The sequence below is a fragment of the Rattus norvegicus genome, chromosome Y (assembly GCF_036323735.1).
Source record: "Rattus norvegicus strain BN/NHsdMcwi chromosome Y, GRCr8, whole genome shotgun sequence".
Classification (NCBI taxonomy): domain Eukaryota; kingdom Metazoa; phylum Chordata; class Mammalia; order Rodentia; family Muridae; genus Rattus; species Rattus norvegicus.
In genome coordinates this window covers 24,260,536-24,332,624 of record NC_086040.1, presented here as the reverse complement: position 1 = coordinate 24,332,624, position 72,089 = coordinate 24,260,536, and the positions used below count along the sequence as shown (strand labels likewise).

Here is a 72,089-nt window from a genome sequence, read left to right as displayed (position 1 = left end):
TGTGTGAAGGAGGCTCTAAAGTAAAAAAACACCCCAGGTGCTCTTGGAGAGAAAGTGGTGCAGGATCTTCCTGTGGTTCTGCATTGTTTTTTTCTCCCAATCTTTTACCCTAAGCTGTCACCTAGTATTAGAAGTTTAAATTTCATGTTTAGACATCCAAAGAGTACACTGAAATGTTGCAGACCCCTAGTAAACATTTGTATAATTTTGTTTATGGTTAGTTCAATGATTGTAATGGCACATCAAAGAAGTCATATTTCTTATTAACCATTGTTTCATAATGATTCTTTTAAGGATGTTTATTTTAACAGTTTGATTTCTTTCTGGTGTTATGAAGAATCTACCTTTACTAAGGAACTATAATTCAACCTAGTAATTTTTTCTTTCCTTTTGCTTTTCTCTCCTCTTTCTCCACAATGAGGTCACTCTGACACCATGGTGTTCTCTTACCTGCGGTCTTCTTTTGTATTATCAGTTCCTGCTATGCCCTCATCTGCGATCTCAAGATGGACTGGGGTCTCTTTGATAAGAATGCAGGAGAAAACACTTTCCTCTGGGAATAAATTATATACCCTCAAAAAGCATGTATGGAATATTCACACTTATCTTAGATATATCTGCAGTTAGGTTATACAGCAGTACTGACACAGGTCTAGTTAACTAATATGATTACAAAACAATTATCCCAGATGCCAATCTAGTCCCCAAAACACCTTATCTTGTTTTTCTACTGTTTAGTAAATGCAGTGGGACATTTGTTAGAAGTGAGTACCAACCCAATCAGAGTGGGAGAAAAATATATATGTTATATATTGTATATAATATATTTTATATATAATATAATATTTTATGATTTTACTGGTATATTAGAGTTACAGGACTATGAGATGCTGAATTTTAAATTAAAAGAAAAGATCCTTACACAGATGATTTAGTAAAGGTAAATGTGGTGATTAGATCTTGAAAACATTAAGCCAAGAACTGGGAATCTAGCTGTCTGTATCCAATCCCAGCTGTACAACAACTAGGCCATTCAGACAGAGAAGTCCATAGAAGATTATTAAAGTAAGGATGTTAGACTACATTAGCTCTTTATATTTTTATTGGCCTAAAGTTCTCTTTGGATAGCATAGATATATAGTTAATAATTTTTAAGATTTTTATATTTATTTCATGTATATGACTACATTGTAGCTGTCTTCAGACACAGCAGAAGAGGGCATCAGATCCCCTTACAGATGGTTGTGAGCCACCATGTGGTTGCTGGGATTTGAACTCAGGACCTCTTGAAGAGCAGTCAGTGTTTTTAACTGCTGAACCATCTCTCTAAGCCTGAGTTAATGTTTTGATCTATATCAAAATGTCACCATTATGTCAGATTTGTGTTTTGAAAAGTATGTGACTGTGGGGTGCTGGGTAGAGAAAGTTGCATGCGAGGACTGGAGCAGCATGCGTGAGCAGAATGCTGTATGCATAGGGGCCTCGGGTGAACCCTTGCAGGGAAGCAGTGATCCTGACATGAGAATTTAGGAAACATCACTGTTCATTGAATATACTTTTTATAATTCTAAAATAAAGGGAAATAAAGGGCAGGGCCAGGTGACAGCAGGCAGGCACAATCAGGCACAGGATGGAGATTTCAGTCCCTAGTACCGTTAGAAAGAAAGAAAGAAAGCAGGGTCATGTAAAGCTGCTTCATATTCACCACATGTGTGCTTCTTATTACTCTTGTGCTGTTTGGTAAAAAATGGGACACATTTGTTTCCTGTGCTGACTGTTTAAGATCAGTGTCTCTATATGAATGTAGTTTGTTTTCTGTCATAGACTTCTCATTTATAGACTTCCATACAGTGAGATTGGCGAATAGATTCTGTCAGTCAGTTTTTTTATTATTAAATATTTAATGTGATAGAAAATAAAGTTATACTTTCTTGAAATATAATTGCAAATTTTTAAGAAAAACGTGAAGAAGCCAGTGTGCAGTCCAGTTTACCTTCATTCTGAAATTCTGTTACAGTCCTCATTCAAATTCTGCCTGCCTCCTCTCAATGGGGAACCTAGGTTCGGTGTGTGTGTAATGAAACTGGGAAGGGGACCACGAAAGGGATAAAATAAGCATTTAAGCCAGGAGGGCATGGGAGTGAACACCACATGTGACATGAAAATAGAAGAGCAGCCACTGTGTGGCAAGAAGAGGGGTTAGGGCTGGGGGGCAGGAATGAATCTGAAAAATTCAGAATGGAGATTGTGGAGATGCCATACCAAAAACTTTTGCTGATTTTTGCTGGCATAATTTTTTTATTTGAAAGCTAATTGTCAGCTCATTGATAATGTTTAATACTGAATAATCAAAACATTTACAGTTATGGAGTCAAATGGGATGGATAATTACAAATGTTTGTCTCTAGGGAGTGGAAAAAGAAAGCAGTACAAGGGGACTGATTGTAGGTTCTTAACTTTCTAGTGGTGATGAATACACTTGGTTAAAGTTAAAATAGGGTTGGAGGAATGGCTCAGGACCTAAGGAAACCTGCTGATCTTTGAGAGGAACTTGCTCAGTTCCTAGTACCACATGACATCTCACAGCCATCTGCAATTCCAATGCCAGGAACTCATTCTCTTCTCCTAGCTTCTGAAGGGACAAGGTACACACAAGGTACACATATATACATGACAGCAAACACACACATAAAAGAAGAATACTTTTCAACAGTAAATTAAATAAATACTATAGCTTAGTACCTAGGAGTTCTATTTACCAAAATGACACAGCCGTGAAATACACTTTAAAGTGCTAATTTTGCTTAGTAATAAGTAAATTATACGTTCTGGGATCTGTTGGCAGTTGAATTCTTAAGAATCTTGGATAAACTGCATTAGCAGAATACTATGATCAGTGATGCTTCTCAAATCCAAACCTCGATTTATTTTTCAACATCAAAATAAAAGGCAACAGTTATGTGTGGGATGAAGAAATTACAGTCTGCACATTGTGTCTGACACTAATATCTGGGAGAGAGAAGTGTTTGTAGTTGAGACTTCATCGTCTAAATCTTTCAATTAGTATTACTCTGACTACCATTCATTGACAGTGACTCTTTATATTTCTGGGTCAATACATGTGATTAGTAGGCAGTTCTCTTTTTTATAACTTTTTTCATTTTCTCTCATTTTAACATTTTTTTTTGCTTCTTTAATTGTATATTTCTATATTTTCATTAAAAATGTTATGTACTTTTCTAGTTTCCGGTCCATAAGATCCCTAAGCAGTCCCCATCCAATTCATCTATAACCAACCTTACTGCCCCTTGACATTCCCATAAACTGGGAGTTAATCCTAGGAATGAAACCAAAGGGCTTCTCCTTCCTTAGGTGCCCAACAAGGCCATCCTCTCCTACATAAACAGTTGGAGCACTAGGTCTGTCCATATACATTCTTTGAATATTGGTTTAACCTGAAACTTCTGTTTCGTTGGCCTTATTGTTCTCATGGTGTTGAACCCCATTCAGTTCTTGTAATCCTTTCTCAAAATCTAACAACAAAAGGTCCATTCTCAGTTGACTGGTTTGCCACTGGCTTTCACTTCTGTATTGGACGTGCTCTACCTGTGTCTCTCAGGAAACAACTATATCCTGTTAATGGCTGCATGCACTTCAAAGCTTCAACCCTCTTATCTAGTTTTGGTGGCTGGTATATATATATATATATATATATATATATATATATATATATATATATATATATATGATAATATAATAGATAATATATATACATATGATAATATAATAGATTATATATATATATATATATATATATATATATATATATATATATATATATATACACACTCATACACATATATATTTTGGTGGCTCCTACAAATGAGATTAGGTATAATTTTGACATTGATTCTTTGGAACAAACAAGCTCAATTATTTAGAATCCACAAATGACAATGCCAAATAGACTCCCTCTTGTTCTTATGAAACTAGTAATGTTGAGGTGTCCCTGGACCTGAAGCCATTACTCTCCCTGCCCATCCAAATGAATCTCATGTTTTGTCTGAAGAAAAACCATGATAAAATATCCAAAACCCTCAAGTCTGGCACTGGGAATACAGCATGGTAGTTATTAGAGAACTGACATATAATGGGACTACAGAACCACATTCTATGGCACATGTTGTCCTTTGCTTTACTGATGTCTCATAATTTATGATAAAATAAGGATTTGGGATCATTTGATGTAGGTACAGAGTATCTACACTGTTATATTCATTCTATAGCTGTGCCACCATTGTTGACAAAATCATTGCAAAAAAATTGAAAAGGAAAACTGAATTTATGATTACACATTAAGGAATATTATAAAGTCCCCTATCAATGAATGTACAATAAGAAAATGTAATAAAATATACATTCAATTAAAGGTAAATACTGGCCCTTGGGAAACAGAGAAATACTAGGAAATTGAATTGTACGGCACAGGAATGGACCTGGGAATAAAATAATTATTCAGAAGAATCTCTTCCACTCCATGGTTCTAGATCCTTTGTACCCATACCAAGGCCCTTTCTTTCTCTATTCAGAGCATGTAACCAATAATGAACAAAGAGAATTCTATAGATTTAGAGAGATGTAGTATTTAAAGGTTTCTCCTGTGTCACAGTAGACTCTCTTGTAAAGGTCACCCTCGAATGTGGTCAATGTAAATATAGCAGTTCAGCAGGTAGGCCATTGCAATTCTCAGTGTTATCATCATTAGGCCCTCCCTGAAAAATCTCTTGTATCCTGCAGAGACCTAGCTTCTTTTGTGATGTCACGAGTGTTGTCCTGACTGCAACTGCCTTTCAGATATTACTTCAGTACCTCTAGGGTTTACTAATTGGCTCCTAATTCAGAGTAAACAGCCATTTGGGAGTGAGAACAAAGAGGAAGATGATATCAGAGAAGGGGAAAAGGAAGCTGCCCTTCTGTCTTTGTATAAAAAGGGAAGAAATACATGGTCTATGGGAAAGCTTGGTGAGTCCTGCGTTGGGTTTGAGTGAATTCACTGAAGAGATAGCCTTGATCTGAGCCTTCCACATATGGGTATTAGGAGTTGTGAGCCTCTCAGAAGCATCTGTATTTCCATGCTTGTTATGGTTCCTGGACATCAGAGAGCTTATATCATTAATTTCTTACAAAATCCGTGAGTTAGGAAGGGCATAGTTGTTTACCTGAGAGCACATGACTCTTATTCTTTTTCTCACAGAAGAAAAAGTTTCTAAGGAAGAAGGGAAAGACAGGTATTGTGTCTTCAGCTCAGAGTAAACTCCTCCATGATTTGCATTCATTTAGTGCAGTTTTTGTCTGACCCTGTTATCTGGGATAGAGAAGTGATCGTATTAGACACTTCATTGTCCCCGTCTTTTCACTAGTATATCTCTGACTACCATTCCTTGTCAATGATTTTTTAGATTTCTGAGTCAATAGGTGTTATTAGTTGGTTGTGCTCTTTTCTTTAATTTCTTTCATTTTTTTATTTTTTACCATATTTTATTCCTTATTATTAATTGGATATTTTTATATTTATATTCAAATGTTATTTCCTTTCCCAATTTCCTGCCCATAAGACCACTAGCCATGTTCCTGTTCTTGTTCTATTTTGCCCCTTACTCCTCATTTAAGATCCGTTGACCTATGAGTCTAACCCAGGGAGAACAAATGGGTTGTCCTTCCATTGATGCTTAAGAAGGACATACTCTGCCACATATGCAGTTCCAGCCATAGTTCTGTCCATGTACCTATTTTGAATATTGGTTTAGTACCAGAAAGCACTGATTCATTTGCATTGATGTTCATATGTGGTTAAAGCCCCTTCACCTCTTGTAATACTTTTTCAAAATCTACCAACAAGAAGTCCATTTTAAGTTCACTGGTTTGCCACTAGCACTCACTTCTGAATTTTTTCTAAGGAAAGATCTATATCTGGTTCCTGGCAGAATGCACTTCTTAGGTTCATCAATATTATCTAGTTTTGGTGGCATATATATATATATATATATATATATATATATATATATATATATATATATATGGTGGCATATATATATATATATTCACACATTGATGGCTCCTGCAGTGAGGAAGTAAGGTGGAATTTTAACATGGATTCTGTTCAACTAGGTCAAGAATGTAGAATCCATGTTGGGGATTTGGCTCAGGGAAAGAGCGCTTGCCTAGTAAGCGCAAAAACCTGGGTTCGGTCCCCAGCTCCGAAAAAAAAGAAATAAAAAGGTAGAATTCACAAATAAAAATGCAAAAGAGACTCCCTCCTGTTCTTATGAACCTACTGAATTTGAGGGTTCCCTGGACATCAGTCATTCCTCTCCCGGCCCATCCTCCTGAAACTTTTGTTTGGCCTGAAGAATGAATCATGGAAAAGCATCCAAAACCGTCAAATCTTACATGGGACACTGGAAGGTTGATTGTCCCATGCTTCGTCTGGCCAGCAGTAACGACGCGGCACACACAGGATCCTACTACAGAAAAGCTTTAATGCGTCTTGAGAGGGAGAGCATAAGCTTACAATGCGGAGACGGAGAGTGAGGAATAACCGTCCCTTATATAGGAAACTATCCTCGCCTAGGACGTGTCACTCTCTGACTGGTCGCTGCCAATTATGCCAGATGACGTACCAAAACGTACGTGTCCCTTTGAGTAGGGAAGTTACCAAGCGCCTGCATATTGCCCTTTTTACTAGGTGCGTTCTGCTGGATGCCGGTGCCATCTTGTAATGGAGTTTGTTAGGACAGCTCCTCGGACAGCTCCTCACATCTGTGAGGACAGCTCCTCGGACAGCTCCTCACATCTCCCCCTTTTCTGTTTTTTTTAAGCAAACAGGACACCCAGATATAGGAGTGTGAAGACAGAGGTCATATCCTCGTACAAAGTTGGCGAACCTCTACAAGAGAGATACCCTTAGGCTGTTGTTGGGACCCAGGGCACTCCCGACCCGTCGCACTGCCATTTTTTGAGGGAGGGAAAACTGTGGCAGGAACCCTCATGTAATATGACATGCCTTCCAGGGAGCATATTTGGTAGAACTTCCGTCTGCAATGCTAAGCTCGTCACCCCTCATGGGCTGCTCAAGCCGGACACTCTAATCCTGTGCAATGAACCGAGGTTCTAGGAGTGCAAGAGCTGTCCAGCCGGCGACCTGTTGCTTGAGCATGGTCAACCAGATATCGGCTGACGCTCCTTGTTCAAGGGCTACAAGCGCCTGGGCGATCACTACTTTGTCCTTTCTTGTTTGAGATCTCAATTTGCAAAGCAACCAGAGGAGTAACACTAATCCACAGCAGAGGATCACTCCAAAAGTCCCACTCCCACCCATTCCTTGAAATAAGAGACTGCTGAGGTGATCCAGGACGACAATCCCTCCGTCAAAGACAGGTCCAGTCGGGTAGAATTTACTTGAATGATGGTCGCTCTCAGCTGCCGAAGTATCTGTTCAAACTCCGAGGTCCAATTCTGTAACAGATGCTGTGAAAGACTCTTAGATTAGCAGCTCGGGTAAATTTGTCATATTATATGGAGGTGACACAAAGGCCTGGGAGTTTTTGCTCACAGCCAAGCTGGGCCAGTTGCCATAGAATGTCTAATTGCTCTCGGACCAGATCTATACGTTGGTTGACAAGCATAAGGCCTCCCTATATCTGAGTATTGGCTGAGGCCTGTCTGTCCCGAGCCACAGAGATGGTGGCCGATAAATCATTGATAGTTTGGGTTGTCTGTACTGAATTTGAGAAGGCCAATGCCGAGGCAGTAACCGAGGCAGCGACTGCTGTTGTAGCAATAATGCCAGCAATAATTGCAGAAGTACCAAAATCTCTTTTTCCTCTAAATAAGGTCATGGTCCCCGGGGCATCAACAGGGATCGGGATAAAGCGAGGCATGCGGGTAACTACTGCGATATTTTATATGAGTAGCTGTCCAGACAGAGGCAGCAGGTTTGATGTTGCCCGTCCAGGAAAATGACAACTGTCCCTTTTCGCCCTTTTCTCCAAGTAGCATCGCCATGGGCGTAAGATCAGTGCAGCTACCATTAACCCAATGTAAGGCCACCACCATAGAGAACTGTGGCGTTAGCCACAATGTCCTCCTCACCAGTTCCCCATGAGGCCTCCCTTAACCAAGCAGAAGATTGATTATATAACATAATGCAAGGGAGATCAAAAGATGTTTTTTTGAATATGCCAAAACAAAGGCTGCCCTTAAGGGGAATAGTCCTATTTTCTTTCTTTCTTTTTTTTTTTTTTTTTTAGTCGTTCAACCTGTGGATCCTTAGGTAAATAGGCCAACCCTAAATCCCTGTCAGTGGTACATCACCGGCATCGGGAGTGGAAAGGTTGACATTATTCCCCATCGTAGCTCGCTCTGCACCGTTGCTGGCATCCATGGAAGAAGAGTGAGGAGGTGCAGGAGTCCCAGTCCCTTCTTGATCACTTGCTGTGATGCTCCTAGTAAGTTGTCCTGGGATCCATATGGGATTTTCATTGTCCTGTGGAAAAACACAGACAGCTCCCCTGGATCTTATTAAAACAGGATCCGGGCATTTCCATTCATTTGTTAATACATCCTTCCATTTAACTAATTCTTTTGTCCTCTTGGGCTCTGAGCAATGTCGCTCAGCCGCTGTTTGTCCAGCTTCATCAAGATTTAAAAAATTTAAGGTTAAAAGTGCCAGAGCAGGGGCTGGGGATTTAGCTCAGTGGTAGAGCGCTTACCTAGGAAGCGCAAGGCCCTGGGTTCGGTCCCCAGCTCCGAAAAAAAGAACCCCCCCCCCAAAAAAAGGGCCAGAGCAGTTGCCACTCGGGGTGTTGGGGGGAGTTCTATCATATTTCCCCTTCTTTGTTTTATTAAATATGATTTGAGCGTCCGATGAGCACGCTCTATGATTCCCTGTCCTTGAGGGTTGTAGGGCAGGCCCGTCAGGTGGGTAACCTGCATCTGAGCACAAAACTGACGGAATTTTTGAGATGTGTAGGCGGGGCCATTGTCAGTTTTTACACATTTTGGCTTTCCCCAAGCACTCCATGCTTCAAGGCAGTGCTGAATGACATGTGTTGTTTTTTCTCCTGTAATTGGGGTGGCGTGTAGAATGCCAGAACATGTGTCTATAGATACATGCACATACTGTAATTTTCCAAAAGAAGAATTATGAGTAACATCCATTTGCCAGATTTGCAATGGCTGTATTCCTCTCGGGTTGACCCCGATGTGAGGAACTGGGAGGAACTGGCAGCACTGTTGGCATTGGGTGACTATATCACGTGCATCTTTTCTAGTTATAGAGAAGCGGCGGCGTAAAGTTTCTGAGGTGACATGGAAATTGCCATGAAAGGCTTTAGCGGCCTCTAAAGGAGAGGCCAGGGCCACAGCTATCATTTTTGTGGCTTTGTCAGCCAAATCATTCTCTGAACTCATTGGGCCAGGGAGTCCAGAATGGGCCCGTATATGAGTAATGTATACAGGGAATCTTCTATTTAATAGGATAATTTGGATTTTTCGGAAAATATCTGCCACCTTACTAGTCGTTTTAATTATACCAGCGGTTTCAAGAATACTAACAGCATTAACCACATAGGAGGAATCTGAAACAATATTTAGAGGAACCTGGAATTTTTCAATGACCTCCATGACCACTAGGCATTCTACCACTTGGGGTGAGGTTTCAAAATATTGTCGTGAGAATACTTGGGAGTTTACCACATATGCTCCCACCCCTGTTTTTGACCCATCCGTATACACCGTTATCCCCTCCTTTAATGGTCTGTGGGATGTGATGCAAGGGAAAACAATAGGTTGTGATCTTGCAAAACACAATAGGGGGTGTTTAGGATAATGATTTTCTATCTTCCCTGTAAAGGATGTGAGCAGCACTGCCCAATCATCAGAGGTAGCGGCTAGAGTTTGGACCTGGTAGGGTGTATATGGGATAATCAAGGATTGGGGTGGAGTCCCAAAATGACAGATGGCAGCTTTTAGGCCCTTAATAGCCAGATGTGCTACTGCAGCTGGATACCAATCAATAATCTTCACAGGGGAAGCATGTGGATGGATCCATAAGAGTGGACCTTGTTGCTATAAAACGGCAGTGGTAAATCCTTGGTATCTAGTACACAGAGTGAAAAAGGTAGAGACCAATCAATGCGTTGCAATTGGGCCTGTTTTATGGCATCTTCTACTTTTAGTAAGGCCTTGGTTGCAGCGGGAGTTAGTACACGAGGGGAGGTGATATGGCTGTCCCCTTCCAATATTTCGAACAAAGGTTTTAATTCCGCGGAAGGGATTTTCAAAAATGGTCTCAACCAGTTGATATCTCCCAAGAGCTTCTGAAAGTCATTAAGAGTATGGAGGTGGTCTCTACGGATTTCCAGTTTCTGGGGTATAATCTTATCAGGGAAATAATGGATCCTAGAAAATGACCTGTGTCAGGAATTTGGACCTTTTCTGTAGCAATATGTAAGACCCATTGTTTAAGGGTTTTTTGTAATAAGGAATAGGCTTGTTTGAGTAATTCTAAGTATTTATGACACATCAATATATCATCCATGTAATGGATTAACAGTAAATTTGGATAGGTCTCCCTGATTGGTTTGAGGGCTTCCTGAACATATAACTGACACATCGTTGGGCTGTTGGCCATGCCCTGAGGTAGGACCTTCCACTGGTATTTTTATCAGGTTCAATATGATTAATTGATGGGACAGTAAAAGCAAACCTGGTCCTATCTGGGGGGTAAAAAGGACTAGAGAAAAAACAATCCTTGATATCTATTATTACCAAATTCCAATCTTTTTGTAGGGCCGAGAGTATAGGAAGGCCCCGCTGAATGGGTCCAAGGGATTCCATCTGATCGTTAATGGCCCTCAAGTCATGGAGTAGTCGCCATTTTCCTGATTTTTTCCTTATTACAAAAATTGGGGTGTTCCAAGGAGAGGTAGAGGGCTCCAAATGTCCCAATCTTAATTGTTCATCCACCAGTCCTGTAGCTGCCTGTAATTTCTCAGAGGTTAATGGCCATTGGGGAACCCACACTGTGGCTTCCGTCCTCCATGGTATGGGTCGTGCTGCCCCAATGGCGCCTAGGAAAAACCCAGGCCTTGTTTATGGGGGTTGGCGATCGGTTCAATGGGCGTGAGACAACCCTGTTCTAATAGCCCTAGGCCTTTCCCTTCCTTATAGCCCATCCTTGACATCATGTGGGCCACTTGTGGGGGTATTCATTAGATAAGGTCAGTCCCATGGTCTGCATAACATCCCTCCCCCAAAGATTAACAGGCAGGGGAAGTACATAAGGAATAAATTGTCCCTGTTGGCCATCGGCAGTTGTCCAAGTTAGAGTGGCAGAGCTGATCATAGGGCATGACTGGTAGCCTAATCCTTGTAGTGAGTGAGAAGATTTTGTGGTAGGCCATGATTGAGGCCACCATTTTGAGGAAATTATACTTTAATCAGCCCCAGTATCCAGTATGCCTTCGAATTTCTTTCCATTAATTTCTAAGCTCAATTTTGGGCGGTTGTTAAGGTGAACCACCAAATATTCCGAATCATGACCAGTGGACCCCATGGTTCCCTTGGTACCCTGTATCGTGGCCTGGAAGCACGGAAGGAGTAATAACTGTGCTATTCTATCTCCTTTACTTATAGAAAAAAAACCCCATGGGGACTTGAACAAAGAATCTGAATATCAAGAGAGCGCTGAGCTTCAACAAGGCCTGGATGGACTATCAGTCCTTGTAGGGCGAGAGATCCTCTCCCAAGGACAAGGCCTATGGTTCCCGGGGGTAGAGGCCCCACAGTCTGAGCAGGAATTGGCTGAATGCCCATCTGGGGCATTAGAAAGAAGTCTGAGGCGGCTCGCAGGTCCAATTTTGTGTCGCCTCTTGGGGGACCTCCTCTGCCGGGGTCGTGGCCCTGTGAAAGCGGTTCCCATATCTTTGAGGGCCCTGGGACCGGGGGCCCACCAGCCCGTTTTTTGACATCTCATTAGGTCGAGTCTCCAAAGGAGGGACTAGTTTGCCTTTAATGTCTCTCACTGATTGGTACTGGTCAGCCCTATGGTAGCCTTTGCCACATCGGACACAGAGGGTTGCAGACCCCCTGTCTCTTTTTGACATCCTGTGTCTCTTTTTAGATGGCCTGTTTTCCCACATTGAAAGGATGATCTTTTATCCGTCCCTTTAACGTTGCTGGAACTGGAGAATGGCAGCCGCCAGGCCTGAGTTAGTAAGGGGCCCTCCAAGTTCCCTGCGAACTCTAAGCCAATCCTGTAGCCCTTTATTTCTTCGGGGGGCTATGGCTGTTCAGCACTCCTGGGTGGCTTGCTCGAAAACGAGCTGTTCTATTAGTGGTGCTGCTTGTTCAGGATCGCCAAAGATTCGTCCTGCAGCCTCTGTCATTCTAGCTACAAAATCTGAGAAATTTTCCTGGGGTCCCTGAACGATTTTGTAAGTTGATTATCAATCCCTCCTCTCCTGGACAGTGCCTTCCAGGCTCTAATAGCTGTGCTGGAGACCTGATCATAGGCGCCCCAGTGGTAAGCAGACTGATCAGCTGCAAAGCGGCCCTGTCCTGTTAAGAGTTCGAAAGTCCATTCTTGTTGCTCAGGTATTAAGGCCGTAGCATTCGCTCTGGCCTGTGTTTGGGCTGCCTCATAACAGAGCGCTTTCCATTCCATGTATTGGCCCATGCTGGCAAGGGCTGCCTTAGCAATCATCTGCCAATCAGCTGGTGTCAATGCTGTCATGGCCAACCTGTCGAGTTCTGTTAGAGTAAAGATGGCCGTGACTCCATACTTTCTAACTGATTCCGCTAATTCCTTAATCTGATTATATTCAACAGGGGCATGGACCTGTCCTCCCTCTGGAGTCTCAAAGATAGGAAATGTCATACTCAGTTTTCTTCTCACCCTCTCGGGGACTTGTGAGAAGGCGCGTGAGCGTGTCTCATATGGAGGAGGCGCCGTTGGTGGCGGCCGCGCTAGAAGGCTTCTATTACTTCCCCTACATTCATCTGGATAATATCTTTCCTCCTCATATTTAGCTGCTTCCTCATCTAGCTCAGCCTCCTCCTCTGAGTCTAAGGTTTTATTTTCAGAGCTTTCAGAACTGCCGAGGTTCAGCGCTTCTAGCTCTTTCACAGGGTATAGGCTGGCTCCCCCTCCTGGTTTATGTGTAGAGGAGGAAGTGCTGGAATCTGAAAATTTCAACGCTCCCTTGTCTGTGGACTTACCGGGAGGGCACTTTTTCTTTCTTAGAACGTCTTTTTTCTTGCGCGCGCCCAACCTCTCACTACGTTTGGTTTCTGACAGACTTTCCCGGACTACCTTGAGAGTGGCCTGTCCTTCTACTACTGCTGCCTTACACGTTTCATCCTTTAAACAATTCTTAACCAGCTTCCATATAGCTTTGGTCCCTAGGCGCAGATCCTCTTCCGCCAATTTTCTGTCAAGGTCTTTTCCAAGTTTGTTCCATGAGGCAATCGTAAACGAGCCTGAACAGGCAAACCAAGGCACCACCCTCTCCACCTCCTTCACAAAGTTTTTAAGTGTTCCTCCTCCAATTTTGATGTTCCTCTGCTTTAACACTGTTTCCAAGGCCGTGACCACAGACTGTGAGGATCCCATGATGGGCCAGGAACGCCGGCGGCTTATCTACGTCCGTCTGACAAGGCGTGAGGTGAAAGGGTAGAGACGGACACGCTGCTCTCTTATGTATGGGAGTCTTACACGCGCCTCCCCGGACGGTGCCGCTTATCTATGTCGGCCTCATCGCGTCCTTGTTCCTCAACAGTCAAAATCGAAGGTAAAAGGGAGCTGCGCGAAGCTCACTTATATACGAGAGACTGAGACGCGCCTTCAGCTGCTGTGATCATCCATTTAAAAGCGAAAAAGGTGAAAACAGAACATAAAGAGTAGGGTGGCTCCCAGGACAAATACTATAGCCTCAACAAATCCTTCCCAAGGCGGTGACAACCCCAGACCAAATTCCAAGAAAGGGCTGCCTCTCCGAACGTATGTACCTGCAGTTCTCAATCCTCCTTGTCGCCAAGGGATCTCCGAAGGTGCTGACGATGGCGAGGTCGTTCCCGGGTTTCAGCACCAGATGTCCCGCGCTTCGTCTCGCCAGCAGGAACAACGCGGCACACACAGGATCCTACTACAGAAAAGCTTTAATGCGTCTTGAGAGGGAGAGCATAAGCTTACAATGCGGAGACGGAGAGTGAGGAATAACCGTCCCTTATATAGGAAACTATCCTCGCCTAGGACGTGTCACTCTCTGACTGGTCGCTGCCAATTATTCCAGATAACGTACCAAAACGTACGTGTCCCTTTGAGTAGGGAAGTTACCAGGCGCCTGCATATTGCCCTTTTTACTAGGTGCGTTCTGCCGGATGCCGGTGCCATCTTGTAATGGAGTTTGTGAGGACAGCTCCTCGGACAGCTCCTCACATCTGTGAGGACAGCTCCTCGGACAGCTCCTCACAGTTGATACTGTAGTACTGATATCAAAAAGGTCAAGAGAAACAAATTCGATACTCCATGTGGTCCTTTGCTTTACTGATGTCTGAAATTTGTTGAAAAAAATAAGAATTTAGGAGTTTACTATTTGAAGTAGGTACACATTATTTACCCTGTCATACTCCTGTGTACCTAGTCCCCTTTTTTGGCAAAATCACTGAAATAATTGAATTGGAATACAATTTTTGCGTACACATTCAGGAATATATATAATGTCCCCTCTCAAGAAATGTAGAAAAAAATTATTACAATATTTCATCAATTGAAGGTCTGTAGGGAAAATACTTGCCTTTGAAAAACAGAGAAAACCTAGGAAATTGAAGAGTATGTCACAGGAATGGACCAGTGAATAAAATTATTATCTGGAAGAATCTGTTCCACTCCATTTTCCTAGATCCGTTGTACCCATAACAAACCCCTATCTTTCTCTATTCAGAGCATGTAACCACTAATGAAACAATAGAAGTACTTAGCATTGGAGAGATGGAGTATGTAAAGGTTTCCACTGTGTCACAGGAAACACACCTGGAAAAGGCATGGTCAAATCTGTTCAATGTAAGGAAAGCTGTTTAGCAGGTAGGCCATGGCATCTCTCAGTGACATCATCATTAGGAACTGCCTGAAATGTCTCTTGTATCCTGGAGAGCCCTAGCTATTTCTGTGATGTCACAAGTGTTGTCCTGACTGCAACTGCCTATCAGATATTCCCTCAGTACCACTAAGGTTTACTAATTGGCCTCTAATTCAGAGTAAACACCCATTTGGGAGTGAGAAGAAAGAGGGTAAAAACTACAGTGATGGGGAGAAAGAAGTTGGCACTCTGTATTTGTATAAAAAAGGAAGAAATACTTGGAACATTGGAAAGCTCAGTGAGCCCTGGTTAGGGGTTGAGTGGGTTCCCTGAAGAGATAGCCTTTATCTGAGACTTCAACATATAGAAATCAGGAACTGAGGTCCTCCCAGAAGCATCTGGACATCCCTGTTTGTTATGGTTCCTTGAAGTCAGAGAGTTTATATCATTAATTTCCTTATTCCAAAAGCCAGTTGTTGGAAAGGACCCAGTTGTTTCCTGAGAGCTCATGGCTTTTATAATTTTTCCCAGAAGAGAAAGATCCTAAGGAAGAAGGGAAAGAAAAGTATTCTTTCCTCAGCTCAGAGTAAACTCTTCCTTGCTGTGGATCCCTATAGTGCAGTTTGGGTATGACACTGATATCTGGGAGAGAGAAGTGTTTCTAGTTGAGTCTTCATTATCTCATTCTTTCCACTAGTATTATTCTGACTACCATTCCCTGTCAGTTACCCTTTAGATTTCTGAGTGAATAGGTGTTTTTAGCTGGCAGTTAACTTTTCCTTTTTCTCTCATTTTTTTTATTTTTTATCAATTTTTATTGCTTTTTCTAATTGGATACTTTTATATTTACATTTCAAATATTATTTCCCAGATTCCTGTCCATGAGATCCCTAAACAGTCCCACTAACCTTCTTCTATAACCCCCTTACTGCACCTTGACATTCCCTTGAACTTGGAGGCAAACTAGGGAGGAGAAAGGGCTTCTCCTTCCATTGGGACCCAACAAGGCCATCCTCTGCTACCTATGCAGCTGGAGCCATTGGTCTGTCCATATACAGTCTTTGAATATTGGTTTAGTACCAGGAAGCTCTGCTTAGTTGAATTGTTGTTCTTATGGGGTTTAAAGTCCATTCAGCTCTTGTAATCATTGCTACAAACATGAGGTCCATTTTCAGTTCTCTGGTTTGCCTCTAGCATTCACTTCTGTATTTGACATGCTCTAGCTGTATCTCTCATAAAAGAGCTGTATCCAGTTTCTGGCAGAATGCTCTTCTTAGCTTCAACAGGCAGAATGTTCTTCTTAGCTTCAACAATCCTATCTAGTTTTGGTGCCATATATATATATATTCTTTTGCTGGTTCCTACCACTATGAATTTTGATGGAATATTTACTTGGATTCTGTGTAACTAGGTCAAGAATATAGGATCCACAAATGACAATGTCAAATAGACTCCCTCCTGTTCTTATAACCTATTGAAGTTGAGGTTGAGGAGTTCTACTCCTGGAAAGGGCACCCTCAACTCTGGTCAATGTAAGTGAAGCTGTTCAGCAGGTAGGCTGTGGCAATTCTCAGTGACATCATCATTAGGCCCTCCATGAAATATCTCTTGCACCCTGGAGAGGTCTAGCTTCTTCTGTGATGTCACACGTGTTGTCATGACAGCAACTGCCTCTCAGATATTACTTCAGTACACCTAGGGTTTATTAATTGGCCTCTAGTTCAGAGTAAAGTGCCATTTGGGAGGGAGAACAAATATTATGAAGAGACCAGAAATGGGGAGAAGGAAACTGGCCTTCTGTCTTGGTATAAAAGAAGAAGAAATATGTGGTCAATTGGAAAGCTCAGTGAGATCTGCGTAGGGGTAGAGTGGGTTCTTCAAGGAGAGAGTCTTGATCTGAGCCTTCCACATATGTGAATCAGGAGCTGGGAGCCTCTCAGAATCATCTGGACTTACCTGTTCTCATGTTTCTAAGAAGTCAGAGAGTTTATATCATTACTTTTTTTCTCCCAAAAGGCAAGTCTTTGGAAGGGCATCATTGTTTTTCTGAGAGCTCATGGGTTTTATTCTTTTTGCCCAGAAGAAAATGTGGTGAGGATGACAAAGTATTGTGAACGTATTGAAGACGAGAATTGTGTCCTCAGCTCAGAGTAAACTCCTCCATGCCTTGGATTACAACAGTTCAGGTTGTTTCTGATACTGATATCTGGAAAAGTGAACACCTTCTGGTTAAGACTTCATCGTCTCAGTCTTTCCACTCTTATTTCTCTTATGTCTCACACACAAATAATTGACTTACTCTTTGTTGTTGGGGGATGCTGGACTGATCCAAGAGATGAGGCGTAGACTCCACAAATTAGTTAAAACCAATGTCAATAAAAGAAATCAGAATTCCTCTTCTCTCTTGAGAAAGCGTTCAGTGCATGAGCAATGCTTACATTTTAAACTTTAAGAGCTATGACTTGAAAACAGTAACAAATGAATCCCACTTTTCAAACAGCATTTCTCAGATGTCTAGTGACTCGACTTTGATTTCATGTACTTGTAATTGCTCAGTTCTCATGACTGTAGGATTGAACTAGGTCATTACTGGACATAATTGTGTAGGGACAGTAAGAGCTTAGACAATTCTTCAAGTTGGAAAACCTAAGAAACCATCCTAGCAACAGCTTAATCCAAAATGGAGAAATCTGTGCTTGTGTAAAGTCCAGAGTTCTTGGACACTCCAATCTGTTGAAATATTAACTCTGCCAAACCCATTATACTGCTTCTGTTACTCTTAACTGTTTTAATCTCATGAAATTTTTGCTTCTCTCCTTTTCTCTCTTTATAAATATCCCTCTAAACATGTAACACTTTGCACTTTAAAAGTTGTCTTTTGTCCTATAGTAGAATATTTATAGTCAGATTCTTGAGTTTCATAAAAGTCAGTGATTTATTGTAGTAAAATATTCTATTCACAATTTATTGTATTAATTTTATTAATTCATCAAAACTGACCTATTTATATTATCTACTTATCCTTTAAACTATAAAAGCTTTGATTTATTGAAGTCTTTACAGTCTTTCAGAATATTGGCTGTATCACTCTTATATGTATTCAGGATAGATCATGTGTACTTCTTATGTCTTCTTACTAATAGTATGCTTTATAACTATGCCAATCCATGATTTTTGTTATATATTTTAAGACTATTTTGAGTGCAATATTTCCCTGATTTCTCTCCCATGGTTAGAAATTGTAATACAGAAGAGATAATGTGTTTTGTGTGTTAATTTTGCATTCCACTACCTCATGAATATATTTTCAGCTTTAAGAAACTTATTTTTTCAGAGAAAAATTGTCTCTATTTATGATCACTTCTAGCTAATTCACAGTGGTCTTGGCATTTTAAATATCCACAATATTTTTTATCCACAATATTTTATTATATATTATAAGATTATTGTGAGGGGTATATTTCAATAGATTTTTTAAAAGTATGATTTGGATTGGTGTAAAGGAAGGCTAAGTAATTTTGTGTGTTCCTATTGTATTCTGCTTTTATGAATGTATTTTGCACTCTTAAGAGACTGATAAAATTTTAGAGTATTTAAAGTGGTACCATGATATCTGCATATGAGAACAATTTAACTTCTTAATTTTTATTGTATTACCTGGATCTTCTTCAGTTGTCATAGAGCTTTAGCTAAAATTAAAAATACTGTATTACATAGGTATGAAATCAGAGTATATACTTTTCTTGTTCCTGATTGCAGTGGAACTGCTTTGAACTTTTCTCCCTTTATCACAACGATAGTGGTGGGCTTGCTCTACTTTGCCTTTATTATGTTGAACTATATCATCTATAGCTATAACTTCTCCAGGACTTCTGCCTTGAATGAATATATTATTTTTTACCAGTAATTTTTTAATTTTTTTTGCACCTAATAAAATAATGGTGTCTTTGTGCCTTTTATCATTCTATATACTACCGTACATTTGTGTGTATATATATATGTGTATACCTATATATGTATACACACACACACACAAAAACACACACACACACACACACACACACACACATATATATATATATATATATATATATATATATATATATATATATATATATATATATATATATATAATATGATATATATATGTGATAAACCAACTTGTATGTCTCGCATTTAAGAACGCTTACCTGGTTGAAGAATAATTTTAACTTCATCTTGAATCTGTTAACAAGAATTCTATTGAGAATATGTATGTATCAGTGGAAATTAGTCTGTAATACTCACTCTTCCTCTCTTTCTGTCAGTAGTCTGTAATTCTTTCTCCCTCTCTCTGTACCTTTCTGTTTTCTTCTTATCCTCCTGTCTCAATCTTTCTCCTTTTTTCTCTGTCAATTGTTGGATAATACCAGATTTAAAATAGAATTTTAATGTATTCAATGCTTTTGTCCACTTTATGGAATAGTCTAAGAAACTGTCAATGCTCTTTAAATGTCTAATCAAATTTTTAAACTGAATACATGTGGTCCTATGATATTTTCGGTGGGAGATATTAAATACCTGACTTTGTGTCATTGTTTAGTATAGTGCTGTTTAAATTATGCACATTGAGCTGATTTAATATTGGTATAACAAATACATATAGTAAATCATTAATGTTTTAAAAAATATTATAGATTTCTGACTGTAAATATAAAAAGTGTTTTCTCCACGTCTCCTCTCTTCTCTTTTATTTTGTTAATCCCACTCTTTCTTTACTTAATTTGGCCTGAGGTTATGAGAATCTTGTTAATACTTTCTAAGAATGAACTCTTCTTTCATTCATTATATTGTTGTGTTCATTTTATTGATTTGAGCCATGATGAGTTGGATATACATATTATACCCCTTCCAAAAGGCTTAAAAGCCATCCTGAAAAAAGGGCAAAGAGACTGTAGGTGCAAAATTGTGGGTTACATCAGAGGGAAATCGAGTCTTCAGGATATGAGGAGTGCTGTCCTCATGACACATAGAAGCTGTGGTTTCCTGCACAGCATCAAGCCAGTCAACAGTCAAGAATGCAGTGAAAAGGCCTGAAAGCTGTTACTCCTAACTGACAGACTATGGACAGTTAGTGTCTTCTGATGGAGGTTTGATCATTAGTTGTAAGGGTTTATCATGGGGTTATTAAATAGTATTTTAATGTAGAAGTTACAGAAAAGTAGGATTCAAAGAAATAGAGTGTTGTGGGTAAAATTAATGGGAAAAGTGTCATCAAAATACTTTGGTGGAAATTCTCAAAAAATTAAACAATTAACGTCTATTCTACAATTTTATGTACATACAGAATGTTTTATTACATAGGGAGATTTTATGAAGTGACCTTAATGAATTTTGTTAGCTACAACAGATCTGCCAATTCTGTGAGTTTATTGGGAGCACATTATATGATTTGACCTTAGTAAATTTAATTTAAAGTGGCTATTTTCAAAAATACTAAGCATTATTTGCATGTACACATTCAGCAATGAGCTTCTATTAATCAAAATAAAAAACTAAAGAACTATATATCAAGAAAAAATAATTAAATTGGGCTACATATCTAAAAAATATTCACAATTGAAGAAACTCAAATCAATAAGAATCTTATGGCAAATATGTATCATCCTTTTACATTATGGAAATGCAAAACGAAATTATTCTGAGATTTTTCATCCCTTTCAGAATACTTAGTTTAATAACACATGAGCCAACTTACCTTTACTGTGTTATGGAGAAAAGGGGAATATTCCTATTCTCCTGGTGGGAAGGCAAACTTCTATAACACCTTTTAAAATCAATATGATGTTTCTTCTGTAATATGGAAATCAATATGCCTAATGATATAACTCGAGGGTATATGTCCAAATGTTGATTCATCCTAGTATATAGACCCTTGATAATTTGGAAATATTCTAGTTGTTCCTTAACAAATGAAGGCATAAAGAAAATGTGGTGCTTTTACAGATTGGAAAAAAGAAAGCATGTAATTTTCAGGACAAGGAATGTATCTTGAGAAAGTCATCATAATGAGGTAATCCAGATAAAAAAAGAAAAATGGGATTCAAATTCACTTTAATCTGAATGTTAATTCTCAAAACGGTGTATCTTTATGATCAGCTTAGTGCCCCTTCTGCATTTTGGGAAGTACAAATGTTCTTAAGGATTTCTCAGGGACACAGTCAGGAACAGGAATGTCAAATGTGAAGAAAAAGGGAAGAGGGCAACAATGGAGGGAATATAGAGAAGTACAGCAAAAATTGAGAGGCATTTGAGGCATTGAATGGAAACCTAATGTGATAGAAATACAAAATATTTTTTTAATTATAAATCGAGGAAACTAAGGATTTATAGCTATAAGGACAGGAGATAAAACGTTGATTGGGTATATCTACGTAAAATTTCAAAACTAAGTATTTTATGAAAATTATGGATTGCAACATTAAGTACACCTGAAACAGTACAGATAATGAATAAATAGTCCTTAAGGGGACAGATGTGATTATGTCTATTTTAAAAATAATATCTTATATTATAAACAGTATATTCATTTGTTTATAATTTGAATGTCATTGCCCAAACTGGTATTTTTCTTGAATTCCCAAACCCATTTTGATCCTCTTCGTTTCTAATATGCTACTCCCCCATCTCCTTGCCCACTTCCACTTTAACCCTCCAACATCCCCCTTCTCTGGGATATGACGTCTCCACAGGACCAATTGACTAACTTCCCAGATATGGCAGATGAGGCAGTTGTCTTCTCAATATGTTCTACGGTCTATGTAGCAGAAGCCATTGCCTGAACCAAGTATTTTCTAGTTGGTAGTAAATTTCCTGAGTCTCTGAAATGTAAACTTAATGAGTCTGTTGTTCTACATATTAGACTCCAATCTCCTTCAGATACTTCAGGCATTCCCCTAACTCTTCTTTTCTGGCTGTCAGGTTCTGTCCAATGGTTAGCTGTATCTACATCTGTCATGGTCAGATGATGGCGGAGCCCCTCAGAGGACAGACATATTAGGGTCTTATATGCAAGCACATCTTGGAATCAGGAATAGGGCCAGGATTTAGAGTCTGTGGATGAAATGATTCTTATAATGGGGTGGTCTCCTAAGGGTCTTCCCTTCAGTCTTTGCTCTGTTTTTGTATTTGCATATTTGTAGGCATTGGATATATATAGAATAAAGATTTTGAACTGTGTGGGCAGCACCATTCCTTCACTGGGGGGGGCATTCCTAGCTACAGGTGGCAGTCTCTAGTGGTTCTATCTCTTTCCTGCTTGGTATTTTAACTACCATCATCCCATTAGGTTTATGGGATCCTCTTGCATCCCTGGCACCTGGGACATTCCTGGGGATACCCAAGTTCACCACCCAACACTGATGCTTATTGTCATTTATTCCACTTTTCCGCTGGAATCCTCTCTTGTCTCTTTTCATTGTTGCAAATCCCCCCACTTTGTCCATCATTCTCTACCTCTAAATAAGTCCTTCCATCCCTCTGCCTTCCATGATTATTTTCTTCTCCCTTCTAAGTTGGTTGCATGCATCAGCAATTTGGCCTTCTAACGTGTTACCCTTCTTGTGGTAAATGGTCTGTATAGTGGGAATTCTGAGCTTTGGGGCTAACATCCACTTGTCACTAAGTTCATCCCGTGTTATTTCCTTTTTTATCTCTAACTTCACTAATTTCCAGCTCCATTCCTTTGCCTAAAAATTCTAGGTGTCCTCATTTTTAATACCTGAGTAGTGTTCCTTTGTTTAAATATAACACACTTTCTCTATTTATTCCTCAGTGGAATTGAGCTATATCACACTTGTTTCCAGCATTTGACTATTGTAAGTAAGGCTACTGTGAACCTGATCAACCACATGTCCTTGTTGTATGTGGATCATGTTTGTGTATATGTGTTGAAGTGAGTGGTAAAGCTGGTTCTCCAGGTGAAGCCATTTGCAATTTTCTCTGAACCTCCACATTGATATCCTAAGTGGCTGTACAGGTACTAATCTCACCAGCAATAGACGAGTGTACCACATTGTCTACATCCTAGCTTAGTCTGCTACTGCAACAGTTTTATATCTTAATCATTGTTATTGGTGTAATGTAGAATCTCTGGTTCATTTTGATTTGCCTTTTTCTGATAACTGTGGATGTTGAACATTTCTTGATGTTTTTCTCAGCTATTGATATACCTCAGTTGAGAATTCTTGGTTTAGCTCTCTAACCAATTTTAAAAGTTTGGATATTTGGTTGTCTGGGACAGTAAGGAAGGTGATATCAATGTGGAGGGGACAACCACTATAAAAGGTGAGGGGAAGAGTTTAGGGGTGATGGACAGGAAATATAAAAAGAATTAAAATGCACATAATTACACAATTTAATAAAAATGGAAAAAAGTAATCTTCCACTTCTAACATTTTACTGTTAAATAAATGTAGCTTTGAGATTTTATAAAATTTATATCCTATGGAAATTAAAATTGTATATGCACATAGAAGACAAGTGCTCAGCACTGTGTGTGCTGGTTATCTGGAGCCTGAGAATTATACTTGTGTTCTAGATCTAACTTTTAGAATATTTTTAGGACTGTTTTTAAAAATTATTTGTACAAAATATCTGAGCCTGACACTTCTATGTTGAATATGTCCATCTGTTTTTACAAAGATACAGAAAAGTTACTTAATCTTTTCAAAAATTTGTCAAATATATTTCAACACTGACTCAATATGAATTAGGGTGGATATTATAAGGTATTATTAACCTACTGTTTTCATATAAAAGCAAATTCTGTCCCTAGTAATTTATTGAATCTTTTTATTTTTTATACTTTATGAAATATCAAAATCTACATTTGCATCCCATTATCATTTACTTATAATATTAATTTCATATATTGTAATATGGCATACATGCAGTGGAAAATGGGAGAAATATGAGGACTGCTGAGAAGCATACAATCTCCTCTTTGTGAAGCTTGGCATATATCAAAATCAGAAAAGTAGAGTGACTGAAAGTCATATGTAAAAACGAAATTATTACAAATTGTGTATATGTATGAAAATGATAAGCAAGCTTCATCTTTAAGATTTTTAGTATTTAAAGGGAAAGTTACTTTAGATTGGTTTTATTGGAGGTCTTTCTGAGGAGATTATTAGTTCTTAGTAACAAATGCCCACAAATATGATACTGTGCTATGTTTATTATTTTAAATTAATAATACCTGGATTAGGCACATGCTGGAAGAAGTTTCATCCACTATACTCCTGTCTGTTTAGAGATTGGATATACCAAAGATGAAAAGGGTTATCTTCGGTTCCTTATTGAATTTATTTAAATAAATGAATGTTTTAAAAAAGAAATATTAAAGAATATAACCATAACTGAACAGGTTTTTGTCACAGATTATTGTTTTGTTCTCAGTATAGAGTTATTTCATTAAAGAGTCATGCATATTGTTAGTTTATCTGAGCCATTCATCACATTAAATCATCCAATAACCTTCAGCATGTTCAAGTTATCAACATCTATATTGTAACATGTACCAAATTTCAACTTTATTTTCTTTTCTGCTCTATTACACTTTGATGCCATTTTTTCTAGTATTTACCATGGATTTATAAATAAACCTGCTTATGTAATCCACTCAGAGTAACGTGTAAATATTCTTCAACAACTTTCACTCAATATGAAAGTTCAGGTCTTTTACACTTTTTTTTTTACAATTGCATGAAGCACTTCCCTGCATGAGGTCTTCTACAAACTCTTCTTCTTTTCCACAAGTGTTCCTCCTATGCTTTCTGTCACATAGACAACTTTCAGTTTTAGGTCTGAGAAGAACCAGCACTTTGAAACAACTTTGTTTTTCTTGTCTAAAATTTCATTGGAACAAACTGTTGGTACATAATTTACTAGGGGAAAAATAGATCATTTTGGTTTTGGGGATTTAGCTCATTGGGAGAGTGCTTGCCTAGCAAGCTCAAGGCCCTGGGTTCGGTCCCCAGCTCCGAAAAAAAATAAAAAGATCATTTTATTATCTCATATAATGAGCATTTAAAAAATGATTGATGTTGAAAATAGTACTGAAAACAGAGAAGGGGATAGTGATCACATTTGTGACAGAGAAATAATATTTACCTCTATGAGAGCAATGTTAGTAAAGATTAAAAGTGATTCATCATGAATAATTTTCATGATAGCATATAAGGATCTATTAGAGACTTATATAGTGATAGGATTTGAGGTAGAATTCAGAGCAGGGTGTAAATTGACGGTTGATTTGAACATGGATAAAAAGTATGATGTTATGCATTTAAGGAACAAAGACAATATGATGGAATAATTTGACAGATTGATGTAAATGAGGTTAAGTATTTCATGTTTTTATCTACCTGGGTGGAAGTGTCAAATAGACATTTTATTTTAAAGATTATGTCTGATATATCTCCCTTAGGTATTAAAATATGAACAAAATTCACATTTAAAATTTTGCTCCATATTAGTAGATATTTTAATCTTTCAATACTAATTATTTCATAATTGATGATTCTAAGTTTGTGATATTTGTCTACTTATCATCTGTGATCTTTCATCAATGTAACTATGCATGTATGAATGTATGTATGTATGTATCTATATATCTATATATCTTTCTATCTATCACTCTGATCTATCACATATTGAAGTCATTTGATATAGTTTCTACCTCACATAGGTCTAATAGTATCCTGAAATTATATCACATGCTGGAAAAGCTAATTAGTTATGTCCCATGCTTAAACATATATACAGTCACATAACTAAAGTAAATATTTGTGTTTTTATGAAAAAGATAAAAAATTTGATAGCAAAAAAATTAATGACCCATATTGAATCTATTTTCTGAGCAGTACTTTAAAATGAATCAAAATTAATGAAGCAGCTTTTAAAATTCTTGAGTCCTGATGAATATATGAGAAAAATTTCATAATATTAGAAAATAGAGTGTATTTGTATGTTACACATATATACACATATACACATACAAATATATATATATATATATATATATATATATATATATATATATATATATATATATATACACTCATGTGGCCACATACACATATATACATATACACATATATAAACAAGTATACAAAATATAAACATATGTCCTTATGTACACATACACATATATACAAATATACACATACATACATACATACATACATACATACATACATCTATACCTACATACATACATGCTTTTACAAAGCAAAATCCTTGCTTTAAAAGAATTTGCCTAGGCATGACGTATATGGTTTAGCCAAATAAGAGTAAAATGATGTTATTGCTAAATGGCTCTGACTGAGTACTCATTTCTGCTGGTTTAACATGATGATGGTTCTACCAATCTGACTTCTATGTACTTGGGGATTGAAATGATGTCCTTTGCTACTCTAACTCAATCATACACTTTCTCCAAAAATAAGTCATTCCTTATCCCTACAACTAGATGGCATGTGCCTTTAACCACACATAATAGGAGAATTAACAGAAGAGCCTCATGTCTTACAAACATTATTTTATAAACTTGCTTGAAATCATAGTTTTGATAATTATCATTTTGACCAAAGGCACCATCAGGCTTACATATTCACCTTTTTCTAACTAACTGTATTTTATTTAATACAACGGTAAGAATAAGTTACTGCTTTTGAGGTGGTTTTAAGAGTTTGCAGTACCATTACAGATCATAGATTGTAAGTGTTTTTAAACTTTTTATATTGGAAACATGATCAAAGGATCTACACTGTCTTGATTTTTCTCCTCTCATCACATATTGAATTACCCATTTCAACATTAGCAGCAATAGGTGTAAATGATTGGAATACCCTCTATCCCTCTGAGGAGAAAATGATGCACAGGATTACTCAGCTACAGTAATATATTTGTAGCAGCAACAAACATTGCCAACATCTTATATTGTTCCAATCGAAATCTGGCTATGCAGACTTAGAGAAACAAAGAAAGCAGCAGCAACAATGTTTGTGGATCTTGAGTCTCTGCTGATCTTCAATTCCCTGAGAGAAGCACAGCATAAAACTTCTATCTGTCCAGGTTACTGACAGAAGCCTGGCTGTCCTACTAGGTTGTGCCACTGCTGCTGTTTCCTGTTTGTTATGACAACTCTACAGAACTGAACTAATAGTGTATTCATGAAATGTTTGCTAATGGAACAAGCTACGTATTCCAACTTGAGAACAAAAATTTTGCTTTCCAGAAAACACAGATGGGAGTTGCTCCAATGAACTTTTCTAAACAGGGCCACCACCCACAATCCACAATACCCCCCATCCTTTCTTTTACCTCTGGTTGCTGGAGGGCTACAGGGATGTTAAGCTTTTAAGAGTCATCAGCAAATATTGATATTTGGAAAAAATTAAGTTTATCTTGAAGAATTATGAGCTGTGGGCTATCCTTGGGGTGTAATATCACTCAGGCATTTGACGTATGCTACATGGAAGGAACCTGAGGATGCCAAGTTAACAGCAAAATGACTGATATTTTCTGGTGCTGCATATATCAATGAATATAAAGTTTTTTATCAACAGTGGTAAGAAGCAGGAGGTTTGGCGTCTGGGAGGAGAGAGAAGGAAGATTGTTACTATGTGTAAAATGCATGGCATCTCAGCTCCATAAATTCAAAGAGATCTGGGTCAGAGAGGGAGTGACAGGCACACACCAGAGATTCTGAGCACTATACCAAAAGTGGTAAAATGCTAAGTTTTTTGCTGTATATATTTTGATACCAAACCAAACCAAACCAAACAAAACAAAACAAACAAAAAAAAAAGAAATAAAGAACCATGATTGTGTATAAAGATCTGCTGGAAGTAATTTGTCTGTGGCTCTCAATATTCAACACTAAATAAATAATCTAAAATAAATGATGACCCACTCACTCATGGAGCTGGCCACCAAGTAATATTGGCAATAGTCTTTTGAAACAGCACTGAAACCCATAGCAAGTGTTCACTGCACAATATGTGGAAAATATTTGCATGTTTTTTTTTTTCAGTGTGAATCAAGCTCTGGTTGCATGTGTTCATGCATTTGTGTGAACATTCAGCTTCCTGAGGTTCAGGCTCACTGACCATTGTTTTCCTGCTGCAAGGACAGCACTGTCAGCATTGAATCATAATAAGCTGTTGTCCAGTGAATGAAGAAGGAAGTGAGGGACTAAATACCAATCAAAGAGTACACATGGAAGCATCCATGACTTCAGCCTCATATGTAGAAGAGGATGTCATTTTCCGGCATAAATAGGATGAAAGGCCTTGGTCCTATGAAGTCTGGTTTCCCTTGTTTAGGGGAAGGCCAGAGTGTTGAGGTGTGAGTGGACAGGCAGGATTGGCAGCAAACTCACAGAAGCATGGGGAGGGTGGATGGGAAAAAGGGGAACCAGGAAGGCTATAACATTTGAAATGTAAATAAATAAAATATCCAATTAAAAAAGGACATGAGTGAGAAAGGAACAGGAGGCTAACCTCAAAGAAATGAGAGCTTCTAGATGCTGGCTTAAGTTAAAAGATTCAAGAATCTTCATTATATATGAAAGACAAGGGTCAGCAGACTATAGCATTTCATGTTTTTAAAGGAAAGTAATTGAAATAATAGTTCCATTTTCTTATATGAACACACAAACTCATTCGAAAGAAAAATAGACAGTTGGTATTATTGGTTTTATTGGTTAAGAAGAATTGGCATATCTTTCAACATAACTTAAACCACTCTCAGAAAGATTTTTATGGGATAAGACAGCAATAGAGAGTATTGGGTCAGTGTTGGGATACATGTATCTTCCATGTATTTTCAATCACATACAAACACCTTTTTAAACTGTGAAAATATAAAATTATTAATTGATTGAATGAAATCATACGATTTTAATTCCTTACATGAAGCAGTACTGTTTCTGTATAAGACTTTCACAATTAGAATAATATTACGAATTGAAATCATTTAAAAAATTTTTAAAAGTGCTGTGGTATAGTGATGGAATACAGCATCTAAAGTCTTACTGTCTGAGATGGAATACTGGCTCTCCATTATCTAATCATAAATCAAATAAGAAAGTAAAGAGACAAGTGCCTCTGAGAAAACACTCACTATAAAATATGAAATGCCTTATACATTCAAAAGAATACTATAAATATTTTAGATCTTCTAAAAGGACATAAGGATGATCGTTTTAGACTGGGTTCATATTGCCATACAATATATTTTATTTAAAATTCAAAGCTCACACGTGTGAAGTTTTGTTGGTCAGAACTGTTTTCAAGCTATAAAGCTTTAATTTTCGACCTGACTTACTGCTTTAATTCTAATTGATTGATTTTCATTGCAACATTCTATGTTGCCAAATTTTTGTCTGCTCTGTGATAGCAACAGCCATTTGTATGCAGGTGTATTTGTCAAACATGTATCACCAGAATAAATCTGTTGTGTCATGGTGAATGGAATTACAATAGGTAAAGTTTATTTGATATATTTTGATATTAAGTACATGCATAAAGAAACTCTGTAGTACATATATTTTTGCAAAAATAATTGTAAATATTTTGAGATAAAAATGTAAGATCATGTTATTTGAGAAAATGAGAATACCTCATTGGCAAAATGCAAAAAAATTTAAGATACTCATTCTGAATTGCAAGGGAATGCAAAATCACAATTAACAAGAGTAATTTGATGGGATGGCTATTGCGTATGTAATATTTCTATGTCACAGAATTTTACCCTTACATTAGTACTCATTTGTACATTAAAAAACAAAATGACCAAACTGAATTTTTTTCTTGTATGACAGTTTAAAAAGAACCCAAATGCTATCCTTTTAAATTCTTTTAAAACTTATTTTCCATTAGATAAATATCTCCTTTAATTAGAGTAGAATGACTTTTTTCTATAAAACTTTTGCTAACTTGAGACATTCAAAAATGAATTTTCCTTTCTTTTTCCAAAAGCCAATACCAGCGTACATGAAGAAAGTCCATAAGTAGTGAGAAAGATCATTCCTGCTGTTCTTCAATAATCGTTAAGTTCAAATTAAATTCAAACTTTCTCTCTATATAGAGTCTTATTCATTAATCTATTATTACTTTGGAATGAATAAAAGATAATATGGATTGTGTTGGGTAGCAGGCAGCAATCAGAAGGCTCAACCTCTTTGTGGTAATCTAATAGATATGAATATCATTTCTCCATGAATGTTTCAGTAAGATTCTTCCCTTTTAATAATCCCAGTCTTTTGATTTGTTTCCAGATATCACAGACCCCATAATGGTTGGACTAAAAAGGGTTCACTATGTCACGATAGTAAACTTAGTCTTAGAAATTCCCTGTTATTTGCTACCTCTGAATAAGGACGTTTGAATCAGATCATGCAACTTGAATCCACAAAGATGTCATCCCTGCCAAAATCATTGCAGAAAATGGAATTGGAAAAAAGAAATTTTGAGTACACATTCAGCAATATTTATAAAGTGCCATATCGAGGAATGTACAATAAGAAAGTAAAATACAGTATTCATTCAATTGAAGGTCTGTTGGGAAAAACTTGCAATTGGGAAAAAGAGAAAACCTACAAAATTGAACTGTATTTCATGAAAAGTACCTGGGAATAAAAAATTATTATTCAGAAGAATCTCCTCTACTCCATGTTACAAGATCTTTTCTATCCATTCCAAGCCCTTGAATAACATATTCTTTAGAGAGATGGAGTGCATAAAGGTTTCCACTGAATCACGGGAGACATACCAGGAAAGGGCACCCTCAAATCTAGTCAATGTAAGGAAAGCTGTTTAGTCAGTAGGGCCTGGCAGTTCTCAGTGACATCATGATTAGGATCTGCCTGAAAAATATCTTGCAAGCTGGAGAGCTTTATCTTCTTCTGTGATGTCACAAGTTTTGTCATGATTGCATCTGCCTCTCAGGTATTCCTTCAGAACCGCCAAGGTTTAGTAATTGTCATCTAATTCAGTGTAAACAGCTATTAGGGAGTGAAAACAAAGAGGATGAAGAGATCAGAAATGGGGAGAAGGAAGATGCCTTTCTGTCTTGGTCTAAAAAAGGAAGAAAGATGTGTGCTTGGGAAAGCTCAGTGACTCCTTGGTAAGGGTTGAGTGGTATTGCTGAACAGAAAACATTGATTTTAGCCTTCCACATGGGGGATTCAGGAGCTGGGGTCCTCTCAGAAGCATCTGGATATCTCTGTTCTTATGGTTCCTGGAAGGCATAGTGTTTATATTATTCATTTCTTTATTCCAAAGGGAAAGTGTTGGGAATGGCACAGTTTTTCCGTGAGAGCTCATGGCCTTCATTCTTTTTGTCCAAATGAAAAAGGTCCCACAGAAGAATGAAAAGGCAAGTATTGTGTCCTCAGGTCAGAGTAAACTCCTCCATGCTTTGGATTCCAAAAGTGCAGTATCTATCTGACTCTGATATTTGGGAGAGAGAAGTGCTTCTAGTTGAGACTTCATCATCTCTGTCTTTCCAATAGTATTACTCTGAATAACACTTTAGATTTCTGAGTCAATAGGCATGATTAGTTGACAGTATTCTTATCATTTATATCATTCTTTTATTTACTTTTTGGGAAATTTTAGTGGTTTCTTAAACTGGATATTTCGATATTTACATGTAAAATAATATTTTCTTTCTCATTTTCCTTCACATAACATCCCTACATATTCACTATCACTTCTTTAACCACACTTTCTGTCCCTTGAAAATCCCATGAACTAGAAGATAATCCTAGGTTGGATCAAGGGCTTCTCCTTCCATTGGTGCCCATTAATGCCATTCTCTGCCACATATTCATTTAGGGCAATTGGTCTGTCCATGTAAAGTCTTTGAATATTGTTCTAGTACGAGGAAGCACTGGTTCATTGGCAAAGTTGTTCTTATGGTGTTCAAAGCACCTTCAACGCTTGCAATCCTTTCTCAAAATCTACCAACAAGAGGGCGGTTTTCAGTTCACTGGTTTGCAACTAGCATTCACTTCTGTATTTGACATGCTCTAGCTGTGTCTCTCAGGATGTATCTACATACGGTTTCTGGTAGAATGCACTTCTTAGCTTCATCAATCTTTTCTAGTTTTGGTGATATACATATATATATATATATATATATATATATATATATATATATATATATATATATATATATATATATATATATATTGTATTTTTGGTGACTCCTACAGTATGAAGTTAGGTGGAATTTTATCATGGATTATGCACAACTAGGTGAAGAATGTAGAATCCACAAAGGCATTGCAAAATAGACTCTCTCCTGTTCTTATGAACCTATTGAAGTTGAGGTTTCACAGGTCCAGAAGCCATTCTTCTTTCTGCCAATCCTCCTCTATCTTATGTTTGGTCTTAAGAAAGGATCATGGTAAAACATCCTAAACCCTTAAATATGACCGTGAGACACTGGAATGTAGATATTGCGGATGATATCAAAAGCAACTAAAGAAGAGAATTCTATGCTCCATGTGGTCCTTTGCTTTACTGATATCTGGAAATTTTGGATAGAATAGGAATTCAAAGTTTATCATTTCATGTCGGTACACCATATTTACACTGTTATACTCAGTCTGTAGCTGTGCGCCTTTGTTGAGAAATCATTGCAAAAAAATGGAAGTGGAAATTCGAATTTTTGAGTACACATTCAGCAACATTTATAAAATCACCTATCAAGGAATATACAATAAGAAGTGAAATACAATATTCATTCAACTAAGGGTCTGTAGAGAAAATACTGACCTGTGGAGGACAGAGAAATCATAGAAATTGAACTTTATTTCATAGTAATTAACCTGGGAACAAAATATTATCTAGGAGAATCTCTAATATCCCATGTTCCTAAATCTTTTCTATCCATGCCAAGTCCCTGACCAAATTTCACCATTCAGAGCATGTAACCAATAATGAAGCAAAGAACAGTTTGCAGCTTTAGAGAGATGGAGTTCCTAAAGTTTTCCACTGTGTCACAGGAGACATACCAGGAAATGTCACCCTTGTATCTGGTCCATGTAAGGAAAGCTGTTCAGCATTTAGGCTATGGATGGTGTCAGTGACATCATCATTACGCCCTCCTTGAATACTCTATTTTAACCTGGAGATCCCTAGCTTTTTCTGTGATGTCCCAAGTGTTGTTGTGAATGAAACTCCCTTTCAGATATTCCTTCAGGACCTCTAGCGTTTACAAATAATCCTGTAATTCAGAGTAAACAGCCATTTGAGAGGGATAACAAAGAACATGAAAAGATAAGAGAAGGGGAGAAGGAAGTTGGTCTTCTGTCTTGGTCTAAAAAAAAAGGAAGAAATACATGGTCCATGGGAAAACTCAGTGAGACCTTGGTATAGATTGAATGGGAATGCGGAAGAGATAGCCTTGACCTGAGTCTTCCACATCAAGAGCTGCAAGCCTCTCAGAAGCATCAAGGCTTCTCAGTTCTTATGGCTTCTGGAAGTCAGAGATTTTATATCATTCATTTCTTTATTCCAAAAGCCAAGTATTTGAAAGATAACAGATGTTTTCTTGAGAGCTCATGGCATTCATTCATTCTGTCAATTATAAAAAAGTCCTAAGTAAGAAGGGGAAGACAAGTATTGTGTCCTCTGGTCAGTGTAAACTTCTCTATGCTTTGGATGCCAATAGTGCAGTTTGTTTCTTATACTAATGTCTGGGAGAAAGAAGTGCTTCTAGTTGAGATTTCAACATCTCAGCCTTTCCACTACTATTTACACTGACTATCCCTTTAGATTTCTCAGTCAATTGGTGAGATAAGCTTGCAGTTTTCCTTTCTTTTATTTCTTTAATTTTTTAAATATTTTTTTAGCAAAACTCTCAAATCTCATCCTGGGTGACGATGTAGATTAGACCCATTAGATGAAATGAAGAATTAAAAATCTCTCCTGATGATGAAAGTGGTAAGGAAATCACATTGATGTATCATAAATGCAGTGCCAAGAGCAATATTCAGACTAGTCTGGGGAGATGCTGCCTTCATCAGAGACCACAAACCTTTAGTGGAGTATGATTCAGTACTAAACTGGGAAGGAAAAATTATGGTTGATATTGTTCTAGTAGATCTCACAACATTAAAAAGTGTTTCTTCCAGATAAATGAATGATTATTGTAAAGCAACTCCCGGAATGAATTTATGAGACCCACAATTAGCCTGTGAAATAATGTGTTAAAGAAGAAATCTGTGTCTCTCCAGGGACAAACTGTTGCTTTCAAACAAACCGTAAAGTGTCCATTCTAGGAATGATACATAGATATATACACATTATAACAGGATGGATAAAGAGTTTCCTCAGGTCTATGAATGAGGTATTCAGCAGTTGACCTGACTCAGCAATAAAGGTAATTTTTGCCAACACTTGAGTCCTGAGCTCCTTCACTAGGAGCCCCATGATTGAAGGAAAGACCAAACTTCAGACTTTTCTCAGATTTTATTTAGTTCAGGTTTCATGGTCTTGGTCCTCAGAAGGAAAGACATCTTGTTTTCCAATTCTTGTTTATCCTATAATCCTTCTCTCTGATGCACTCATGCAAATAAATTACTGTGCATTTCATTGATAGGTTATTATTGCTATTTTAATTCTCTTGCCAAGAACTATAGAAAATAAGAATGACTGTATCAAAGCATCATACGAAAATCAGACTAAGGCAATGTGGCCATTGGAAATTTGTAACTGAGCTGAAAATCTTACTAGAGACAAACTGCTGTAGAAGGTCTTCTATAGATACCTGGTGTAGTAGTTGTTGTTCCCCAACAGATACTAAAGGATGAATATCTCTCTACAGAGGAATCAGACTAGTCACAATGATCACAGACTATGGACCACATAATTTAACAATGGCTGACTATTTGTAAAGTCCTAGAATGTTTCATTAGTTTATTAGTCCAATAGGCTAGATGTCTCATCTGGTCATTGGTATATGGATAAATCTTCAGTATGTAGGTTCTAATGTCTGTGAGGGTTTGGTAGCAATGTGACTGCAAGCAGGAAAGGTAAAAGCTTCTTTCTTCCATGTTTTCTATGGGGATTCAAATAGAATGCATGGTTAAGAATACATAGGGATTGCCATTTTCAAACAGACCAGTATCTTCAACTAAATATTCTTTTCTGGGAAGATGCACTTTGTCAGCTTGGCTCATGTGTATGTGAACTGCAAGATCTTGTGTGGGAAGGCAGTCCTGTTCATCAATCCCAATTGCCCCTCTTACAGAAATATCCAAGACTTCCTCAATCAACTCCTTTGCAATCATGGTCGTCTGAGATTTGAAGACATTACATCTACTAACAACACCAATGGGATTCAAGATTACTTACAAAAGCTCACTGGAGTGAGAATAGTTCCTTGGGTCTTTATATGTAGAGAAAGAATGCATAGGCAGACACAGTGATCTAATCTACCTGCAACAGAATGGGGAGCTGATGATGTGCCTGAAGCAGATTGGAGCTCTGCACTTATAAAAGGAGTGGCAGTAAAAGCCCATGCTGACAGGAGACATTCAGCCATCCTGAAGCCAGGCAGAGAGTTGATGTGCGTCACAGAAGATGTCAGCATTTTCTTATGATTGACATTTTCAACAAATTGGCTTTTATTCTATTACTCAGTGCAAAAATCGGTTGCTGTTTGCCTCAAAAATTGTGGTAGGGAAATTTAAGGGGCAACAGAGGTTTGATTATTCAGTCTTCATGTGCTGACATGTCTTTACCTCTAAGTCTATGTTCCACAATCCAATGCATTTAAATCTACAGAGAATCAGTTACTGTTTCTCTACCATGCTGATCTGCTGAAGTCATTTTACAGAAGTCCACTTCCTAGTAATTATTAAAGGAATGAATATTGTGAAGTTGTTTATGATCTACACACAGGCCTTTCACACCCAAAGCATGTACCATCCCACTTCTGCATTTGCAGCTCTCAGCCATCCTACAACCCACAGAAGTCCACAATTGTATGAGGATGCTGTTTGAAAAACATATAAATAGATTTATTATAGTTGTTCTTCACTGTACCCATATTAACACAGACGGCAGAGCATATGATGCATTCAGCTCTGTTTGTAGTGTATAATTGCCCATAAAGTCCCAAACAGTTGTGAGTTGATTCTGTCAGAGTACCAGCAAAGCCAAATATGAAATTTAAAATTTCAGAACTCTCCTTCCAAGGCTGTTTGTGAAAGAAGTTGTTTGCAAAACACTGTCCTAATAAATTTATTCCATTCTCACTTTGATATTTTGCTTTGATATCTTGAAGTGACGTTTATTATTGATATGCAGGTCCCCTCTATGGTCTCCAGTGAGAAGGATTCATTCTTCAAATGAATGTATCTGCAGATGCCTGAAAAAATATATATAACAAGTAGATCTTGATAAAGTTCTAGGTTAAAGATGCAACATCCTACTCCAAAGATCCATATAAGAAGTACATTTGACCTTGCCCTTATGCAGAAATTCGACACATATTCCCTTTGTCGTTGAAGTTTAATTAATCTCAGATGAATAGTTGACAACCAAGAATAGCCTTTAGAATCATTTTACCCTCTTCACTAATAGTTTTGAGCAAATGGAACACTAAAAGATCACAAAGAAGAAATGGTTATAATCAAAAGATACATGTGGTTCAGCTCTAACTCTCATGGTCTAGGTGACTTTGGACACGCTCATTATGGTCATGGATTGCTCTCATAAGACTCTGCAGAAGGTTGTTCCTACTGCCTCATTTTAAGCTCCAGGAAGACCAAGCCACCAGAGCTGATCAAGTTCCCTTAGAATGCACTTGAAAGCCACATACGCTGAGGAACTTTTGATGTGCTTTAGCTCTATTTTCAGTTTTTTTTAAGCCTCTACCAAACAGCAGGCTACCCTTTTTACTCCCTACTCAACACCTCTAAATCTGCCCTAGCTCAGTTGCTCAGTTGACATTAGTCATTGCTCACCACCCCAAGTATGCTCTCATCTTACTGTGTTTCTAACATCCTGCCTGCTACACCAATTGCCACTCCATACTAGGTCTCACATGACTGGTAGCTCTTACTCCATCTGAAGTCCTAAATCCTTTCTCCACCCTTGTGTCTACTAACCTGCCTGCAGACACACAACTGCTTGGCCAAGAGCATCTTTATTGAAATATACAGAAACAATTTGGAAACAGGACCTTCAGTGTTTGCAGGATGATTCCTGATCTAAGAATCAAAACAAGACCATACAAGACTCAATACATGTCTCCGGTTTTGGAAGGGACATAGAGCAGTTAAAATTTCAGAGTTGAAATTCAAATAATTATAATATATATGTAGTATTAATTATGCCAGGAAAAAAGGATCCAAGAAAGTGTAAATGGGTAACATTAAAGGCAAAAGACAAAACAAAAACAAAAACAAACAAACAAAAAAAAAAACATACTACAGCCAACAATGTGGACCTGTCAGAAAGGCTGGGCTTTTTCCAGCCATCTGAATTTGTACTTGAAATTCTTTCGACCAATTATTGATCTCTGCATGTAGAAAAGAATAAAAAGAAAAAGAAAACAAAATAAAATAAAAAATCAACAAAATGTAACAAAAAGCAAAAGCAAAAGCAAATCAACCCCATTTCTAAAAAAAGAGGATCGAGTGAAGATTGTTTGAGGTTCTCATTTTCAACTACAACTACAAGCCACCAATAGCTTTCAATGCAAAAATTATTCATTATTTTATTTGAAACTTCTCTGTCGGTCAAAGAAACAAGGTTTATACGATGCAAAAACAGAAAACAGAAACAAATCATACTGTACAGCTCACCACTCATATTACTATGGTGACTGTGGGCAATGCGGAGAATATGTGTTTGACAACGGGTCTTGTGGTTTTCTATATGCTGGCAATATCTATGACTCTGATATGAGTTAGAGTCATCACAAAATCATCACTAAATGAACTGCTCCTTTTCTTTGGAGCAAAAGATGTGGCAAAAACTTGACTGACTATGATTTGTAATTTGGACCTAGCATCTGTAGTAAAGCTAAGGCATCTGATGGAAAATCCTCCACCAAAACACTGGATCGTCAATGTTGTTGCCAACCAAAAACCATGTCCTGAGTCTACCCTGCAATCTCCAGAAGAGGTTTCAAAATGTCAAACTTCACAATATTTTATTTGTGGCTTTGTCTTGTTGTCATTTTTTATTTTAAATAAAGTGTGATTTCTGGCATAATCCATCTAATTTTTCCTCATATAGAACTTCACTTTTGATCTCAAATTCCATTCATGAAGGGGTACTCTTTTGTTGGGTAAGTTTTCTATTTTCCTTTTATGGCTTGCTGTGATTGCTTATTGTGGCTGTCTAAATGATGCATTATTGAGCAACTGACTCCATCAGATTGGCTTGTAAGCATCAGTATTTTGCATTTTCTTGATGGCTAGATGATGTATGGATACATTGCCCACTGTGGATGGTACCAACATTAGTAAGCTTAGGAGGTTATAGAGAAAAGGTAGCTGAGCAGATTAGTAAGCAGAGTTCCTCTTAATTTTCATGCTGCTTCCGTGTGTCCTTTTCTTGTATTCCATTATGAACTGTAACTTGTGAGGTGAAAAAAAACCTTCAATTTCCCACCTTGGCATTTTTATGATTACTATAAATTAGTAGTACTATCAGAAACATTTGGCATTTTCTGGAGATCTGATCTGATAGTCTAGACTCCTGTTGCTATGTAACCTCACCTTTTAAATCAATAAATAAATCCTGGACGCTCCAATCCTTTGAAATATTCACTCTGACAACAACATCACACTGTGTATGTAACCCTTACATTTTTTTAATCTCATGATATTTTTCCTCCCTCTTTGTTTCTCTTTAAAATTATCTCCTTAATCATGCTAGCACTTAGCACTTTAAAGTTCTCCTCTGTCCCATAGTAGAATAATTATAGTCAAATTCTTGAGTTTCATATAAGTGGGTGATTTATTGTAGTAAAATTTTCTAATAAATATTTATTGCATAAGCTTTATTAATTAATTAACAATTGACATTATTATAATATCTACTTATACTTAAAACTATAAAAGCTTTGAATTATTCAAGTCTTTAAGGTCCTTTAGAACATCAGCTGGAACATTTCCATATATATTCTGGATGGATCATCATTACTTCATATGTCTTCTAACTAATAGTATGCTTTATAACTTTGCTAATCCAGGGTATTTTGTTATATATTTTAAGAGTGTTTCAAGTGGATTATTTCCCTGATTTTTCTCCCATTGCTTGAAATTGGAAAACAGGAAAGATAATGTGTTCTGAGTAATCACTTTGAATTCTACTATTTATGAATGTATTTTCAACTTTAAGAAACTTAATCTTTTAGAGAACAATTGTCTCTATTCAGGATCACTTCTATCTAATTCATAGTGGTCTTTGCATTTTAGATATTTTTATCCACAATATTTAATTTTATATTTTCAGATTATTGTGAGGAGAATTTTACCCATATTTTCTCACAGTATGGTTTGTATTGGCAAAAAGTAATGCTAAGGAATTTTGTGTGTTCGTATGATGTTCTGCTTTTATGACCCTATTTCTCAGTCTTAAGAGACTGATACATTTTTAGAGTTTTTAAAATGGTATCACAACATCTGCAAATTTGAACATTTTGATTCCTTCATTTTTCATTTGTATTCCCTGGATCTTCTTCAGTTGTAATATTGTTCTAACTAAAATTACAAATACTATAATACATAGGTATGAAACCAGTGTATATTCTTGTCTTCTCCTGCTTGTAGTGGAACTGCATTTGATTTTTCTCTCTTTAGCAAGATGATTTTGGTTGGCTTCTTGTACCTTGCCTTTATTATGTTGAACTATATCCTCCATACCTACAACTTCCCCAGGACTAATCAAACTTGTATGTCTGGGATTTGAAGAAAGCTTATCTGGTTGAAGATTATTTTTAATGTTGACTTGAATCTGTTCACAAGTATTTTATTGAGAATATGTGTGTATAGGTGTATATTAGTGTGTAATACTCTCTCTTCCTCTCTTTGTGTCAGTCGTCTGTAACTTTTTCTCCCTCTTCATTACCTTCCCTTTTGCCTCATTGTCCCCCTGTCTCACACTCTCTCCTTATATTCTTTGTCATTGTTAGATAAAACCAGATTCAAAAATATAATTTTAATGTATTCAATCCTTTTCTCTACTTTATGAAATAGTCTTAGACACTTTAAATGCTATTTAAATGTATATTCATTTCTTTTCAACTGAATACATGTGGTCCTATGATATTTGAGGTGGGAGCAATTAAATACCGATTCTTTGTAATTGTTTAGTATAGAGCTGTTTAAATTATAAAAAAATGAGCTGATATAATATTGATAAATGGAATACATCTAGTATTTACTGTCACTTCCAACCCCGACCAGCAGGAAAGGAGTGACACCCCACATTCTTCTCAAAGCAGTTTATTCAGGAACCCTTTTGTCTGCAAGCAGGAACAATGCCTCCATCCAGCCCCTGAGCCCACTCCCTTATATCCTCCCTCAACCACCTCAATGGTCCAGTCTGCGTAACCTCCATTCATAGGTCCACGTCACATGGCCTGATCTATCCTCATGGTGTGCCTGGGCAGCTCTCACGATTGGGCGTGGCTTAATTTCAGGTGCTAGTCTTGAGACTCGGCAGCAGTCCCGGGCTCTGTCTTGGGATTGCCCCTACACCCGCTCCCCACAGTAAATCAGGAATGCTTTAAAATATATTCTAGATTTTGGACTGTAAATCTAAATAATCTGTATTTTCTCCATGTTTCCTATATTCTCTTTCATTTTATTAATTCAAACCTTTCATTACCTAACATGGCCAGAGGTTATGACAATCTTGTTAATACTTTCCAGGAGTGACCTCTTCCTTTCATTCATTATATAGTTGTCTACATTTTATTGATTTCAGCCATAATGAGTTGGATATGCATGTTATACCCTAAGACTAAAAAGCCATCCTGAAACAAGGTGCTAAGAGACTGTAGGTGCCCAAATTGTGGGTGGGATCAGACATAAAGAGCGTCGTCTGGATACAAGAAGTGATACTCTCATGTCACATAGCAGCTATGGTTTCCTGCACAGCTTCAAGCCAGTCAACAGTCCAGAATGCAGTATAAATGCCTGAAAGCTGTTACTCCTAACTGACACACTGTGGACAGTTAGTGGCTTTTGTTGGAGGATTGAAAATTTTTTTGTAAGGGATTATCATGGGATTATTAAACAGTATTTTAATGTAGAAGTTACAGAAAAGTAGGCTTCAAAGAAATAGAGTGATGTTGACAAAATAAATGGGTAAATTGTCCTCAAAATACTTTGGTGGAAATTCTCAAAAATTTAAACAATTAAAGCATATTCTACAATTATATGTACATAGAGTATGTTTTATGATATAGGAATGTTTCATAAAGTGACCTTAATGAATTTTCTAAGCTACAACAGATCTGCCAATTCTGTGAGTTTAATGGGAGCACATTATATGATTTGACCTTAGCAAATTTAAAGTGTCTATTTTCAAAAATACTAAGCATTGTTTACATGTACACGTTGAGCAATGAGCTTCTATAAACCAAAATAAAAAAACTAAAGAACTATATATCAAGGAAAAATAATTAAATTGGGCTACATATCTAAACAAAAAATTCACAATAGAAGAACTCAAATCAAAAAGAATCTAATGGCAAATATGTATAATCCTTATACATTATGGAAATGCAAATCAAAATTATTCTGAGATTTTTTCATCCCCTTCAGAAAACCTTGGTTAATAACTCATGAGCCAAGTGATCTTTACTGTATTATGGAGAGAGTGGAGCATTCCTATTATCCTGGTGGGAAGGCAAAATTCTATAACAACTTTTGAAATCAATATGATGTTTCTTCAGGAATATGGAAATGGATATGCCTAATGATATAACTCGAGGGTATAAATGCAAATGTTGATTCATCCTAGTATATAGACCCTTCATAATGTGAAAATAATCAAGTTCTTCCTTAACAAATGAAGACATAAAGATAACGGATGCTTTTACAGATCAGAAAAAAGAAAGCATGGAATTTTCAGGACAGGAATGGATCTTGTAAAAGTCATCATAGATGAGGTAATCCAGATCAAAAAGGAAAAATGGGATACAAATTCGCTATAATCTGAACGTTAATTCTCCAAACTGTGTATGTGTATGAACAGTTTAGTGTAAGTGTCAAGGGACATGGTCCAGACTGTCTCCATTTTGGGAAGTACAAATGTACTTATGGATTGCTGAGGGACACAGTCAGGAACAGGAATGTCAAATGTGAAGAAACAGAGGGCAACAATGGAGGGAATATAGAGAAGTACAGCAAAGACTGAGAGACATTTGAGGCATGGAATGGAAACCTAATGGGATAGAAATACAAAATATGTTTGTTTGTTTGTTTTTTTTAATTTAACATCGAGGTAACTAAAGATTTATAGCTATAAGGACAAAAGATAAAACTTTAATTTTGTTTATCTTTGTGAAATGTCAATACTAAGTAATTTATGAAAATTATGGATTTCAACTTTCAGTAAACCTGAAACAGTACAGATAATGAATATATAATCCTTAAGGAGAACAGATGTGAACATCTCTATTGTAAACATAAATATCTTATAAACACTATGTGTGTAAAATAATCTCTTCTTTTTTTATATTTTGAATGTCATTGCTCAAACTGGTATTTTTCTTGAATCCCCATTCTGATCCTTTGCGTTTCTAATATGGTGCTCCCCCATCTCCTTGCCACTTCACTTTAGCCCTCCAACATCCCCCTTCTCTGGGATATGATGTCTCCACAGGACCAATTGACTCCCTTCCCAGATATGGCAAATGAGGCAGTTGTCTTCTCCATATGCTCTACGACCTATGTAGCAGAACCCTTTGACTGACCCAAGTATATTCTATTTGGTAATAAATTTCCTGAGCCTCGAAAGTGTAAACTTAATGATCCTATTGTTATTCATTTTAGGCTCAATCCCCTTCAGATCCTTCAGGCATTCCCCTTACTCTTCATTTCTGGCTATCAGGTTCTTTCAAAAGGTTAGCTGTAACTACATCTGTCACGGTCAGGTGATGGTGGAGCCCCTCAGAGGACATACATATTAGGGTATTATCTGCAAGCACATCTTGAAATCAGTAATAAGGCCAGGATTTAGAGTCTGTGGATTAAATGGTTCTTATGGTGGGGAGGTCTCCAAAGGCTCTTCCCTTCAGTCTTTGCTCTGTTTTTGTATTTGCATTTTTGTAGGCCTTGGTTATTTATAGGATAAAGATTTTGAACTGTGTGTGCAACACCATTCCTTCACAGGTGTGCATGTCTAGCTATAGGAGGCAGTCTCTAGTGGTTCTACCTCTTTGCTGCTTGGTATTTCAACTGCCATTATCCCATTAGGTTTATGGGAACCTCTTGCATTTCTGGCACCTGGGACTTTCCTGGGGATACCCAAGTTCACCACCCACCACTGATATACTTATTGTCATTTATTCCACTTTTCCTCTGGAATCCTCTCGTTTCTCTTTTCATTGTTGCAACTAACCTAACTTTGTTCATCATTCTCTACCCGCCATCCCTCTGCCTTTCATGATTATTTTGTTCTCCCTTCTAAGTTGGTTGCAAGCATCCACAATTTGACCTTCTAACATGTTACCCTTCATATGATAAATGCTCTGTATAGTGGGCCTTCTGAGATATGGGGTTAAAATCGACTTGTCACTGAGTTCATCCCATGTTATTTCCCTTTTGATCTCTGTTACTTCACTAATTTCCAGCTACATCCCTTTGCCTACAAAGTACTTGGTGTCCTCATTTTTAATACCTGAGTAGTGTTCCTTTGTTTAAAAAAAGCACATTTGTTTTCTCTATTTATTCCTCAGTGGAGTTGAGGTAAATCACGCTTGTTTCCAGCATTCGACTATTTTAAATAAGGCTGTTGTGAACCTGTTCAACCACATGTCCTTGTTGTATGTGGATTAAGTTTGTGTATATGTGTTGAAGTGAGTGGTAAAGCTGGGTTTTCAGGTAAAGCTATATGCAATTTTCTCTGAACCTCCACATTTATATCCAAGTGGAGTAGTGTTCCACTTTGTCTACATCGTAGCCTACTGTGCTACTGCATCAGTTTTTTTTTTTTTTATCTTAGTCATTCTGATTAGTGTAATATAGAATCTCTGGCTCATTTTGATTTGCCTTTTTCTGAGAACTATGGATGCTGAACATTTCTTGATGTCTTTCTCAGCTATAGAGACCTCAGTTGAGAATTCTTGATTTGGCTCTCTACCCAATTATAAAAGTTTGGATATTTGGTTGTCTGGGACAGTAAGGAAGGGGATATCAATATGTAGGGGACAACCACAATAAAAGGTGAGGGGAAGAGGTTAGGCGTGTGTACAGGAAAGATAAAAACGATTGAAATGCAAATAAATACCCAATTTAATAAAAATGGAAAAAGTAATCTTCCTCTTCTACAATCTTACTGTTAAGTAAATATAGCTTTTGAGATTTTAAAAAAATTATTTCCTATGGAAATTAAAATTGTATATGCACAGGGAAGGCTAGTGCTCAGCACTATGTGAGCTGGTTATCTGGAGCCTGAGAATTAAACTTGTGTTCTAGATCTACCTATTAGAATATTTTGATGAGTGTTTTTTTTAATTATTTCTACAAAATAACTGAGCCTACACTTCTTTGTTGAATATGTCCAATTGTTTTTACAAAGATACAGAAAAGTTACTTATTCTTTTCGCAAAAATTGTCCCATATATTTCAGCACTGACTCAATATGAATTAGGGTTGATATTATAAGATATTATTAACTTATTGATTTCATATAAAAGCAAAATCTGTACCTGGTTGTTTATTGCCTCTTTTTATCTGTTTTATTGTATGAAATATCAAAATCTACATTTGCATCCCATTATCATTTATTTAAAATATTAATTTCATTGATTGTAATATGACCCAGATGCAGTGGAAAATGGGAGGAAAAATGAGGACTGCTGAGAAGCGTTCAGTCTCCTCCTTGTGAAGCTTGGCATATATCAAAATCAGAAGGGTAGAGTGACTAAAAGTCATATGTAAAAATGAAATAATAACAAATGGTTTATATGTTGTGAAAAAGATAAGCAAGCTTCATATTTAAGATTTTTAATATTTACATGGGCAAGTTATTTTAGATTGTTTTATTGGAGGTCTTTCTGAGGAGATTATTAGATCTTAGTAACAAATGTCTACAAATATGATACACTGCTATGCTTATTATTTTAAATTAATGATACCTGGAGTGGGCAAATGCTGTATGAAGTTTCATGCACTATACCCCTGTTTAGAGATTGGAAATGTCAGAGATGAAAAGGGTTATCTTTGCTTCCTTATTGAATTTTATTTAATTAAATGAATGTTTTCAAAAAGAAATATTAAAAAATATAACCATAATTGAATAGATTTTTGTCACAGATAATTGTTTTGTTCTCAGAATAGAGCAATTTCATTAGAGAGTCATGCAATATTGTTAGTTTATCTGAGTCATTCATCACATTAAATCATCCAATAACCTTCAGAATGTTCAAGTTAAAAATATCCATATTGTAACCTGTACCAAAATTCAACTTTATTTTCTTTTCTTCTCTATTACACTTTGGTGCCATTTTTTCTAGTATTTACCATGGATTTTTAAATAAACCTGCTTATGTAATCCACTCAGAGTCACTTGTAAATATTCTTCAACAACTTTCACTCAGTATGAAAGTTCAGGACTTTTACACTTTTTTTTTTTACAAATGCATGAAGCACTTCCCTGCATGAGGTCTTCTACAAACTCTCCTTTCTTTTTCACAAGTTTTCCTCCTATGCTTTCTGTCACATAGACAGCTTTCAATTTTAGATCTGAGTAGAACTAGCACTTTGTAACAACTTTGTTTTTCTTGTCTAAAGTTTCATTGGAACAAACTGTTGGCACACAATTTATTAGGGCAAAAATAGATAATTTTGGGTTTGGGAATTTAGCTCATTGGTAGAGTGGTTGCCTAGCAAGCACAAGGCCCTGTGTTTGGTCCACAGTTCCGAAAAAAAAAGATCATTTTATTATCTCATATAACAAGAACTTATAAGTATCAACCAGTTTGTGGTAATCTTCCATGAATGTTTCACCAAGATACTTCTCTTTTAATATTCCCAGTCTTTTGATTTGTTTCCAGATATCACGGATCCCATAATGGTTGGATTAAAAAGGATTCACTGTCATGATAGGAAACTTAGCCTTAGAAATTCCATGTTAGTTGCTACCTCTGAATAAGGATGTTTTAATCAGATCATGCAACTTGACGCCACAGAGATGTCATTCTTCTCTAGTTAGCATTTGCACACTTTTGTCCAAAATACCATGTCTTAGCCAGAGTTTCTATTGCTGTTATGAAATACCATGACCAAAAGGAAAAAAAAAGTTGGGAAAGAAAGTTTTTATTTTAGTTTACCTTTTCTTTTTTAAAATTTATTTAATAGAATTTTACAATCCAGATCTCATCCCTCTCCCAGCACATATTCTGACTGTTCTACATCCCATACCTACTACCCACAAGCCCATCTGAATGAAGATGTTTCCCACTCCACCCCTAGTCTACCAGCCCTCTACACTCCCTGGGAACTCAAGTCTCTTGACTGTTATGTGCATCTTCTCTTGTTGTGTCCAGAAACAGAACTCCTTTCTTAGAGGCCTCATATTAGCTGGTGCATGATGCCTCATTGATGGCACAGTATCTGAAAAAAAAAAAAAACACTGTGGTCCAGGTTAGTTAACACTGCTGGTCTTCCTACAGGGTTGCTCCCTTCCTCAGCTTCCTCGAGCTTTTCCCTAGTTTGACCACAGGGCTTGGCAGCTTGTGTTCATTGACTGAGTGTAATTGTCTGCATCTGACTCTTTCAGCTGCTTATTAGGTATTTCAGAAGGTAGTCATGTCAGTTCCATTTTGTGAACATGGCAAAGCATGAGTAATAGTGTCAGGCCTTAGGGGACTCTACTTAATTTGGTTCCCATATATGGCTGGTCACTGGGATTCCTTTTACTCAGGCTCTTCTCTGGTTTTGTCCCTGAAGCTCTTTCGGACAGGAACAAATATGTGTCAGAGAATTGATTTGTGGATGGCCACCTTATCCCTCACTTGATGACCTCATTTCCTCATGGAGGTAGACTCTTCAAGTTCCCTCTACCCACTCCCGGACATTTCACTGAGTCCTGATAGTCTCTTACCTCTCAGGTCTCTAGAATATTCTAGAGCCACCACCTACCTCCAACACCTGAGCTCCTGAGGTTGCCTGTTTCCATTCATTCTGCTGACACTCAGGGTTTCAATCCTACTCTCCACCAATAACTGACCATGTTCCCCTCTTTCCATTACTGTCTCCTTTCTCACCCAGGTCCCTCACTCTTCCCTTCTGAGGTTCATTTCTTCTCCCTCTAAAGTGGGATTGACATTCCTCACTTTTGCTGTTCAGCTTGTAAAACTTTTATATTTCCTTTTATAAAAATTAGATATGTTTGTTTACATTTCAAATATTATTCACTTTCCCAGTTTTCCAGTCATAAGAAACCTATTCCTTTCCCCACCAGTTCTTCTATAAAGGTGTTCCCCCTCATAACCATCTCTTTTCCATCACCCCCTGACATTCCCCTCCCCTGGGGTTCCAGCTTTGGTAGGCCTCAGAGCTTCTCCTCCCATTGACGTATAACCAGGCCATTCTCTGCTACATATGCAGTTGGCCCAATAGTTGTGTCCATATACATTCTTTGATTATTGGTTTAGCAACGGAAAATTATAGGTCATTGGCATTGTTGTTCTTATGTGCTTGAAGCCCATTCAGTCCTGGTAATCCTTTCTCCAAATTTGCTAACAAGAGGTTCGTTTGCATTCCACTGGTTTGCCAATAACCTTCACTTCTGTAATTGGCATGCTCTACCTGGGTCTCTCAAAAAAGATCTAGATCCATTTCCTGGTAGCACGCACTTCTTAGCGTCATCAGTGTTATGTAGTTTTGTGGCAGATTGTTCTTTCTATCTATCTACCTATCTATCTATCTATCTATCTATCTATCTATCTATCTATCTATCTATGTATCTCTATCCCCATCTTTCTATCTTAATCTATCAATCTGTCTATTTATCTCTCTCTCTCTCTCTCTCTCTCTCTATATATATATATATATATATATATATATATATATATATATATATATAATTTGTATGTATTTGGTGGTTCCTACAGCTATGTGGTTAGGTTGAATTTTAGGATGGATTCTGTGAAACTAGGTAAAAAAAAGTGGAATCAGGAAATGTCAATTCCAGACAGACTCCCTCCTGTTATTATGAACCTATTGAAGTTGAGGATTCTCTGGCCATCAAGCCATTCCTCTTCCTGCCCATCCTCCTGATTCTTGTGTTTGGCATGAAGAAAGAATCCTGGTAAAAACTCCAAAACCCTTAAGTCTGGTGCTGAGAACACAGGAAGGTAGATATTATAAAACTGATATCTAATGGGACTAGATATCTGCATTATATAGTAAATGATGTCCTTTGTTTACTGATGTCTCATAATATCTGGATAAAATAAGGATTTGGGAATTATCATTTGAATTATGTACACAATATTTATACTGTTATATTCCCTCTATAGCTGGGCAGGCTTTATTGCTAATTCATTGCAAAAAAATGGAATTGCAAAACAGAATTTTTGAGTACGTATTCAGGAATATATAAATATAATGTCTCCTATGAAGAAAAGTACAATACAAAAATGAAGTTCAATATTCTATCAATTAAAGGTCTGTAGGGGAAATATTGGCCTTTGGGAAACAGAGAAATTCTGCACTTCTTAGCTTCATCACTCTTATCTAGTTTTGGTGGCTGATATATATATATATATACATATATATATATATATATATATATATATATGTGTGTGTGTGTGTGTGTGTGTTTGTGTGTGTGTGTGTTTGTGTGTACATACACACATAAGTATGTGCATATATATACTTTTGGTGCCTCCTAGAGCTATTTGGTTTGGTTAGGTGGAATGTTAACATGGATTCAGCGCATCTAGGTCAGAAATGTAAAATTTACAAACAACAATGTCAAATAGACTCCCTCCTGTACTTATGAAGGTATTGAAGTTGAGGATTCACTCTTCAAGCCTTTTATCTCTTTGCCCAACTTCCTGTTTCTTATATTTGTCTTAAGAAAGAATCATGGTCACACATCTAAAGTCTTCAAGTCTGGCCATGGGAACACAGAAAGGTAGATAGTGTAGTAGAGATATCAAATGTGACTAGAGAACAGAAATGTATAGTCCATGTGGTCCTTTGCTTTATTGAGGTCTGGTAATCTTTGGATAAAATAAGGATTACTGAATTTATCATTTGAAATAGGTACACAGTATTTACACTTTTATACTCATTCTATTGGTTGGCCCCCTTTGATGCCAAAATCATAGCAGGAAGTGGAATTGGAAAACAGAATTTTTGAGTACACATTCAGGAATATTTACAAAGTCTTCTATCAAGGAATATACAATAAGAAAGTGGAATACCATATTCATTTACAAAAAGGACAGGTCGGAAAATTCTGGCCTTTACAAATCAGAGAAAACCTAGAAAATTGAAATGTATGTCATGGGAATGAACCTGGGAATAAAAATATTATACAGAAGAATCTCCTCCACTTCAAGTTCCTAGATCATTTCTACCCATGCCAGGAACCTGACGAACTTTCTCCATTCAGAGCATGTAACCACAAGTGAAGTAAAGAGAAGTCTCTAGCTTTAAAGAGAAGGAGTACATAAAGATTTCCCCTGTGTCACAGGAGACATACCTGGAAAAAGCACTCTAGAAACTGGTCAATGTAAGGAAAGCTGTTTGCAGGTAGGCCATTGCAGTTCTCACAGACATCATCATTAGGCCTTCCATGAAAAATCTCTTGTATCCTGGAGGGCCCTAGCTTCTCCTGTGATGTCACAAGTGTTGTCCTATCTGCAAATAACTCTCAGATATTCCTTCAGTACCTACAGGGTTTACTAATTGGCCTCTAGTTCACAGCAAACAGCCATTTGGGAGTGAGAATGAAGGGGATGTAAAACTCAGCCATGTCTTGGTATAAAAAAAAGGAAAAAAATATGTGAACACCAAGAAATCTCATTGAGTCCTTGGTAGGAGTTGAGTAGGTACTTAGAAGAAATAAAATTAATCTGAGCCTTCCACACATGGAATAAGGAGCTCAGAGACTGTCAGAAGTATCTGGACCCCACTGCTTCTAGTGGTTCCTGTAAGTCAGAGAGTTTATATCATTAATATCTTAATTCCAAAAGCCAGGTGTTGGGAAGGGCACTGTTCTTTTCCTTAGAACTCATGACTTTTATTTTTTTTTGCTCAGAAGAAAAAGGTCCTAAGGAAGAAGTGAAAGATAAGTATTCTGTACTCATCTCAGGGTAAACTCCTTGATTATTTGGATACCTATAGTGCAGTTTGTGTCTGATACTGTTATTTAGGAGAGAGACGTGTTTCTAGTTCATCATATCAGTCTTTCCGATAGTATTGCTGAATCCCATTGCCTGATTGTGACCCTTTAGATTTCTCAGTCAATAGGTTTGATTATATGGCACTTTTCTTATCTATAACTTATTTGTTTTATTTTTTAGCAATTTTTATTTGATTTTTGCATATTTACATTACAAATATTTTTGCCTTTCCCAGTTTCCTGTCCATAAGATCCCTAACCGGTTCCCCTACTCTTCTGTATAATCCCCGTTACTTCCCTTTGACATTCCCTTGAATTGGTACTAAAACCTAGTACAGACCAAGGACATCTCGTTCCATTGGTGCCCAACAAGGCCATTCTCTGCTACAGACGCAGTTGGAGCCATAGGCGATCCATGTACAATCTTTCAATATTCATTTAGTACCAGAAAACTGGTTTTTTGGCATTGTTTTTCTTATCAGATTAAAAGCCCCTTCAGCTCTTGTTATCCTTCCCCAAAATCTACCAACAAGAGATCTGTTTTCAGTTCACTGCTTTGCCACGATCATTCACTCCCGTATTTGACATGCTCTGGCTGTGTCTCTCAGGAAACACCTATATATGTTTCTTCTAATCATGCACTTCTAAGATTCCTCAATCTTATCTAGTTTTGGTGGCTAATATATCTATGTATATGTATATGTATATGTATATGATGTATATGTATATGTATATGTATATGTATATGTGTATGTGTATGTGTATGTGTATGTATATTTGTATGTGTATGTATATGTATATGTATATGTATATGTATATGTATATGTATATGTATATGTATATGTATATGTATATGTATATGTATATGTATATGTAAATGTATATGTATATGTGTATATATATATCTATTTATATATATATATCTATTTATATATATATATATATATATATATATATATATATATATTCTATAGCTATGAGCTTAGATGGAATTTTAACATGGGTTCTGGGAAACAAGGTCAAGAAAGTAGAATCCACAAATGACAGTGCCAAATAGAATCTCTCCAGTTCTTATGAACCTAATGAAGCTGAGGTTTCACTGGACCTCAAGCTATTCCTCATCCTCCACATCCTCCTGGATCTTATGTTTGGCCTGAAGAAAGAATCATGGTAAAACATCCAAAACCCTCAAGTCTCTTTACTGGAACACAATAAGGTAGATAATCCAAACTGATATCAAATGGGATTAGAGAACCAGTGAATTCCATAGTCCATGTTGTCCTTTGCATTGCTGATGTCTGGTAATTTTGGGATGAAGTAAGGATCTGGGTGTTTATCATTTCAAGTAGGTACACCATATTTACATTGTTATACTCATTCTATAGCTGGGCACATTTGTTGCCAAAATCATTGCAGAAAATGGAATTGGAAAACAGAATTTTTGAGTACACATTCAGCAATATTTGCAAAGTCCCATATTGAGGAATGCACAATAAGAAAGTGAAATACAATTTTCATTCGAATGAAGATCTGTAGGGTAAATACTGACCTTTGGGAAACAGAGAAAACCTACAAAATTGAACTGTATTTCACGAAATGTACCTGGGAATAAAATTAATATCCAGAAGAATGTCTTCCACTCCATGTTACAAGAACTTTTCTACCCATTCTCAGCCCTTGACTAACTTTTTTTCCATTCAGAGCATGTAACCACTAATAAAGCAAAGAGAAGTCTCTAGATTTAGAGAGATGGAGTACATAAAGGTTTCCAATGAATCACAGGATACATACGTGGAAAGGGCAAGCTCAAATCTGGTCAATGTAAGGAAAGCTGTTTAGCAGGGAGGCCATGACAGTTCTCAGTAATGTCATCATGAGGTCCTGCCTGAAAAATCTCTTGTAACCGGGAGAGCTTTATCTTCTTCTTTGATGTCACAAGTGTTGTCATGACTGCATTTCCTCTCAGGTATTCTTTTAGTACCTCTAGTGTTTAGTAATTGGCATCTAATTCAGAGAAAACTGCTATTTGGGAGTGAGAACAAAGAGGATGATGAGATCAGAAGTGTGGATAAGGAAGAGGCCCTTCTGTCCTTGTCTAAAAAAAGGAAGAAATATTTGTGCTTGTGAAAGTTCAGTGACTCCTTGGTAGGGGCTGAGTGGTATTGCTGAACAGACAGCATTGATCTGAGCCTTCCACATATGGGAATCAGGAGCTGGGGTCCTCTCAGAAGCTTCTGGACTTCTCTGTTCTTATGGTTTCTGGAAGTCAGAGAGTTTATACCATTCATTTCATTATTTCAAATGCCAAGTAATGGGAAGGGCACAGTTGTTTTCCTGAGAGCACATGGCCTTTATTCTTTTTGACAAGAAGAAAAAGGCCCTAAGGAAGAAAGGAAGGACAAGTATTATATCCGTAGCTCAGAGTAAACTCCTCCATGCTTTAGATATCTATTGTGCAGTTTATGTCTGACAGTGATATCTGCAAGAGAGAAGTGCTTCTAGTTGAGACATCACCATCTCACTGTTTCCACTATTATATCTCTGACTACCATTTTCTGACAGTGACACATTACATTACTGAGTAAACAGCTGTTTTTAGCTGGCATTTTTTTAATTTACTTCATATATATATATATATATATATATATATATATACATACATACATATACATATATATATTACAAATTTTATTTGTTTTATTAAACAAACTAATTTCTATATTCATATTAAAATATTATTTCCTTTAAGAGTTTCCTCCCATAAGATCCCGAACTGATCCCTCTCCATTTCTTCTCTCCCTTCACATTTTCGTTAACTGGGAGTCAAACCAAGGGCTTCTACTTCCATTAATGACCAACAAGGCCTTCCTCTGCTATATATGCAGTTGGATGCATAGGTCTGTCAAAGTACAGTCTTTGAATATTGGTTTAGTACCAGAAAGCTCTGGTTCATTGACTGTTGTTCTTATGGGGTTAAAAGCCCCTTCTGCTCTTGTTATCCTTTCTCAGAATCTACAAACAAGAGGTCCTTTACAGTTCACTGGATTGCCACTAACATACACTTCTTTATTTGACATGATCTAGGTGTGTCCCTCAGGATATACCTATATCTGATTCCTGGCAGAATGCACTTCTTAGCTTCATCACACTTATCTAGTTTTGGCGGCTGATGTGTGTGTGTGTGTGTGTGTGTGTGTGTGTGTGTGTGTGTGTATGAACATATATATATATATATATGAACATATATATATATAAATATATATATATATATATATATATATATATATATATATATATATATATATATATAATGTATTTTGGTAGCTCCTACAACTATTTGCTTAGGTGGTTAGGTTGAATGTTAACATGGATTCTGCACAAATAGGTCAAGAATGTAGAATTTAGAAATGACAATGTCAAATAGATTCCCCCCTGTACTTATGAAGGTATTGAAGTTGAGGATTCACCATTCCTCAAGTCTTTCTTCTCCCTGCCCATCCTCCTGTTTCTTATATTTGGCCTTAAGAAACAATCACAGAAACACATCTAAATCTTTAAGTTTGGTCATGAGAATACAGGAAGGTAGATAGTGTCGTACAGATATCAAATAAGACTAGATTACTGAAATGTATAGTCATGTAATCCTTTGCTTTATTGATGTCTGGTAATCTTTGGATAAAATAAGGATTTGGGAGTTTATCATTTGAAGTAGGTACACAGTATTTACACTGTTATACTCTCTCTATAGCTGGGGCCCATTTGTTGCCAAAAACATAGCAGAAAATAGAATTCGAAACATAATTTTTGAGTACATATTCAGGAATATTTATAAAGTCACCTATCAAAGAATGTACAATAAAACAGAAATACAATATTCCTTCATCTAAAGGTCTGAAAGGAAAATACTGGCCATTACAAGAGAGAGAAAACCTAGAAAATTGAACGGTATGTCACAGGTTTGGACCTGGGAATAAAAATATTATCCAGAAGAATCTTCTCTTCTCCACGTTCCTAGATCATTTCTACCCATGCCAGGACCCTGAATAACTTTCTCCATTCAGAGCATGTAAACACTGTTGAAGCGAAGAGAAGTCTCTAGCTTTCAAGAGATAGAGTACATAAAGGTTTTTCCTGTGTCACAGGAGACATACCTGGAAAAGGCACTCTCACATCTGGTCAGTGTAAAGAAAGCTGTTTGTAGGTAGGCCATGGCGGTTCTCAGTGATATCATCATTAGGCCTTCCATGAAAAATCTCTTGTATCCTGGAGAGCCCTATTTTCTCCTGTGTTGTCACAAGTGTTGTCGTGTCTGCAAATGCCTCTTGTATATTCATTCAGTATAATATAGGGTTTACTAATTGGCCTCTAGTTCAGAGGAAACATCAATTTGGGATTGAGAACAAAGAGAATGTAAAGCTCAAAGATGTTGAGAATGAAGATGGCCTTCTGTCTTGGTATAAAAAAAAGGAAGAAATATGGCGACCCTGGGGAATGTCATTGAGTCCTTGGTAGGTGTCGAGTAGGTAAGTTGAAGAGATAGAATTGATCTGAACCTTCCACACCTGGAATCAGGAGCTCAGAGCCTGTCAGAAGCATCTGGACTTCCCTGCTTCTAGTGAATCCTGTAAGTCAGAGAGTTTATATCATTAATATCTTTATCCCAAAGGGCAGGTGTTTGGAAGGGCACTGTTCTTTCCTTAGAGCTCATGGCTTTTATTTTTTTTTTTTTGCCCAGAAGAAATAGGTCCTAAGGAAGAAGTTAATGACAAGTATTGTGTCCACAGCTCAGAATAAACTCCTTGATTATTTGGCTACCTATCGTACAGTTTGTGTCTGATACCAGTGTTTAGGAGAGAGACATGTTTTTATTTCATCATATCAGTCTTTCCACTAGTAGTACTCTGACTCCCTTTGCCTGATAGTGACCCTTAATATTTCTCAGTCAATGTGTGTGAATAGATGGCAGTCTTATCTTTACCTTATTTTTTTTCTTTTTAGCAATTTTTTGCTTTATTAATTTGATTTTTCCATATTTACATTTCAAATATTTTTGCCTTTCCCAGTTTCCTGCCTATAAGATCCCTAAACAGTCCCCCTACCTTTCTTGTATAATCAACCTTACTGCCCTTTGACATTCCCTTGATTTGGTAATGAAACCTAGTTTAGACCATGGGAATCTCCTTCCATTGGTGGCCAATAAGGCCATTCTCTGCTACATATGCAGTTGTAGCCATAGGTCTATCCAAGAACAATCTTTGAATATTCGTATAGTACCAGGGAACTCTGGTTTGTTGGCATTGTTTTTCTTATCAGATTGAAAGCTCCTTCAGCTCTTGTCATTCTTTCTCAAAATCTACCAACAAGAGATCTGTTTTTCAGTTCACTGGTTTGCCACTACTATTCACTTCTGTATTTGACATGCTCTAGCTGTGTCTCTCAGGAAAGACTTATATCCCTTTCTTCTAATCATGCAATTCTATGCTTCATCATTTTTATCTAGTTTTGTTGGTGAAGCAGTTTGCATAAGGCACTTTGGTGGAGATGGGGGACATCTTTGTCTGTCTTTGTGAGTGGACATAGCTTTCTCCCATGTTTTGCAGCTGGCGAAGGTATTAAAGTCACATGTGGAGAGGGGGCAGGACTTAATCTATTTGTGAAAAATGAGAAATCATTGAGATTACCTTTAAAAGTAGAAATTTTGCAGCCCTCTTTGTCTGATGGGGCCTGTTGTACCTCGCCTTGACAATAGATGTCTTCTCCAAAACATTTGGAGGAGAATTGAAAAGACTGGAAACCTGTAGGATAGGGAATGAACATTTGAAACTCCTTTGGAAACTCTGTCGGACAGATAGCTGATCACCCAGAAGACTGGGCTGTACTTAGACTTCAGGTATGGAGAGACTGCCACTTCTGCCCACCTGTGTCCACATCCCTAGCCCAAGAGGAAACAGCATAGTGCCGCTGGACACATGAATATAGGAGCAGTCAAGCTGTAGGAGTCCTGCAGTACAAATGGCATATGGATCGGAACTGGTCCAAACAATATCCTACACACAAATCTTCTGTGGGGAGGGGAACACTTAGACCATCAGAAAGGCAGAAACTCCTGAGAACTCATCTCACATTCCTGACAAAAAAAAAAACAAAAAAAAATACACCTAGCTCCATCTGGGCCTCCTGTTCATAGTGACCTAGTAGACATTTCTGGTTGCAACTCTCATTGAGAGCTGAATGGCTGCCCAAGAAGCAACTTCAGGTCTGAGACCAGAGGTGAATACAACTATTCTGCACTAAGTGACCTGACTAGTGGATTCAGGACATGCAAAAGCAGAACTCCTCTGGGACCAGGCACTTCCAGTTTCTAGCTGGCTCCTGAACCTTGCTGATCCTGGCCCAGAGCTCCCTGCTCCTAGACGATGTGGGAGAGAGAGCTGATCACCCAGGAGTCTGGGCAATACTGAGCATACAAGGCACAGAGACCGCAACTTCTGCCCACCATTACCCATATCTCTGGCCCAAGGCAAAACAGCATAGTGCCTCTGGACCCAGGAATATAGGAGGATTAAAACTGCAGGAGCACCATGTTCCAGACTGTGCCTGGATCTGAACAGAACTGATTAAACAGCTCCCTGCACACAAATCCTGAAGGTGGAAGAACTAGAACTTCAGAGGAGCGGGCATTCCTGGGAAACCAGAGGAGACTACTCTCTGCCCAGATTCCTGACTCAATAGGAAAACACCTTGTGCCTTCTGTCCTCCCTACCCCCCACAGAAGGATATAAGAGAAATATGTGAAGTTCCTTCTGGTTCCAGCCCACAGGGACAGCTGAAAGCCAGTGGACAGGAAAAACTGCATGCATGAGGTAAGAATACTCTGTTCCCATAACTGGGTAAAAACAAAATAGGAAAACATGTCTACAGCAGTCCTGACACATGAGCCTACAGGACGGTCAAGCCACTGTCAGAAAGAGTAAGACACGCTAACTCCAGAGACAACCTGATGGCTAGAGGCAATAACAGGAATTCAAACAACAGAAATCAAGACTACTTGGGCTCATCAGAGTCCAAATCTCCCAACAATGCAAACACTGGATATCCAAACACACCAGAAAAGCAAGATCTAGATTTAAGTTCACATTTTATCATGATCATGGAGGATATTAAGGAGGTCATAATTAACTCCCTTAAGAAAATACAGGACAACAGAAAATTCAGAAGTAAACAAGTAGAATCCCAGAAAGAGGGAACACAAAATTACCTTAAAGAACTAATGAAAAAAAAAACAGGAGAAGAAAATGAACAAAAAATCCAGGAGTTAAAAATGGAAAAGAAACTATAAGGTAAGCACAAAGGAAGACAACCCTGGAGATGGAAAACCTAAAAAAGAGACCAGGAGTCATAGATGTGAGCGTCACCAATAGGATAAAAGAGATGGAAGACATAATCTAAGTTGCAGAAGATTCCTTAGAAAACATTGACACAACTGTCAAAGATAATGTAAAAAAGAAAAAAAAAAAACTCCTAGCCCAAAACGTACAGGAAATCAAGGATACAGCAAGAAGATCAAACCTAAGGATAACATGTATAGAAGAGGGTGAAGACTGCTAACATCAAGGGACAGTAATATCTTCAACAAAATTATAGAATAAAACTTCCCTAATCCGAAGAAAGAGATGCCCATAAACATACACAAAACCTACAGAACTACAAATAGACTGGACCAGAAAAGGAAACCCTCCCATCACATAATAGTAAAAACAGTAAATACACAAAACAAATAAAAATATTAAAAGCAGTAAGTATATGTATAAATGACATATGAAGGCAAACCTATCAGAATTAAGCCAGAATTTTCACTAGAGACTATGAAAGCTGGAAGATCCTGGACAGATATCATACAGACCCTAAGAGAACAGAAACGCCTTCATTGGCTACTTTATCCAGCAAAATTCTCAATTAACATAGATGGAGAAACCAAGATATTCCATGACAAACCCAAATTTACACAATATCTTTCTAAATATCCAGTAATTCCAAGGACACTAATTGGAAAATCCCCAAAAAGGAGGCAAGTAAAATCATAAAGCAAGAATTAATCTTTTCACAACAAAATAAAGAGAAGGGAAGCACACAAACATTAATTATCCTCCAATTATGAAAATAAGAGAAAGTGATCATCACTATTCCTTAATATCTCACAACATCAATGGACTCAATTCCCCACTAAAAATACACAGATTGACACACTGGATATGTAATGCGGACACAGCATTTTGCACTACAGGAAACACACTTCAGAGACAAAAAGAGACACTACCTCAGAGTAAAAGGATGGAAAAATAATTTCCAAGCAAAATTTCGCAAGAAACAAGCTGGAGTAGCCATTCTAATATCATATAAAATCGACTTTCAATGAAATGTCATCAAAAACCATAAGGAAGGACACTTCATATTCATCAAAGCAAAAATCCACAAAGATGAGCTCAAAAACTAAAATATCTATGCGCCAAATACAAGGGCACCTACATAGAAACCTTACTAAAGCTCAAAGAACATATGGCACCGGAAATAATAATAGCAGGGGATTTCAACTCCCTACTCTCATCACAAGACAGATCATGGAAAGAGAAATTAAACAGAGACATAGTCAGACTAACAGAAGTTATAAACCAAATGGTCTTAACAGATACTTTAGAAAATTCTATCATAAAACAAAAGGATATAACTTCTTCTCACCACTTCATGGCATTTTCTCCAAATTTTATCATATAATCAGTCAAAAAGCAGGCCTCAAATGATACAGAACGATAGAAATAATCCAATGCATTCTATGAGACCACCATGGGCTAAGTCTGTTCTTCAATAACAATGAGGAGAGCACACCCACATATACATGACAGTTGAACAATGCTCTACTCAATGATAACTTTGACAAGGAAGAAATGAAGAAAGAAATTAAAGACTTCTTAGAATTTAATGAAAATGAAAGTACAATATACCCAAAATTTTGGAACACAATGAAAGCTGTGCTAAAAGGAAAACTCATACCTCTGAATGCCTGCAGAAAGAAACTGGAGAGAGCATACAAGAGCAGCTTGACAGTACACCTAAATCCTTTAGAACAAAAAGAACCAAATACATGCAGGAGTAGTAGAAGGCAGGAAATAATCAAACTCAGAGGTGAAATCAACCAAGTAGAAAAATGGGGATCATACAAAGAATGAACAGAACTAAAAGCTGGATCTTTAAGAAAATCAACTGATTACATTAACCCATAGCCAGACAAATCAGAGGGCACACAGAGTGTGTCCAAATTAACAAAATAAGAAATGAAAAGGGAGACAAAACAGCAGAATTAGAACAAATTAAAAAAGTCATCAGATCATCCTACAAAATCCTAATTTCAACAAAATTTGAAAATCTGGAGAAAAGGACAATTTTCTTGATGAATGTCATGTACCAAAGCTAAACCAGGAACAGAAAAACCATTTAAACAACCAGTAACTTCTATAGAAATAGAAGAAATCAATAAATGCCTCCCAATCAAAAAGAGTCCAGGATCAGATGGATTTAGTGAAGAAATCTATCCAAAATTCATAGAAAATTTCATACTAGTACTTTGCAAACTATTCCACATAAATGGGACAGTGCACTACCTAATTCCTTTCATGAAGCCACAATTACTCTTATTACCTAAACCACACAAAGACCCAGCAAAGAAAGAAAACTTCAGACCAATTTCCCTTATGAATATCGATGCAAAAATACTATATAAGTCTTGCAAACCGAATCCAAGAACACATCAAAATAATCATCCATCATGATCAAGTAGGTTTTATCCCAGGCATGCAGGGATGATTTTGTATATGGAAACCATCAACGTAATCCATTATGTAATCACACTCAAAGATAAAAACCCAATGATCATTTCATTAGATGCTGAGAAGGCATTTGATAAAATTCAACACCCCTTCATGATAAAGGTCCTGGAAATTACAGGAATTTAAGGCCCATTCCTAAACATATACAGCAAATCCATAGCTAACATTAAACTAAGTGGAGAGAAACTTAAAGCAATCACACTGAAATCATGGAGTAGACAGGCTGCCCACTCTCTCACAACTTATTCAATATGGTTCTAGACATCTTAGCCAGAGCAAGCATACACTAAAGGAGTCTGCTTAGATTGGATTGGAAAGGAGGAATTCAAAATAGCACTGTTTTAGATGATATTAAAGTATACTTAGAGACCTCAAAAGTACCACCAGAGAATTACTAAGCCTGATAAACAATATCAGCAAAGTGGCTGGGTATAAATATAACACTGAACAAAAGCTAAACAAGTGGAGAAAGAAACTAGGTATACGACACCCTTCACAATACCCCTAAATAATACAAAATAATTCGGGTGACTTTATCCAAGCAAGTAAAAGATATGAGCATATGATCAGAACTTCAAGTCTCTGAAGAAACTGAAGGAGATTTCAGAAGATGGAAAGATCTCCCATGCTCATGGACTGGCAGGATTAATACTGTAAAAATGGCCATAATACCAAAAGCAACCTAAGGATTCATTCCTATCCCCATCAAATTTCCAATCCAATTCTTCATAGAGTTAGACAGAACAATTCATAAATTCATCTGGAATTAGAAAAACAGAGAATAGCTAAAACTCTCCTCAACAATAAAAGGACTTCCTTGGGAATCACTATCCCTGAACTTAAGCAGTATTACAGAGCAACAGTGATAAAAACTGTGTGGCATTGAGACAGAGGCAGGCAAATAAAACAGTGAAACTGAACTAAAGACCAGAAATGAACCCATACACCCATGGTCACTTAATTTTTGAGAAAGGAGACAAAACCATCCAATGGAAAAAAAGATAGCATTTTCAGCATATGGTGCTGGTTCAACTGGAGGTCATTATGTAGAAGAAGGCAAATTGATCCATTCTTACTGCCTTGTAGAAACCTTTAGTCCAACTGGATCAAGTACCACCACATTAAACCAGATACACTCAAACTAATAGAAGAAAAGTGGGGAAGCATCATGAACATCTGGTTTTCCACTAGCACTCACTTCTGTATTTAACATGCTCTAACTGTGTCTCTCTGGAACGATCTTTCTCCAGTTCTTGGCAGCATGCACCTCTTAGCTTCACCAATCTTATGTAGTTTTCGTGTCTCCTACACCTATGAGGTTAGGTGGAATTTTAACATGGATTATACACAACTAGGTCAAGAATGTAGAATCTACAATTGACAATGCCAAAAAGATTCCATTCTGTACTTATGAAACTATTGAAGATAAGCTTTCCCTGGACCGCAAGACATTCCTCTCCCTGCCCATCCTCCTGAATATTACGTATGGCCTGAATAAAGAATCATGGCAAAACACTCTCAACCCTCAAGTCTGAACCTTGGAAATAAGGAATGTAGATATCAGAGAACTGATTATCTTTTGGGACTACAGAACCACATTCTAGAGTAGATGTTGTCCTTTCCTTTACTGATGTCTCTTAATTTTTGGATAAAATAAGGATTTGGGAGTTTATCATTTGAGGTAGGTACACAATATTTACACTGTTATATTCACTCTAATGTTGGGCCCTCTTTGTTGCCAAAATCATTGCAAAAAAATGGAATCGTAAAACAGAATTTTTGAGTACACATTCTGGAATATTTATAAAGTCCCCTATCAAAGAATGTACAGTAAGAAAGTGAAGCACAATATTCATTCAATTAAATGTCTGTAGGGAGAATACTGGCCTTTGGGAAACAGAAAACCTACAAAATTTTTCTGTATGTCACATAAATGATCATGGGAAAAATTATTATCTAGAAGAATCTCCCCCACTCCATCTTCCTAAATCTTTTATACCCATGCCAAGCCCTAGCTACCTTTCTCCATTCAAAGCATGTAACCACTAATGAAGCAAAGAGATTTCTACAGCTTTAGAGAGATGGACAACATAAAGGTTTCCACAGAGTCACAAGAGAGATACCTGGAGAGGGCACGCCAAATCTGATCAATGTAAGGAAATCTGTTTAGTAGGTAGGACATGGCAGTTCACAGTGACATCATTATTAGGCTCTCCCTCAAGTATATCTTGTAACCTGGACTCCCCTAACTTCTTCTGCGATGTCACAAGTGTTGTTGTGGCTGCAACTGCCTCTCAGATATTCCTGCAGTACCTCTAGGGTTTACTAATTGACCTGTAATTCAGAGTAAACACCCATATGGGAGGGAGAACAAAGAGGATAATGACAACAGTGAAGGGGAGAAGGAAGCTGGCCTTCTGTCTTTGTATAAAAAAAGGAAGAAGTATGTTATACTTGGGATAGCTCAGAGAGTCCTTAGTAGGAAATGAGTGGGATATTTAAAGAGTTTGCCTTGATGTGAGCCTTACACATATGGGAATCAGGAGCTGGGAGCTCAAAACCATCTGGACTTCCCTGTTCTTATCGTTCCTGGGAGTCAGAGTGTTTATATCCTTTTTTTTTTGTATTCCAAAACCAAGTGATGGGCAGAGCATAGTTGATTTCCTGATAGCTCATAACCTTTATTCTTTATGTCAAGAAGAATAAGGTCCTAACAAAGAAGGGAAAGACAAGTATTGTGTACTCCACTCAGAGTATACTCTTCCATGCTTTGGATCCCTATAGTGCAGTTTGTGTCTGACACTGATATCTGGGAGAGAGAAGTGTTTCTACTTGAGTCTTCATCATCTCTGTCTTTCCACTAGTATTACTCTGCTCTCCTGACAATGAGCTTTACATTTCTGAGTCAATAGCTGTGAATACCTGGCACTGTTATTTTCTTTAATTTCTTTAATTTTTTTTAGTTTTAGCAAATTTTATTCCTTTTTATTTGGGTATTTCTATATTTACATTTCAAATGTTATTTCCTTTCCCTATTACTTGCCCATATGATCCCTAACCGGCCCCACTCCTCTTTTTCTATAACTCCCCTTACTATCCGTTTTCAGTTCACATATTTGCCTCTAGAATTCACTTCTGTATTTGATATACTCTAGCTGTGTCTCACAGGGAAGATCTATATACAGTCCCTGGCAGCATGCACTTCTTAGCTCTATCAATCTTTTCTAGTTTTGGTGATTGATGTGTATATATTTTTCCACATGTATGGCATGCTCTGAATGGGATTCCCTCAGTCTCTGCTCTAAATTTATATATACTATTGTTCCACCTTTTAAAAAGGAGTAGAGCATGCACATTTTGTATGTCCTCTCTTGAGCTTCCAGTTGTCTGAGGACCGCATCTTGGGTAATTTGAGCTTTTGTGCCAATATTCACTTTCGGTGATTTCATAACATGTGTGATTTCATACCATTCTGTGATTGGGTAACCTCAATCAGTATGATATTTTCTAGATCATTCCATTTGTCTATGACTTTCTTGAGATAATTGGTTTTGATAGCCGAGTAGTACACCATTGTGTAAATGTACCACATTTTCCATAACAATTCCTCTGATGAATGCCATTAGGGTTTCTTCTAGCTTCTGGGTATTACAAATAAGGCAGCTATGAACATAATTGAGGATGTGTCTTTTTGTATGTTGGAGCATCTTTTGGTTATATGCCAAAAGATGTATATCTGGTTCCTCAAGCACTGCAATTTCCAATTTTTTAAGGAATCTCCAGACTGATTTCAGGAGTGGTTGAACCAGTTCTTTGTGCCACCAAAAAAAGGAGCATTCCTCTCACTTGAGATCCTTATCAACTTCTGCTGTCTCCTGAATTTTTATTTCAGCAATACTTACATGTATGTGGTGGAATCTCAGAGTTGTTTTCATTTACATTTCCTTAATGACTAAATATGATGAACATTTCTTTAGATCCTTCTCAGATATTTGATATTCCTCAGTTGAGAAATCTTTGCTTAGTCCTGTAGCACAATTTTAATAGGATTATTTTCTCTCTGAATCATTATTTCTTTACTTCTTTGTTTTTATTAGGTAATAGCCCTCTGTCAGATGTAGGATTGGTGTAGAACTTTTCCCAATCTTTTCCCTGCTGTTTTGTTCTAAAGACAGTCTCCTTGGCAGGCAGTTTTATACTACATTGAAGAAATATCAATTAGAGAAATAGAAGAGGGACTGGCTCCTTCCTGTCTTCTGTACCTGTCCTGAACAGTAATTGAGGGAACTAAACAACCATGTTCTATTCCTATAAGGCATGTTTATCTACACTTGTAGGTCTAGAGAGACTTAGGAGTGATCCTGGGCACATCAACTGTATGCTGATGGAGTTTGTAGTTTTCATCCTGGCTTGTGTAACTACAGGCTAAGATGTTCTAAAGCCAAATTACAACCTCTGCAGATGTGCATATGCCTGAGGAGGCTGTCTCCTTGGTTTTCTGAAGCATAGTTAAGGGAAGCAGAGGAAAACAGAACTCCCTTCTCTTCTGATCTCTGGGAATGCTGACATTCTGGCTTCAGCTCTTTATATGTTCTTGAATATCCTTTGGTGTTCTAGAATTGGACTGCAAATAAATACTATGCAGGAGATGTGTGGGAAACACCTGAACTCTTCCATTATAGATCAGAGAGATGAGCTGTATTTGCACTCATTTGACTGTGTATATTTCTGGTCTTTGTTTGACCATGCAGTTCTGATGCCTCATATTTCATTGCTAATGTATTCAAGTTGTAGGGAAAGAACACCTCACAATTTTTTCCCATCCTCCATCCTATGGTCTTAGATTTTAGTGGAACCCTTAACATTTTATATTCTAGATCCACTGTCCTAACTTTTTAAACATGCACATCTCTATTATCCCTGCACACTGTGTGTGTGTGTGTCATTGTGTACCTGTGTATCTTTTGTGTGTATGTGTTTGTGTTTGTGTCCTTAAATGGTTAGTTTGTATGCAATTTACAGAAACCTTGTCACTGAAAGAAGTCTATGTAAGAAATCTATAAAGTGTGGATGGGGCATAATCCAAATGTTCTGCCATAAAGTGGCCTTCTAGAAAGAGTAGCATAATCTTCAGTAAAAGAATATGCTTGACAAAGAAGTGCAGACTGACAGGAACTTGATGTAGATCTCTCCTGAGAGACACAGGCGAAATACAGCAAATACACAGGCAAATGCCAGCAGCAAACCACTAAACTGAGAATGAGAATCCCGTTGAAGGAATGAGAGACAGGATTGGAAAGGCTTGAAGGGGCTTGAGACCCCATATGAACAACAATGCCAAGGAACCAGAGCTTCCAGGTACTAAGCCACTACCTAAAGACTATACGTGGACTGATCCTGGGCTCCCACCTCATAGGGAGCAATGAATAACCTTGTATGAGCACCAGTGGAAGGGCAAACCCTTGGTCCTACTAACACTGAAACCCCAGTGAACGTGATTGTTGGGGGGAGTGCGGTAATGGGGGGAGGATAGGGATGGAAACACCCATATACAAAGGGGTTTAGGGGTAAGAAAGCAGGGTTAGGGGAATGTTGGCCAGTAAACCGGGAAAGGGAATAACAATTGAAATGTAAATAAGAAATACTCAAGATAATAAAGAAAAAAAATCTGCTTTTAAACAAAATTTGGAGGAAATACCCCGAAATGTCTACATTATAACTGTGTACTGTGTCATTGTTTTCTTGTTTTCTGTGGTCACACTTGTGGCCTTTGAAGCAGAGCTGCATCCCGTGGATCTGTAAATAAGCTAAGACAGACTTTCAACTCAGTCACATGAAGCATGTGAAAGGCGTGACAAGACAGTTGCAGTCATTGTGACACTGCCATCCCAATGGATACATGTAACTGTTGAAAAATCACAGAGTGGGATGCTCAAGTCTGAACTTTAACACCCAGCTAGGAAAAGTATAACCTATCAGTTCACTTCCTGAGTACCATCCACAAGCAAAGGGTAAGCTCAGATGAAGTACTGTTGAAGAAATTTGCTCTTCCTTGTGAGCAGCATCTGAGGGTATGTGGAAGACCATTCAGCATCCTGTGACACGGGAGACCAGAGTAATGAGAAGCAGACAGAGGGGACAATTCTGTGTTTTTTTTTTCTGGACCACCATAACTACATTTTCCAGTCTATGGATTTGCTCATTGAAATCGTGTGTCTCACATTGGCAAAGGCCAAGCTGTATGAAGCCTCAATATCAAAACTGGATCCAAGGTCCTTTCTTAGTTACTGGGATTTACAGGCAGTCTATCATACCTTGTTTTCTAAATTCACAAATTCTTTTCTGGCTTCATGTACTTAAGGCATATTCTTTCATTCTCTCTATGTGTCTCTCTCTCTGCCTCTCTGTCATATTTTTTTCCTCTATCCTACAACAGTCTTTACTAATGTTAATGTATTTCTTTCCAGTTTATACCCTTCCTTATCTCATAAACCCCAGGGTAATCTGAACATGGAGTCCTCTGGAGAACCACAATTAGAAATAGAGTTGACATCCAAATCTACTAGACAAGAACAACTGTGAAGATGCAGAATATTCAACAACCCCCAACAAGCATAGAGACAAATACGCATGTATAAAAAGAAAATTTTTAGATATTCAAGAAATGCATGTCAGGCTGACCATAGGTTGGCTTCTCTTTGCTGAGACTGCCAGCATCATGACAAAGGTTACATGGGGCTTTAATAAACATGTATAGTTTAATAATACCTAGACTCTACCCTACTTTACCATTCCCTGTCTGTATGTTTCTAATAGATGCTTTCCAGAAATGTAGTAGTGACACCCTTTCAAGAGTATAGACGTTGTCACATGTGGCACCCAACAGAAGAAATTGACTTTTATTCTATGGGTGAAGCTCCTCATGATTGATCTACAACATACTTGTCCCCATGACTGATGCTTTGTTTTGGTGTGTGTGTGTGTGTGTGTGAGTGTGTGTGTGTGTCTGTGTCTGTGTCTGTCTGTCTGTCTGTCTGTCTGTCTTTGTCTCTGTCTGTCTCTTTCCTCCGCAGGATACCTCTCCATAGTACAGCATGACTTCTTAATTGCATTCCAAGGTTGACTCATCATGCTTCCTCTGTTTTTGAGGTCTCAAATTGCACCTATGTTAAGCAATGCACCTGTAGCCTGATCTGTGAACTGCTGCTCACATCATAAAGAACCCCATGACTAAACATGTTATTTTTGAGGCTCTGAACAATGTTTTTGCCTGAATTTACATAATTATTCCAATTTTTTTACTCCCTCAACTAAACTGTACTTCTCTGTGGATCTTTCCAAAGTCTTTGCTTACTTGTATTTATCTATGAACCAGCTCTACAAGGAAGGCATAATCCCAACTCTCCAGCATTAGTTAGGAGGAGCAATGGATGAGGAAATTGGATAAAATGATCATTTAGCTAAAGAAGATGTCCGCTTAGAGTGATTAACTGTTTAGAATCGTTGCATAAATGACAATCATACTGACCTAAGTTCTCAACTTCCTTTCTTCATTGTCATTTTCAGTGTGCATAGTAAGGTCGGGATGAACAATTTCTGAGCTTTGTTTGCAAGTTTAGGCTTCAGTATCTGTACATGAAGGTAGGAAAAAATTCAATTAATCAGTCATATCTCCATTTTTAGAAGGTAGAGTGATGGAAAGTCTTCCCTTGTGTCTCAGCAAAGGTACTGGAAAGGCCAACTTGGCTTGTTGATTTGGAGAATATCTGGTTAATGGATAGTTATGTACTGTTGAAGGGGACACTCCTCTGGTACACTATTGCATGCCTGGAATTCCATGGTATTCTTTGTGATGTCACTAGTGTTATGGAAACAGAAGCTGCCCTTGTGGTATTTTGTTAATGCTTATTGTTTTAGACACAGACATGTTTTCTAGGATTATCGAGTTATTTACAGGAAAAACAGAGTGCATGGAGAGATGAGAGAGAAAAAAAATGATATTAGGACTTCTTTCTTGTTATAAATATGCAAAATAAATAATCTGGTGTAAAGCAGAGAGAGTAAGCCCTGAGCCAGTACTGGGGAACTTCCTGGAGAAGCTGTGCTTGGGTCAGACCTTCTAGGAGCAGGACTTATGGTCTGAAACATCTGGACTTTTAAAGAAGGGACCAAGCGTCAAGAATATCTGATGAATATTTGGCAGACAGCCAGAAATTGACAAGCATGCAGTTAGTTTGCTATGAGTTCCTTAATTTCACTCTGAATGAGAAAGATATCCAATAGGAGCCACACAGATAAATCTTCTACTCTCAGGGTAGAGTATAGGACTTCATCTACAGACGATTATTGTACAAGTCATTGACATGTTGTGACAAGGAGAGAGAGAGAGGGATACTCCCCTGGAAATGTATCAAGATTTCAGACTCATTTTTCTTGAACATACATGATTAGGGCTTGGTTGTCCTAAGAACTATGGACTACAGAACTTACCTGCATATGTCTAGCAATCATCGTTGGAGGCAGGAGAGTAGCTAATAGGTCCAACTTGAAAAGAGCTTTCTTACTCTCTCAGTGCTTCAAAGTGTCTGTAGATTTCCCCTTTCCTCATGCTTTGTTGGGGGACTCAGAATGGTCTCTCCTGTGACTGGGCCATTAATATGCATGTTCCCTTGTGTTTATCTACAGGGTCTGCTGGGAAGGCATCATGCCAACCTTCCACCATCAATGAGCAAGTTCAGCAGATTAAGAAGTAGGAGAAACTGACTATTGAGCTCAAGAAGAAAACCTGTGAGTTGGGTAAACTTCCAGGAATACTGACCCATGGCATCAGCAGAATTTGAACAAAAGATAGTTATTACACCCAGTCATTCCTTGATCGTCTTGACCCCTCTGTGTTAAACCCAGTATTCTCACATCAGAAGAAACTGCAACTCCAACGTCCTCATGCACAAACACACTTTTCTGATGTGCCTCTCAAAAGTAGAACTTGAAGGTAGGATAGGAGTGTAATGGAAGCTATTTCATTTCTCAGAAAAGCAGAAGCTGTGTTTGAATAACAGACGAGATATGGCAAGCAGTGTGTGAGCTCTCATCCTGGATTTTAATAGAGAGAGATGCATTTTCTGTCCTCAGAGGAACACAGAAAGTTGGTCAGCTACAGAAGCACAGTAACTTAAACTTAGATAAGTAAACTTTTGTTTTTTATTTATTTTAAAGATTTATTTTATTTGATTTTTATGAGTATACTGTACCTGTCAGACTCACTAGACTCACCTGTCATTATGAATGGTTGGATGCCACGATGAGTACACTTGGAATTGAACTCATGACATTTGGAAAGGCAGGCAGTGTTCTTAAATGCTGAATAAACTTATTAGTCTAAACTACTACTACTACTACTACTACTACTACTACTACTACTACTACTACTACAACTACTTATTATTATTATTATTATTACTATTATTGTTAAGCAACCCTAGATAGATCAAAACTTACCCTCCTCCAATGCTCTTCCCCCTTCTCTGTTTGAAGAAAATCTTAGAATAAAGAAAGTCACCATAATATCTGCCCCTCGACCTCAGCATTAAAAAATGAAAAATTTGGGGCTGGGGATTTAGCTCAGTGGTAGAGCACTTACCTAGGAAGCGCAAGGCCCTGGGTTCGGTCCCCAGCTCCGAAAAAAAGAACCAAAAAAAAAAAAAAGAAAAATTTTACTTTTTCTTAGCTATGGAGATTTTCTTGTTGACTGGGCTCATAGCTTCAGACTTGAAGTCAGTGATATTATGGACAATGGAGATCCATTTGAAAGAAGCTGCTTAACTTGGAGGAACAGGGAAACAGTGAGCAAGAGTAAGATGTTTGTCCACCACCTGATCCCTTGCTGAGAACAAAGTCTCCTCTTCACAGCCTGAAAACTGGGCAGGCTGGGTAAGTAGGCATAGCTAACAAGCCAATCCAATTGTGTAAATGTTTGTACATATACAGGGTATAAAGGGAGAGCATTTCATTGACTAATTTGAATACAAACCCTGTCCACTATGTTCTTATATCTTGCAAGGAAACTTTGGTGTATTTTGTCTATCCTGGGATCCAGAAAGCTCGCTTCTCACTCTCATTGTGATTTCTTCCCTCATATGACCCTTAAGAGTACTGAGGAAGTCAGAGAAAAACACAGACAACAATAATCTACATTGTAGAGATCAATTACTTCTCATAAGAAACACTTCCTCATAGCTGTGAATTCAGCAGAGGGGCAAGCTGCAACCAATGCTTGATATTGCATCTGATGTCTGGTATACAGGCTCATTGACTAACTATTCTATAGGAGAAAGGAAACATCAAAAGTTAGCATGAGAACAAAAAAAAAGACTTAAAATTGAATCAGAACTCTGATACATAGCAGTAAGTGTTCCCAGTGAGGGTCACAAATAACATGAAGGGTATTACTTGAGCAAGAGTTACTCTGCTGGAGTCCTCATATTTCATATTTACTTGAAAATCTGTCACAGCAGACCATATTGATATCATACAATAGTCCAGAGAGACCATACCCAAAAGTATATAATTCCTACTGAAATAAAGTGTTGATAATACTGCACATCACACATTTGTATGTGAGTCTAAAATTAATGTTCTACATAGATGAAAGCATTCCCACAATCCTTATCTTAGTCACTTGATTTTTTTTTCGTTTGGAAAATGGCTGAGTATTCTTCAGTTCCACACCTGAACTGAACTGACTCTTCCTCAGACTGTATATATAGTGGACATCTGAGTAGCAATTGACATTTTTAGCCAGGTTGGTCTCCCCATGGATCTTTTTGGGCATGAATAAGCATGCATAGACATATTTTACTAAAGGATTCATGTAGTAGCCTAAATATTACAGGATCCCATTGCTGTAAATAATTTTATTTTACACAGCAGAAGGAAGGTGTATCAAAGGCTGTGTATCAAACGTTGTAGATATTACACCATCCATAGATGATAATATATCAAGAAGAATCCCTTAGGATTACACACATTGATCTAGAAACTCACAGACGATTCTAATCCAGGACAGGTAATCACTTGGCTTGGAAACTTACAATAATATAATGCTCCAGATCTATGTGGAGTGTTAATAGATAATGAGAAACCACCTAAAAAGCATATGCATAATTAAAAGATGCTATTCAAAAATTATCCAGAGGGAGTTTGGCAACCTACATTCAGCACAAAGAGATTGATTCGTCACTTCACAGATTCTGATCAGATCAATTTAGTATTGAGAAAACTATATGAGAACTCACTTGCGTATCCCATGACTGTACAACTAGGTAGTCACAGCAAACATGACATTCAGGAAGCATAGCTTGAACTTGCCAACAATGGACAGAGTGCATTTAGCTGACGAAGTCTGACCATGAAACTCAAATTTCCGAAATACCACTTAGGTTTGAATTTACAGAACA

General features: G+C 37.5%; 2 long non-coding RNA genes across 2 annotated transcripts; one reads left to right on the top strand and one right to left on the bottom strand.

Moving 5' to 3' along the window:
- Window positions 1–54,385: 54,385 nt before the first annotated feature.
- LOC134484475 (uncharacterized) lies at window positions 54,386–69,047 on the bottom strand. Its single transcript, XR_010061935.1, has 3 exons — window positions 68,162–69,047; window positions 56,434–56,547; window positions 54,386–55,374 (listed from the first exon to the last, which is right to left on the bottom strand). It is a non-coding gene; the product is annotated as an uncharacterized LOC134484475 (long non-coding RNA).
- Window positions 67,670–69,813, top strand: LOC134484474 (uncharacterized). The gene is made up of 3 exons (XR_010061934.1): window positions 67,670–68,861; window positions 69,319–69,420; window positions 69,665–69,813. It is a non-coding gene; the product is annotated as an uncharacterized LOC134484474 (long non-coding RNA).
- The last annotated feature ends 2,276 nt before the right edge of the window (window positions 69,814–72,089 follow it).